Genomic DNA, 72,089 nt, shown 5'->3' on the forward strand with positions numbered 1-72,089 from the left:
CAATAAAATGTATATTTTGATCATTGATCAATTTAATAAGACAATCATAATATATTATAATTTTTTCATATAAAATTTTTGTTGTTGATTTTGCTGTATTATCTTTTAATGTTTTTGCTTCTAACCACTTAGTTGTATAATCAATTGTGGTTATAATATATCAATTCCTTGTTGAACTAATTGGTGGATCTATTGGTCTCACAAAATCAATCCTCCACCTTTAAAATACTTCTAGTGATAATATTGAATATAAAATATTTTTTTGTTTATTTAATTTATTCATTATTTTTTGACAAATATCATATTATTTATAGTAACTATATACATCTTAGCTTAACATAGGCCACCAAAATAAAGTATTAAGAATTTTTTATAAAATTATTATTGCCAAAAAATAACCTCCAGTAAGTCCTTTATGTGCTTTAATAATAATAGCTTTTGTGATAGGCCTTCATAAACAAATTCATTCTATGCTATTTGAACATGTTTTCATTAACTTTTTTTGTCAAGATAAAAGTATTCACTTCTTATAGCAATGTTTTATCTAACATTAATTGAAGTAGTTGTAGTAAGTCACCTATTCTTCAAAAAGATAATAAAAAGGTATTTTTTAATCTATAAAAAGTAATAGATGCTGTTCTTTTTATAAATTAATTTAGATCATAAATAAATTTTTATCTAGAAAAGTATCTATTCCACTTGTAGGTGCTTCTCTAATGGTTATTTTAGACAAATTATTTTTCATCACATGTTGATGTCTTCGTTTGAATATAATTTCAAAAATCATATTTTTATAATAGTAACATCCATCTTATTTCTTGTCCTAAAATTATTGGTTTATTAATTAAATATAATAATTTTTGATGATCAACCTAAAATATAAAATGATTTGCTAGCAAATAATCACAAAATTTTTTAACTAAATAAACCATTGTCAAAGCTTCTTTTTTTGTGGTATTATATTTTTTTTGCACGATTTAGTAATTGACTTGTATATTAAATTGGTGAATCTAATTTTTTGATAATTTTTTGGGCCAAATACAACCAATAGCTTTATTTGAAGCATCACAATGTACATGGAAAATTTTATCTCAATGTGGTGTCATTAAAATTATAGTTATTAATTTTGTTATTAGAATTTCAAAAGCTTGTTGAAATTTTGTGGTTCATACATACTTTATACTATATTTTATTAAGTTTTTTAATGGTTGAAATATATTGGCAAAATTATGTACAAATCTTTAATGATAACTACTAGAATCCATAAATTCTTACATTCTTTTAAGATTCTTTAGTAGTGATAAAGCAAAGATAGCTTGTATTTTGGCTGGATCTACTAATAGTCCTTCTTTACAAACAATGTGACCTAATAATGTACTTGAAGTAACTATGAAGGTGTATTTTTTTAAATTAAGGTTAACTCCATATTTTCAACAACTTTGAAGGCACTTTTGTAAATGTTCCAAATATTTGATTTGAGTACCATATATACTAAAATCATCAAAGAAAACTTATATGAAATCATTTAGATATTCTATGAAGGTATGCATGACTATTCTTTAAAATGTAGCAAGTTGTCACAAGTATATATATGTACTCTAATAAATACCTATATAATTAGGTAGAAGTAGATAAAAGTAGATAAAAATAGATTAATTTTATAATATCTTCTAGAGAAGCTTATTAAAAGCTTCATAAATATTGTTTTGACTTAACATGTATTTTAAAGTTGAGTGATAAGTTAGAAACTTGATCAATAAGTTAACCATTTGCTGATAGCTTACAAAATAAGCTAACTATGTAGCATACGTATAAAAAATTTATCTTATAAGTTAAGATATGTGTCTTATAAAGTCAACATATTTTGGAGGTCCTATAAGAGATGGTCACATAATTCTTAATTAAGAATATATATGGACGCAAGAACGAAGTCTTCTTCACTCTTATGAATGTCTTTCTAGTCTTTAGTCTTATTTTAAGACTTTATAGTCTTTTTGTTTTTGGCAATAGTCATTTTAGTTTAATATTATATCTTTGAGTGACTTTCTAATTCTTTTCATAGATACAAGAGTGTATTAAAGATTTCTTTTTTTAAGATTCATATCCTTGATAATTTGATAAAAGTACTAACTTATTATTTTTATTTTATTTTAGAAGTGAGTAGATTATTCTACTTTTATTGTTGTATTTTTAAGATAACAAATTATCCACCTTTAAACAAACAATATCATTTTCTAACATTGATCTTTTTCTAAAAGAAAGAAGATTTTCTTTCTTTGTAGAAATTTTTATTTAATACTAAAGGTCATAAATTACTTTTATTTAATTTAATTTTTGAATTTTTTAAAGTTATTTATGGAAGAAAATATTATGGAAGCTACTCTTAGCAAAAGTGAGAATAGATTTATAACTATTGCAAATCTTCATGAGCTTGTGTTAAACACATGAATTTCAAAGAAAAAAAAATCCTCAATACACTCTTGTATCACTGAAGAGAACTAGAAAGTCACTCAAAAGGTGATATAATATTAAACTAAAATGGCTATTACCAAAAAATAAAAAACTAAAAAGTCTTGAAATAAGACTAAAGACTAGAAAGTTATTGACAAGAATGAAGAAGGCTTCACTCTTGCCTCCATATATACTCTTAACTAGGAACTATGTGGCCATATCTTATATGACCTCTAAAATGTGTTGACTTTGCAAGATTCATATCTTTACTTATAAGGCAAATTTTTTATATATGCACCATATAATTAACTTGTTTCGCATGCTACCAATATGTCATTAACTTATTCACTAAGTTTCTAATCTATGATTCAACTATAGACACTTGTAAAATCAAAGCAATATCTATGAAGCCTCTAATAAGCTTTTCTAAAAGATATTATGAAATTAATTTACTTTTATCTTTTTTTACCTATTCCTACTTAATTAAATAAGTATTTATTAGAGTACCTATATATATCCATGACATTATCTCCTTTTCAGGAGACAAGTTCCATGAGGAGGAGTCTTCATATGTTGAGAAAATCTAAGATGCGATGAATTACATTTGCGACATTCTCTGATCTTTGTTCTCTTAAAAGATGGTTGATAGGTCCTCTTAGCCATCAATAGTATTCCATACCGAGGTATAAAGACCACCATATTATTTGAATATTGTTGAAGCCTTCATAACTTTCTTCAAATAAAATATTTGAAACATCTTCAAGAATTTTTCCTATTTCTAATGAAATCACTAAACATCGAGACTTTTTTTTAAGGTTGTAATATCAAACACATTATATCTTACCACCTATTTGAGGAAGGACATGTCATTTTTGAAGATCTTGTGAGCCATTGAATTGACTCACTTTAATATTTAGTATAAAAAATGTACTTATTGTACTTAAAATATAAATTTAATAAGTTAATATTACAATTTTAGGAAAAATTAGAAAATAGATTGCTAATAGCAAACATATAATCTAGGATAGAGTTTAGTAAGAAAAAAACTATAAAGACTATATTTTTCTAATTAGCTAATAGTAGAGGAATTAAAAAAGTAGTAATATTGGTGTCAAAAAGAAAAAAGAAAATCTAGTGAGGTTTAATTATGATGGGTTTGAAGTTTTTTTCCAAATTCAATATATCCGAGTGACAAAGTGATTCTTCTAATTTATGGAAGCCTTTCAAATGCAATGGAGGCATCAAATGCACCATGTGGAGTGAAGAAAATAAGATCAACATCCTTTCTTTCAAAATAAAAGTAGAGAAATAAAATTCTCATTTTTATGAAGAATTTTATAAATATTGCCTAAATTCTTGTAAGTAAAAAAACCTTCATAAAAGTTACAAAAGAGCATAGATTGATGCATGTGAGTAGTCAATCTTAGCATAAAAAGGTGTTTTAAACACAATGGTTAAGTTAGCTTTATCAAAAAAGTGTTTTTTTTTTCTACTTATAAGAGCCATCAACCTGGGTCACGAAATTAGCTCTTGGATGAAGGAAGGCCATAGATCTACATTAGGGATCTTAGAGATCAAGAGTGGAGATGTGGCCGCACTTCCACAAGCCACTACTCAATTGTATAAGAATGGTTTGGTTTCTCAAGCCTCTCTCTCTCTTTCATTGGATGAAGGTAAAGCCATGCCAAAGTGTGGTCTCAACCCTAATCCTAATCTTATTTTTTTGCTTCTTTCTTGATCTTAGATCTCATTGTAAACTTTATGAACATATGAGCATTGGTTTTGTATCGTAGGTGGTGCTTGTTGGTTTAAAAGGCGCCCCTTTGCAATTAGTGGTCACCAACCATTTCTATAGTCAAAAGGGTTTGAGGGGCCTCGGATTTTCCTCAATCAGTCTGTGGTTTTTTAAGATTTGTGAGTGAATTTTTTTTTAATCACATGGCCTTTTTTATTAGCTTTTCAACGAGCTAAGGCTTGCTCAATTTGGAGTTGAATTGAATTTTAAGTGAATATTTGAGTGCAAAGGGCGACTGCCTTGGCAGTTTCAATAACCCAACTTTGAAAAGGCATTTCTCAGCTCCACTTAATGGGATCATTTTGAAATTTTGGGAATATAAGTTCCTTTGAGCTAATCTTCCATTAAAAAAGTTTTCATTAAATTTGAAGCAATTTTTAATTTTTAAAAAAATTTTGAGTGAAAGGGGGGTCGGCTGCAGTGGCAAGCCCAATGACTCAACTTTGAAGAAGCATTTCTCGCAGCTCAAGTACTAGATTACCACGAAAATTAAAAAGCAAAATCATCTTGAAGTGAACTTTCCAACACCACAAAAATCACTAGATTTGGAGCTAATTTGGAGTTTTTGCAAGTTTTGGAGTAAAAGGGGGGTGCTTCCCTCAATCCTTAGGCGTTGTTAATGTACTTTTGCTTGTACCTCTTTATTTTATTTTTTCTTTTATTTTTTATTTTTTTATTCTTTTATAGTAACTTTTAATTTCTACATTTCACTTTTGGCCTTAATTTTTAACTTTTAATCTTCTCCCTTTTACTTTTATTTTAATTATTTTTTAATCTTTACTTTCTTTTTACTTTTTATTTTATTTTTACTTTTTAAAATTTAATTTTAAATTTTAACTTTTAATTTTTAACCCAACCTTTAAAAAATTTATAATTACTATGAATAAAGTATAATAACTTAATTAATTATTTTTACCATGAGTTATTTAAGAAGTATAAATTTATATATTTTAAAAAATGATAAAATAATAAAATTATTAAAAATTATTAAAAAAAAAATAATAATAATATTAATAATAAAAAAAATAAAATATAATAAAATAAAAAATTAAATAAAATTATTTAATTAAAAGTAGAAGAAAGAATTGTTTTGGATGAAATCAAGGAATGAATTATCATTGTGAAGGTGAGTTATGTTAGAAGATTTGATTAATAACTTGGTATTTTAAGAAGAATGAGTAATAAGTGGATTAGAATTTAAATAGTAGCTTTATTTTTAAATTTATATAGTTAATTCACTTATTATGAGTTAGAATAAACTTCCAATTAGTACAGATTTATTTTAGCTCACAGATCTCCATCTTGATTTTTTCATCTTGAAGATTGTGGCAATTGCAATAGCTCATTTGATAAGTCTACAAATGAAAGCTTTTGAGTTGAATATGCTGGTTGTTAGTTCTCCATATCTTTAGTATCATAAATACATAGAAGCTACAAAGAAAGATAGAAGGTAGAATGTTATCTTCCTTTGATCTTGTTTCTTTTATAGCAAAGATTTACTATTCTTCATCTTGATTTTGATGGATGTTGTTGATGAAAAGCCTCAACTTTCTTTCTTACATTTGTAAGATTCTTTGTTGGCTCCTATGTGCATTCACTAATATCATATCTACGCCCAATTTATAAGATATTTCAACCTATTTTGGCGCTGCCTTGATTCTAAGACTTCTTCTATCTCAAATTCTTAATTATTATCCACTTCTATAAGAAGAGCTAACATTTGTCTTCTTTTCAAGATACTGACTATTTTATATGGCTCAAGAAGAGATATGTAAAATACAAGGTAGATCTTCATGGACTCCGATCTTGGGATAGAGAGAATTTGCTTCAAAAAAGTGCTCGAGTTTTAACTACTACTTGTCATAAATATATATATATTTATCTCAATAGTTACTTATATGATTAAGTAGAAATAGATAAATATAGAATAATTTCATAAAGTCTTTTAGAAAAGCTTTTTAGAAGCTTTATAGATGTGGTTATGACTTTAGATGTGTTTATAAGTTAGAAACTTGGTCAAAAAGCTAATCATGTATTGGTAGCTTGTAGACCAAGTTATCTCCGTGTAATAGCTTGTAGAACAAGCCAACTATATAGCGCATACATAGATAACTTACCTTGCAAGATAAAACATGTAGCTAGCAAAGCCAACATATGTTGGAGGTCCTATAGGACATCGCCACGTAGCTCTTAGTTAGATAGTATATATGGAGGCAAGAATGAAGCCTTCTTCACTCTTTTCAACACCTTCCTAATCTTAGTCTTGTTTCAAGTCTTTCTAATCTTTCTTGTTTTTGGCAATAGCCATTCTAATTAATATTACATCACCTTTTGAGAGACATTCTAGTTCTCTTCAATGATAGAAGAGTGTATTGAAGATTTTCTTTCTTTGAGATTCATATCCTTGACAGTATGACAAGAGTACTAACATATTATTTTTCTCTTATTTTAGGAGTGAGTGGTTTACTCCACTTCTATTGTTGTATTTTAAAGATTGCTGACTACCCACCTTTAAACAAAAAATCTTGTTTTCTAACACTCATCTTTTCTTTAAAGAGAATGGATTATCTCTCTTTGTAGGATTTGTTTTTAGAGGTTGCAAATTATCCTCCTCTAATTTAACTTTTGAATTCGTTTGAGTTGTCTATGGAAGGAAAGATTATGGATACTACTCTCAATAGAAGTGAGAATATATTTGTAACTATAGCAGATCTTCATGAGCTTGTCAACACTCTAAAAGTAGAAATCTCACGTAATTCCAATATGAATCATGGAAGTACTATGTCTACACCTATGGAAAAAAGTTTAGAGTCTGTGGCAAAAAGTTGTGTAGTTGAAAGAAGCAAGTAGATCAACGTCACAACCAAATCTACGAAGTTTTGCTTCTATAAGTATGACATGGACAAGGATTAGTATGCCTCAGAAGTTTGATGGAACAAGATCAAAATTTCGAGGATTTTTGTAACAAGTGAAGCTCTATCTAAGGTTACTTCTTTTCCAATATCCTCATGGATTTATCCAAGTCGGATTCATAGGCACATTACTATCAAGAAAGTGCTCTTTCTTCGTTTGCACCTTTAATGGAAAAAGATTCACTACTCCTTTATGATTTGAATTCATTCCTAGAAGTATTTATAGCTACATTTGGAGAAAGTGATTGAAAAGGAGTAGCAGAGAGCAAGTTTTTATCCTTACAACAAGGATCACGATCAGCCACTACATATGCTACCAAATTCCAAAACCTTGCTTGCAACGTGGACTAGAACAACAAAGCACTTATCAACCAATTTTGATATGGATTAAAGGATAGCACCAAAGATTTGTTATTAACAATACCGAAAGTAGAATCTTTGGAACAATTTATTATTCAAGTGATTGTATGTGACAATCTTTTATTTGAAAGGCATTAAGAACATAGATTTGGTTGGAGAGGAACAAGTCAAGTAATGGCATCAGCTTCTAAGTTTTTTGAAATGTATTTGTCAAAGCCAGAACCAATACAAATTGATATAATACGTTTTAAACCTCTCACAAAGTAGGAAAAGACTTGACGTTGCTAAGAGAGGTTGTGTTTATATTATGGAGAAGCCAAACACACTCCTCAATATTATCCAAAGAAGCAACATAATTACAAAATGAGGAGCACAATTACCAAAAAAGATAGTATGTCAGAAAACGAGTTTCTCTAGCTACAATAGGGACCGTGCGGCTGGAATCATGTACAACACCTAGTAAAGGTCCTATCTTTTTTTAAAATCTTTCACTTTATTTTAGAATAGAAGTATATTTAGGACCTAATAATCACAAAGTCTTTTCTTTGTTAGATTCAAGAGCCTTAGCATGTTTTATAGACAAAGATTTTGCTAAAAATCAAAAAATATATTTAGTGAAGAAACTTATATCTGTACATATAGAAGTCATAGATGGTCTTTTGTTGTCTTTTGGAAATGTTATCTATGAAATTATTCCTTAAGATACAGTAATTAAAGATCATAACAGCATAGTAGTATTTAATGTAATAAAATCTCCCTCTAATCTGGTTATTTTAGGATTATCATGGCTAGAAAAATATAACCCTCAAATAAATTGGATTTCTTGTAATCTTAACTTTATTGTTAGTATAATCCAAGATCACATTAGCAAAGTAGAAATACGTAAGTCTAGTACGTCCAAACCTTTACTAGTAGGTGTAAAAGCTTTCATGCATGCTGCAAAAGAAGGATCATCTTTTGCTATAAATACTACATTCATTTTTAATTTCAAAACAACATCGAGTGGTATTCCTAAGCAATACCAAGAATTCCAAGGTGTTTTTGAAAAGAAAAATGTAGATATTCTCATCAAATAACAACCTTATGATTGTTTAATTGATCTATAAGAAAGAGCTCAACTTCCATTCGGACCAATCTATAGCTTATCGCAGAATGAGTTGGCTATATTAAAGGAATATATTAATGAGAATTTGGCAACAAACTTCATATGCCATTCTAAATCTCTTGCTGGGGCTCCTATCTTATTTGTGAAGAAGAAAGATAGATCTCTATGAATGTATGTGGATTATCGAGGACTCAACAAGATCACCATCAAAAATAGATATCCTTTGCCTTTGATTTCAGGACCTCTTGACCAACTCAATTAAGTAAAGATCTATACTAAAATAGATCTATGATGAGCATACAACTTAGTTCGTATCAAAGAAGGAGATGAATATAAGACTGCTTTTCAAACTAGGTATAGATATTTCAAATATAATGTCATGCTTTTTAGACTCATGAATGCACCAGCCGCTTTTCAATATCTTATGAATGATATTTTTTGTGAGTTTTTACATAATTTCATTGTTTGCTATTTAGACAACATTCTAATCTACTCTAAAAATATAGAAGAACATGAGCTTCATGTTCGTCACATGTTACAAAAACTTAGAGATGCATAGAATGTCATTGCTTTAAATTTGGACAAACGTGCTTTAATATGTCAAATAACTAATAGCATACTGGTTGCTGCTCTTTGTTGTAACAGTATAGGTAAATTAAAAGATTGTATTAAAAATTGTGTTGGTTCTTTGATACTAGTACCTAAATCTTCTATCAATTTTTTTAATTTAAATTCTTCTAAAAATCTTTTTTTTATTATAACGTTCTTCTCTTTCAATATTTTATCTATTGATTTTTTTTCTTCTTTCTTTTTAATTTTTTTTATGTATACTATAAATATATTATTATTTTGTAATTTATTTTTTTGGATTTTTTGGACTTCTAAGAGATCTAGTTTCTTCACTCATTATCTAATGTAGTATCTAATTTTTTGTAATCATTAATTATATTTATTTTTTTATTGTAAAATTTTTCTTTTATATAATATTTTTTATTATAGATTTCTCTTCTATATATATTTTTTTATTTTAACTAAATTTAGATATTATTTTTTTATTTATTTTTCCTATTTTTTCAATCCTTCTAGTTTGATGTGTAATATAGAATTATTTTGTACCATCTTTATTTATGGTTCTTAATATTTTTGATTAAGTTGATGAATTCTATTCAAAAATATCACTCATTCTTACAAAATAACTTCTATTAATTCTATAAATTTTATAAACTTAATTATCAAAGTTAGCGACATATTTCTAGCATAGCCACCAAATGAACACCTAGATTCTCATACTTCAAGAATCTCAAGTATCCCTTTTATGTCTTCATATAAGAACTATTATGGTACTTGTTTCTTATGCCTTTTAGTTTTGTTAAAGTCATAGTTAATAATTTATCTTAAAAACTATCTTCATTTTATTTGTTGATTTTATCTATTAATTTCAAGTGTTAATATTATCTTATCTTTTTCAACTTCTTCTTCATACATCTATATCTTCAATAATTTTATCTCGTCTTTATCTTCTAAAACCTAGTCTTCACACATCTATATCTTCATTATTTCTTTCTTGTTTTCATCTTCTTCAATCTAATCTTCAAACATTTATAATTTTATTTCTTCTTACAACTCTTAAAACTTAATATTAGACCAAAAATGTATAAAATGGTATGCAAGCATAAAAATTATAATTTATTTATTGTGATATTTTTTTTATAATAACATGATTTTAAAGCTAATTATAGCTTTTATAATATATTTTTATTGATATTATTTAAAATATAATAATTTTAATTTGTTTCTAACTATCATAAATATCAAAGATGGTTTTAAATTCTTGAAGTGGTTTTAACCACCTTATTTTTTTTACACATGGGTGGCTAATTACTTTGTTTTTTATACTTATTTTTATTTTTATTTTTAATCTTATTTATACTTACTTCTATAAGTTTTTTTTCTATATATCTTTTTAATAATATTTTAATTTTATTAATTATAATTTCTAAAGTTAATAATAGCATTCTACCTTTTATCTTTATTTGTAATTTTTAAGTATTTGTGGTGCTAGAGAGATGGAATACCAATAATGAGTAGTTTCATTTGAAGAACTATTATTTAAAGAATTATTGAATGAGATATTACAATTGTTACAACTTTCAAGACAATATAATCAAAATAAAGATTCTCAAGAATAACAAATCCTTCCTCAAATAAATAATGAGACACAATGTGTTTGATATCACCACCTGAGAAGAGATTTTAATGTTTGGTAATTTTATTAGAAGTAGAAATGATTCTCGATGGTGTTTCAAATATTTTATTTCAAGAGAGTTATGAAGACCTCAATAAAAATCAAATAACAAGGTAGTCTCTATACCCTAATATAAGACACTATCAATGGCTAAGAGGATCTATCAACCATCTTTAAAAAAAACAAAGATCAGAGTATGTAGCGAACACAATTTGCTATGTCTTAAACTTTTCAATGTATGATAGCCATTCTTTGTAGAATTCGTCCCTAAAAAAAGGGATAATGTCACAAAAATACATATTTATTCCAATAATTATCCATATGATTAAATAAAAGTAGATTAAAGTAGATTAATTTCAAAATAACTTTTAAAAAATCTTTTTAGAAACTTTATAGACAGTGCTTTGACTTTACACGTATTAGTAGCTTGTAAAAAAAATTAATTATGTGTTATACATATAAATAACTTATCCTATAAGTTAAGTCGTGTACCTAGCAAAGTCAACATATTATTGTATTATAACAATGTGACAGCAAGACATTTAGTTGTAGAAGGTAAGTAAAAATGTAACAAAAATTCTATCAAGTCTAATAAAATCTTAAATAAACTTCAAGTAATTTCTAATGAATCCAATAAAATTTTAATCTATCAAAGTAAATTTGAAAGAAGTTACAAAAAAAACACAAAGAAGTTATGATTTAATTTCAAAAAAAAAAAATAATAAATCTTTAAAGAAATAAAAATAATCTTAAAGAAATATTAAAAATAAAATATTTAAAAAAATCCTTAAAAATACTAAAATTAGAAATTTTAATATAATTCTAATTAAAATATTAATTAAATCTTAATTAAATCTTAAATCGATTCTTAATAAAATCTTAATAAAATTCTAATCAAATTTTAGTTAAATTTTAAACCAAATCCTAATCCTAACTAAATCCTAGATCAAATCTTAAGTCCTAACAAAACCATAAGCAAATCCTAAATCAAATCCTAATTAAATCCTAGATCTTAAATAAACTCTTAATAAATCCAATAGAAAAATAAAACTTCAACAATTATTGATCAAACTATTGGTATCAACTAAAAATTTGCATATTTTTTAAAATTTTAATTAAAAACAAGCACAAGAAAGATAAAATCAATTGCACTTATCAATTAAGAAAAATGCAACATAATCCAATTAGATATTGAAGTAACCTCTTTCTCCAATTTAAATGTTGAACTTTCAATACCAATATCTTCTTTTTGAAGTATTGAATTGCTCTCAAAATTCATCAAAATATTGAAAATCAAGTCTAATATCCATATAAAATAAAGATTCACTTCAATTCAATTGAAAAATTGCTGAAGATCTTAAAAAACTCATTGACCTTAAAATTCAAATTCTTAAAATTTCAACCTATAAAAACTTTCATATACTTTAATCTATTTATTATATTAATTTAATAATTTATATATAGATTTACAAGTAGCATGCTAATACATTGTTCAAACTTTATCTATATATTCACCACAAAACTTAAGAAATCCTCAAATTTATAAACATATTTTTATTTCTCAAATCTTAATTCCACCAATAATATTATTAATTTTCAAAATCCTTCAAAATATCAATATTAATCCAAATAACATGTGAATAATGCTTAAAAATCTTTCTTCAAGTTTTTTTTTAAATCCTACTCTTTGATCTAGAAAAGAATCCTAGAATCACCATAAGTGAATGGTTTTGTGTCTTAAAGTTTGATTTTTATTCAAGTTAACAACTAGTCTTTTTTTAGTATTAATTCTTAGCTTCTTAAGATAAATTTTGTTAAAATCTATTCTTAATTTCTTCCTACATATGCTTATATTATGTAATTTTCCAATCTACTTTATTTTGCTTTATGTATGGATCTACAAAATAAATAAAAGACCATTTATAAAAAAATAATATTAGTAATTTTTAGTTTTATTATCTTTTTAACTATTATTTATATTTTTAAAATAATTATCTATAATATTTTAAAATAATATCTTTTATAATATAATATTTTCTTCTTTCTTTCATTTTTTAGCCATATTAATAAAAACTAAAAAGTTTTAATATCTATCTCTCCATGATCTGTGCATCTTTCGACATGTGCTAAGTTTTTATCATAGACATATAACTGAAGAAGGTTTCAGAAGGTACTAAGAGATTCTAAAAGATTTTGGAAGGTTCCAATAGATTTTAAGAAAGTTCTAGAAGATCATAGGAGGTCCTAGAAGGTTCTAGGAGGATTTAAATAATTTAAGAAGTTGTTGAAAAAAGATCTTAGGCTTATTTTGTTTTCAATCCTCATAAAAACTTCTCAAAAAACTTTCTAGAACCTAATATATAGAGGAGTCAAGTGTAAAGAGATCCTTAGTCTCAACAACTCACTTATTGTGGTCTAGCTAGGACCTTCTTACTTTGTATCTAGTTGTTGTTTAATGTCGAGTTAACTCCATTCCTTGGTCTTGAATCTTTGTCTTGTATATAGTCTCTAACAATTTGTCAAGACTACCATAAACAATATTAGGAGCTTGATTTTTCTTGACATAGAGTGGATTATCCCTCTTCTTTAAAGTACTATAGTATTCTAGAGCTTACGGATTACCCTCTTCTAGACTAATATTGTTCTTTTCTTAATTTTCTTTTGATTTTTTTTTTTTTTATATTATAGATCAGATTTTTTTTTGTTTTGAAGGCATACATTTCTCTGATTTTCTATAACAAAAGGTGGAAAAGTCAATATGATAGACTCAAAAGAGATCAAATTAGGTTCTATTATTATTGTTCTTGAAGCATTGAGGGTTAAAACAGAGACTTTGTTGAAACATAATGAAGAACTATATATGACCATACATAATGGTCAAGGAGCTGCATAAAGATTCTAAATTCTTAAATGACTATGTCTACTTCAAACATGGAAGGTGCATCCACTTAAGGGAATGATCTGACAATAATAACAATAAAAGAACCAAGGATCAACCTTCCAAAAAATTTTGATGGTACTTGCCCAAAATTTCATGGCTTTGTAAACCAAGTACAACTAATCACCTTGCTTCAACCTCAATGATATTCCAATGAAGCATCTCATGTTGGTTTAGTTGAAACCTTGCTCTTGGATTAAGCTTTATCTTGATCTATCCCATTATTTGAAAAGAATTCTATTATATTGCACAATTTTGAAGCATTTTTGGTAGCATTTGTAGAAGTAATTGCTAAACATGATAATGTTTGTTCTTCAAAAACTAAAATTTGAAGCCTTCGACAAGGAATGCACTCTGCATCAACATATGCCTCAAATTTTTGACAATTAACATGTGATATAAATTGAGAAGAAGATGCATTGATGAGCCAATTTCATTGGAAATTAAGAGACGATGTCAAAGACTTATTGTTGTGTATGCCAGATCTTCTAACACTCAATGAAGCTATTAGTCAAGCTCTGAAGTACGAAAACCATTCATTTCAATGACGATAAGATAAATGTTCTTCAGTTACACCTCATGTATACATCAATTATTTTGCAACTTCTTCACCACCCAATTCTAATGAGCAACTGGAAGCAAAAGATATGCAAATTGATGCAATTTGCTTCAAACCTCTTTCTGAGCAAAGAAAAAAAAACATCAAAGAAAACTTGGCCTATACTTATATTGCGGAAAACCTGGCCATAAGATTAAAAATTGTTCAAAGAAACGCCAACATACATATTAAATAAGGAGTGTGGCCACATCATCAAAAGTGTTGTAGGAAAACAAGGGTGTTTAGCCACAGTAGGAACTATGTGGCTAGATTCTTCACTATCACAAACCAAAAAAAGTCATGTACTCTTTGTTAGCCCTTCTTGTTATTTTACTGTACTTATATGGTTAGGAGTTACAAAACTAGATTGTCATGCATTACTTGACTTGAGAGCCTTTGCATGTTTTATTAAAGAAGACTTTTCTAGATCATAGAAAATCTGTACACTCAAAAAATTCAAAGCCATATATGTAGAAATAATAGATGGTCGATCTTTATTCTTTAGAGACATCATTCATGAAACAATTCTATTAGAAATAATCTTTTATAACCATAGCAGCCAAGTAGTATTCAATGTCATTAAATCACCATTAAGTCCAATCATTTTAAGACTTAATTCATGGCTTAAAAAATACAATCTATAGATAGATTCAGTATTACAAAAGTTAGAATTTTTTTTTAATAGATTATAGAATCTCTAGATCTATGAAAAAGCTTCTAACACTTAATAAGCCAAAACTTAAATAAGATTTATTTATTGGAGCTAGAATATTTGTGAGGGCAGTCAAACAAGATACTACATTTGCTGTCTACGCAAATCCACAATTGGAACTTGTGGTTGTTACAACAACTATTTCAAAAGAACATAAGGATTTTGTAGATATATTTGAAAAAAAAAATACAAATATCTTGTTGAAGCATTGCCCTTATGATTGTGCAAGTGACCTTCAAAAAAGTGCTCAACCACCATTTGGATCCATTTATAATTTATTCTAGAATGAGCTTGTGACTTTATAAGAGTACATTGAAGAAAATCTACCTAAGAATTTTATTTGATATTCCAAGTAACTAGTTGGTGCTCCGATATTATTTATAATGAAGAAAGATAGATCCTTACAAATGAGTGTTGATTATCGTAATTTTAATAAAATCACAGTAAAGAATTGATATCCATTGCTGTTGATATCCAAATTTCTTGATCAACTTAGTGAAGAAAAGATCTTTACAAAGATTGATCCATAAGGTGCATATAACTAAGTAAGCACTAAAGAAGGAGATGAATGGAAGATAGTGGTTTGCACCAAGTATGGACATTTTGAATACAATGTCATGCCTTTTGGACTTACCAATGCTTCAGCCATATTCCAATACTTAATGGATGATATATTTTGTAAATATCTTGATGACTTTATTGTGATCTATTTGGATGATATTTTGATCTTTTCCAAGAATCTAGAAGACTACAAAAAATATGTCCGCCTTGTGCTGGAAAAGCTACAAAGTACTAGGCTATATGTAAAATTGAAGAAGTATATATTTCATGCACCTCAAGTCGAATTTGTTGGATATATTATTTCTAAAAAAGGCCTTTTTATGGATACAAAGAAGGTACAAGCAATCATTGATTGGGCAAAGCCAAAAATTGTATATGATTTTTAATGATTTCTTAGATTTGTAAACTTCTACAAGATTTTTATTAAAAATTATTCCAAGATTGCTGCTCCACTTATGTCGTTGACATGTAAAGACAAACTAAACTGGGGTCCCAAAGCAAAGAAAGCTTTTCAAAGCTTAAAAGATGCTTTCACAACAGCTCCAATTTTGATACATCTAGATTTCAATAAGCCCTATTTTATGGAGATCAATGCCTCAGACTTTGCATTGGAAGAATTTTTATCACAATATGGAGAAGATGGCAAACTTCATCTAATTGTATTTCATTCTAAAAAATTCTCAGTAACAAAAATTAATTACGAAATCCACAATAAAGAGCTATTTGCTATCGTAAATTCTTTCCAAGAATGGGGCCACTTTCTTGAAGGCTCTTCTCATTAAGTGACTGTATGTATATATCTTAAGAATCTTAAATACTTTATGTCAACTTCAGTATTGAATTGTTGCTAAATAAATTGGAGTATATTTTTATCACGATTTGATTTTTGCATCACATATTGACTTGAGAGCCAATAAAGATTATCATATGCATTATCGAGACGTTTTTACCTTGAATCAAAAAAAAACAAGGTAGCATATGATCAACAATGAGCAATCTTATTAAAACCTAAGCAATTTCATCTTTGAGCAACCAATGATTGGACTGGAAGTGCCTTTTAGGTAATGATGCCATTCTTGAAAAGAATCCATAATTGCAAGAAGTTCTTTGTCATAGATCTCTTAATTGATTTTTATTGTTGAGAATTTTCTTAAATGAAAGGCTACTGGATAAATTTTGTCATTTGTTCCCATTTGTGACAAAACCGCACCCAGAGCAAAGTCTCATGTATCTGTTTCCATAAAGAATGCTTTGGAAAAATCAACATGATATAAGATTGGTGCAAAAAAAAATGTTGTCTTCAAAGATTCAAAAGCAACTTTTGCTTCTTGATTCCATTGGAGTTTGTCTTTATAAGTTAAGTGTGTAAATAGAGCTTCAACTTCAAAGAAGTCTTTGATGAAGATCCAATAGTAGTTGGCAATTCCAAAAAGTACTAGACATCTTTTACTATTTTTGGGATCTTTCAATCTATAATAGTTTAAACTTTCTTAGGATCTAACATAAGTCCATCATTTGAAATGATGTAACCTAAGAAATCGACTTGAGTAGTGTGGAATATATACTTTTCTATCTTGACATAGAATCCTGCATCCCTTAATTTTTGTAATACATGACGAACATAAAGTTCATGTTCTTTTGGATTCATAAAATAGATCAAGATTTCATCTAGATAACACACCACAAAATCGTCCAAAAACTCTCTAAAAACATCATTCATTAGATATTGAAAAGCTGCTGGTGCATTTGTAAGTCCAAAAGGCATGATGTTGTATTCAAAATATCCATACCTAGTTCGAAAGTAGTCTTCCATTCATCTCCTTTTTTGATGTGTACTAGATTATATGCTCTTCGAGGATCTATTTTTGTATAGATCTTAGCTTGATTCAACTGATCAAGAAGTTTAGATATTAAAGGTAGGAGATATCTGTTCTTAATGGCAATCTTATTGAGTTCTTGATAATCAAGACACATTTGCAATGATCTATCTTTTTTCTTCACAAATAGAATTGGAGCTCTTGCTGGAGATTTAGAATGGCGTATGAAATTCTTGGCTAGATTTTCTTCAATATACTCCTTGAATTCAGTCAACTCATTTTGTGATAAACTATAGATTGGTCCGAATGGTGGTTGTGCTTCTTCTTAAAGGTCAATTGAATAATCATAGGAACGATGTTTCGAGAATGTATCAATGCTTGTGGATTTATCATTTCTTGATGAAGTTCATAAAGTCTCAAATATGGACCCTCTTATTTTTAATATCAAGCATCTTGCCAATAACTTCTCTAAAGAATCTTCTAAATTCAAGTATGAAAACAACCTCTTCTTTAAAGAATATTTTTTTATTCCTGAAGGACCAACTTACCTGTACATTCTTCAAACATACCATGACTTCTCTACAACTAGATATTTTGGATTCAATAAGACCTTAGAACTTCTATTTAAAGACTATTGATGGCCTAAAATGTGAAAAGACGTTAAGAAATTTGTACTGTCATGTGATATTTGTTCAAGGTCAAAGAACCCTCAACATCAGCCATATCGACTTCTTCAACCCCTTCCTATTCCAATACAACCATGGTCATCTATTTCTATAGATTTCATTACAAATCTCCTACCATGCAACTCATTTGATATTATTTTAGTAGTTGTTAATCGATTGACTAAGATAATACATTTTATACCTTACAAGAGGTTAATTACTAGTGAAGACATGGCGAGACTCTTTATTGATAATATCTATCATAATCAAGAATTGTCAGATGACATTGTATCAAATCGTGGGCCACAATTTGTATCAAGGTTTTGGAAGATACTTTTTAATATTCTTAAGATTGATATCAACCTTTCCTCTATCTTCTACCCTCAAATTGATGGCCAAATAGAATGGATTAATCAAATTATTGAGCAATATTTGAAGTATACTATCAACTATCAATAAGATAATTGAACTTTCTACTTATCTTTGGTAGAATTTGCATATAACAACACAATTCATGCATCTATGCAACAAACACCATTCTACTCAAACTATGGTCATTATTCAAAGTTAGATATGATAGAGCCTTCAAAGTCAACAAATCCAACAGAAGAAAAATTTGCTATAAAGATGGCCAAACTTCAAGCAACCATGAAGATTCATCTAAAAAAGGCTCAACAATATTATAAGCCATTGGTAGATGAATTGAGGAAGGAATATCTTCTATTCCAAATTGGTGACAAATTATGGCTTCTTTGGCACAATATAAAAACCAACAGGCCATGTGATAAGTTAGACTATTGAAGGCTGGGACCATTTGTGATTTAGAAGCAAATTAATTACATAACTTATTGCTTGGAATTACCTTCATCTATGAAGATTCATCAAGTCTTTAATGTTTTACTTTTAGAAGGGTACAAAGAATCAAATATACTAGCTCAAAGACAACCACCACCTCCTATAGTTGAAATCAATGTTCATGTTGAATTTGAAGAAGACAAGGTATTAGATTCAAGGATAAGACATGGAAGGCTTAAATATCTGGTCTATTGGCACAGATATGATATTAACAATTACACGTGGGAATCAACAAACAACCTTATAAATGCACAAATGAAGCTTCTTATGACCTAGTATATATAAGAATCAAGGCTGAGGGAATCTTTAGTCTCAACAACTCACTTCTTGTGGTCTAGCTAGGACCTTCTTGCCTTGTATCTAATTATTGTTTAATGTCAAGTTAACTCTATTTCTTGGTCTTGAATCTTTGTCTTGTACATGGTCCCTAAACATTTTCTTTATTATATTGATATAAAATATTCTTCATCTTATTCAAATTCTTGATCTTTAATTTACTCCACTATTTCTATCTCAATATTTTATAATGGATTTTTTTCTTCATTAAAACAAATATTTTCATCTCTTTATTTAAATAACTTGATTTTCTTGCCTATTATAAGTATCTTTAATTTTGTACTATCAAGTTCTTGTAATAAGTATGTTCCATTATCATAAACTTATTTGACAACATAAGGCCCAAATTATTTCTTTGCAAACTTTTTTTATTGTGCTATGTTAATTGTCCAAGCTACTATCATAAATTAACATCCAATCGCCATCTTCAATTGCCTTGCGTTGTAGTTAATGTTTTTTATTAAATCTTTCATTACTCTTTTATCTTGCTTCTTTCAACCTCTTCATTACCACTTCAATATTATTAGGTCTTTTTTCTAATTGTTGAATCCATAATGCTAAAAGTTCTTTTCTATTAAGATCATCCTTTTAAGACATTATATTCCATATAGATATTACTTTTTCTATTGGCATTATTGTTTTTTGTCCATACATTAATTTTGGAGGCATATAACTTATTATTGAACTATGAATTGTACAATCAGCCCATAATATGAATGGTAGTAGTCTAAGCTATTCATATGCTTTGCTATTGCATACTTTTATTAATATTTTAATAAAAAGTGAATGCCTACCATGTCGTATTATGTAAAGGCTTGTTCAAGACTACATTGGACACCTGGCTATAGAAGATAGAATAGAAATTACTACAACAAAATTCTAATTCTAATAGAATACTAAATAAATTATAAATAAATCTTAACAATGTTAAATAAGCTTTAATCAAATTTAAAAGAAATCTTAAAGAAATTATAAAAGAAACAATAAGAAATCTTAAAAGAATTGAAAGAAAATCTATAATAAATCTTAAAAGATTCCTTAAGAATCTTAAAAAATATTAAAATAATCACAAATATATCTTAAATAAATCTCAACCAAGTTTTAATTTAATCCTAATTGAAATCCTAATGGACTTCAATCAAACCCTAAACAAATCCTAAATCCTAAACCAAACTTTAGATCAAATCTTAGATCCTAAATCAAATCCTAAATCAAATCCTAGATCAAATCCTAGACAAATTATGAATCCTAAACTAAACCCTAGATCAAAGCCTTGACTTTTAATCAAATCTTAAATCAAACCCTAGACAAATCCTAAATTCTAAATCAAATTCTAAACCAAATTTTAAATTAAATCCTAAACAAATCCTAAAACCTAAACCAAATGCTAGATCAAATCCTACATCCTAAACCAAATCCTAACCCTATTCAATCTAATCCTAGTATAGTTTAGAACCTCAATATCTATCAATTGAATTATTGATCTTATTTAAAAATTTATATACCTTTCAATAACTTAGTTGGCAATAAGCACACAATATTTGAAGATATTCGTACTTACCAAATGGAAGAAAATCCTAAATTCTACTTGGGTGTTGGTCGGCCTTCTAGTCCAATCTAAATGTGGAACTTCCAATACCAATATCTTCTTATTAAATCATCCAATTATTCTCAAATTTTACATATGTATAAAAATTTAATTCTATTACCTTTAGATATAAATTTTACCTCAATCCAACTAGTAGATTGTTGAAGATCTTAGAAATCCTAACTATCTTTCAAAGTCTAATTTCAGAGACCTCAACCTACTTAAAATTTGATAGCCTTTAGTTCAACCATTTGATAAAGCTCAAACTTATAACATACACTTTAGAAAAATATTCTCATAAGACATACGAACCATAGATCTACTACCAAACTCACGAAATTCTCCAAAAAAGAACACTTTTTTATTTCACAAATTCTTGAGTCATCCAAAATAACTATGACTTTGCAAAGCTCTTGTAAAGTCATTTTATACTTAATTTCCACAAAATCAATGCTTAAAAAAAAACCCTATCAAGTTTGCTCTTAAATTCTACACTTTAATTTGCCAAAAAATATTCAAATTGCTGTAGGTGCTTAGTTTTTTGCCTCAAGGTCTGATTTTGATCCAAGTTGATAATTGATCCTCTTTGGATATCTAATTTTTTCCTTTAGAGTTAATTTTTATTCAAGTCAATTTTTAATTTTTTTTTTACATATGCTCATATTCTTTATATTTCTAATCTATCTTATATTGCCTTATTTATGGCCTTACAAAGTAAGTAGAAGCCTACTTTGTAAAAAAGTAGCATTTAAACCTTTAATTCTACTTTCTTTTGAACTATTATGTATTTACTAAGATAATTTGCTATAATATCTGAAGTAAGATCTTCTATAATATAATAGATTCTTTATTCCTTTCATCTATTAGCCATATTATATCATGATAATTCTCACTCTTGTCATTATTTTTTGAATTATATGCTATTGGTAAAAATAAAAAATAAAAAATTCTTATTCTACTAAATAATTCTTGTGATTTCTTTATATCCAATTCACATCTATCAATTGTAATTTTTCTAATGCAACTATAGCAAAAAATAAAATCTTTCAATAAAAATCAGTATGTACTTTCAATACCTTTTGTTTTTAATGCTTATCCTTCAACCATATTTGATATATCTTCTCATGCAAGTACCAAATACTTTATTTTTCCAAGTCTTATAGACACTGCCACTAAATCCACCATCCATTTATAATGTAAATCTAAAAAATATGTTGGATGTAATCCATCTCAATACCAAATATTTGAATATACTTGGCAAATTTCAGAAGATCGTACAAAATTTGCTATGTCTTTGTGCATGCCCTTCCACCAATATTATTTTTAGTTTAATAAATGTTGCCTAAATACCTTGATGTCCTACCCATAAACTTTCAAGAAATTTCTTAATAATCTTTTGTTGAGCTTCTAAACCATATATAATCCATTGTGAAATTTCTCCTTTCTTTGAATGCTTCTATAAATATCTATTATATAAAAAATACCCATAGACTTTCTCACAAATTTTCTTAAATTCTTAATTTTTTTAAATCTCTTTTTCATTTTAATGTGCTTAAATACTCTCAAACATCTTTCTATTTTCCTTCATATAAATCTCTTGAAAATATTTTTAATAGTGTATTTAAACATACACCTTCTTCTTTTGATAATGTATTAGTATAAAAATTTATAGCCACATCATCTTTCAAATCAATCATGTATAAAATAAAGTATTTATATATGATAGAAAATACATGCTACTAAAAACCTTCTAACTTCTATTGTATTTGTATATTCTTTTATTTTTTAATAATATCAAAAAAATTTATATTTGGCTTATGTTTATATGATCTACATATGTGCTTTGCTATCAAAACTTTTTTTATTCCAAATATTGATTTTTTTCTTGATAAGGTTAAATAAATTTCTTCTAAATTTGTCAAAATCTTCTCACAATTATCAATATAATTGGCTACAAACTTTCTACATCCTTTTGAATCTAAAGTATCATCTTTTTTTTTTCTTTACATCCTTTAATTAGTACATCATCTAAGAAAGATATTATTATATTTAGAATAAATTCTCTTAATACCTTATGCATTCCATTCATTATGTGTGCTACAAAATTTGTAGCCTCTTGTGATATAGTACATATTCTTATCAATCCTAATAGTATCTTTATAATTTTTAAATTTTTATTTTATATTTTTAATTAAAATTGATCATATCTTGAATAAAGATCCTTCATAGAATAAATTACTCTCTTTGCAAATGTCTCTACAAATTCATCAACAATTAGACTTAAATCCATATTTTTGTCAAGGACATGAATCTCGAAGAAAGGAAATCCTCAATACACTCTTCTATCATTGAAGAGAACTAGAAAGTCACTCAAAAGGTGATGTAATATTAACTAGAATGGCTATTGCCAAAAACAAGAAGACTAGAAAGTCTTGAAACAAGACTAAGACTAGAAAAGGCTTTAACAGGAGTGAAGTAGGCTTCACTCTTGCCTCCATATATACTATCTAATTTAGAGCTATGTTGTCGTGTTGTAACACGACTATATGATGAAAATACAAATGAAAAAGATTTATTAATATTTAATCATCTTGGATGTTAGAAACAATGGCCAATTCCAGTGCCAATATTCAGGGGGCAGTTAATGTCATGCCATTGTAAGCTGTACCACTGAACGTAAAAGCAATGTATGCTCCACCGACATCATCAAACCAAGTACCCTCCGTACCAATGGGATGATCAAGATCATATTCTAATCCTATATGGAACAAGCCTAGTAAGTATATACCAGTGGAGACATCCAATATGCCTAATGGAGGTGCAAGAAGACCACTTCGTTGTTTCCGTTGCAGAAAAATTGGTCATTATACTAGTGAATGTCTCAATCCTATGTCCAAGCCATTTTTACTAAGAATCGACAAAAAGAGAAAGGACCGATTCAACAATTGGGTGAACCTGATGTGAAGGACCAATTTGACTCAATTATGGGGACATCCAATCCAGATCCTATTATGGACCTCTTACCTAGTATGAGACCTAACTCGGTTAGGCAGCCTAACGAGGTTTCAATTATGGAGGCTTTGGTTCCATTCAAGCTGTTCCATTCACTATGCCATTTTGGAGAAACATCCTTTTCATAGAAAGATCCTCTTAGAGGCGGAAATTCCATCGAAGTGCAGGTTGCTGTTCCAATTCAGAGTCTAGGGCGGAAGAATAGGGAGCCTCACGGAGTTAAAAGAAGAGAGAAGAAAAGGAAGGGGTATTTGAAAGATCGGGATTTTGGGATAGGAGAGCTAGCTTCAAGCTCCTTCGAAAGATGTAGAATTGGATTTCATAGGGTTTGGAAGGACTTGGCAATCATTGCTCAAAGTTAGTGTTTGTATTGGTGAATTGGATTCATAGGGTTTAGAAAGACTTGACAATTATTGCTCAAAGTTAGTGTTTGTATTGGTGAATTGGATTCATAGGGTTTGGCAGGACTTGCAGTCCTTGCTGAAAGTCCCTGTTTGTTTTGGTGAATTGGATTTTTGTAATAAAGTAATGGCTAGTAGCCTTGACTGTTTTGTGAAATTAGAGAGACATCTGTGGTTGAAATTTTAGAAGTGTCTAGATAGTTGAGTATGCCAAGTGCATGCAAAAATTTGTGTTAATCTAATGGTACAGATAGAGGATATTTGATCGTTAGTGTAAAGAGGTATCAAAAGTTGGCATATTAGAGTTGTTTAGGGTTTTTGTAATATCTAAAGATCTATTAGCTGGAATAAGATGAATTTTGATTCGATAAGTCGAGGACTTAAAGGTGGAGCTGCATACAAAGTTTGAATGAAAATTAATGGTTAGAGAAGAAAAAATTACAAGTTACAGTTTGTCATCGACTTCTAGGCTGCGGTTAAGGGACATCAGTGTGGATTTACGGCATTTTTTTTTTTTTGCAATCTATAAGTTGGATTGGATTGAACTTCTTGAGCATTTAAAAGACTTGTAAAGATACTAGTGGCAGAAGTTTCACAATAATCGGACGGTCAGATTGAAAATTACGGCATGTCAAAGCTTGTTGTCTAGGGTTTGGATTTTAAAAAAATAAAAAAATAAATAAAAATAAAAATAAAAATAAAATAAATAAAATAAAATTAACAAATAACAAATAACAAAAAAAATTCTTCTTATAATATCTCAAAGTTATTAAAAATGGTATTTTTAAGCACTTTGTATTGAGATTAAGCCTTTACATTGAAATCCAAAATAGTTTCTATTTAGATGGTTGAAATCCACTAGATTACTTGGATACTTGCAAAACCTTATTTTATCTTCCATAGCTAGATGTCCAGTGCGTTCTTAAGCTAGATAGTACGTAATATGACATAAGTAGTGAACCCGACGTGAAACGCTTGAAGTAAGAGGTATTGGAATTTTTTTATTTTTATTTTTATTTTATGGAGAACGAGAATAAAAATTTTGAAGGAGCTTTGGGAAGAGCTTCAAGTAGAGCTTCTGGTGGGATTTCTTCTAAAGGACAAGATATGTACATGGATCCATTCGTTGCTAGTATTTTTCAAGCCTTATCATTATCTATGTAGCAACAGTAAAGCAATGATCGCAAAGAATCTTTAGCAACCAAAGCATTGGAAGTAGTGGTCAATAAAATTGATCAATTTGATGGAAGAGATATTTCAAAGTATTTAAGATATTATGTTCGAGAAATAGAATTAAATCGGGTTTCTGAGAAGAAGATGGTTGAATTATTTGGACTTACCGTGATATCAAAAATAAGAGAGCATATTACATCAATTATGGAGCATTATGGAAATTCATGGAAGATTTTTTCACATGCATTAAAAGACGAATATTTCTTGGAGGACATTGATCGTGTTACTAAGAAATTATTTCTAGAATGGATTGAGCAACCTAATAAGAATTTACAAGCAACAGAGCTACTAAGGAAATTCGAGAGGCAATATTCTCAATTATCGAAGGTAAAAAAATTGGCATTAGAGCCGAACAAGGTTGAATTATTTCTTCAAGCTGCTGATGGAGAATTACAAAAGAAATTAGAATTGCTTCTTGAAGACAAAGAAGAAGATAAAGGATTGACAACAAAGTGGAAAAATATTGAAAATACGATTGGTTTGCTTACAAAAAAAGAAAATATGAAGGATAGGAATAATATTCCAAAAGCAATACAAGCACCTAAAATTCTAGTATATACAACACGACCAACAATGCCTACTGTTCAACCTTCAACATCTTTATCAAAAAAAGGAGATATGGAGATTGAAGAAATTATACATGAAATTCGAGATCTTCAAATCAAATTGGCAAGACTTGAAGAAAATACTTCTACAAATAATTTGAAGAATGTTTCAAAACAAGGGTATGTACAAAGATGTATCTGGTGAGATGACACTTCACATACTAGGAAGGATTGTAATGAATTTAATAATATGATATAATAAGGAGTTATTTACTGGAAAGATAGAAAGATTGTATTAAAGGATACATAGGATCTCCTTCAAACCAATTTTGGCAAAGGAGGTATGAGAGCATTGATTCAAGATTATTTAATAGAACATGGAATAGCAACATAAGAGAGTGCAAGTTATGGTGCTAAAGTAGATGATGACTTTGGTGGACATGTAGAAACTAGTGAATTTTGGGCTTCTGCTATTTCCACGATGTAAAAAGAAAAAATGCCTCAAGAATCGTTATTGAGGACTGCAGCTACAATACGAGGTGCAACAAGTTGAGAAGATCCTTTTGAGTCTCTTTCAGTTCATGCATATATTACTAAGAGCCAACATGAAGATTTGATGGAAGAAAAGAGGCAAGAAAATTTTGATGATACAAGAGAAGAAAATTTTCTAAGAGGCAAACTCGAGGAAACAAGGTTTGTGAGGCAGCTTCACAAGAATTACCTATAAAGGATACTTCAGCATCATTGGAAGAAAAAACAAAGGAGATAAAAGATAAGGATAAATCAATTACTTATAAGCTACTTTTTTATATTGAATTGGCAACAAATTTAAAAGGAGTGCTGGAAGAACATATATTAAATGCTAAGATGGAATTCATATTGAAAGAAATTTTAGAAATTGTAAAGAAGGAGTTTCATGATGTTATCATTGAAAACATTAAGCAAAAGAGGCAATTAATGGGCAAAGCTAGAATGAGTCATGCTATTGATACAAGATTATATAAAGATGAAAGAGAGATTGATAATGGTTACAACCAATCAACAAATGAAAAGAATGGATATAATCAATGAGTACGTTTTGAAGATTATAGTGATAAGGAAATAGAAGCTTCAAGCCATTATACTCGGAAACATTGGGCAAAGGCAACCACTAAAGTATTGGTGAAAGTAGGAGATATAGAAGAACCAATTGTTGCTTTAGTTGACCATGGTTTTGAAATAAATCTTATGTCTAAGGATCTTTATAAGAAGTGGAAATGGCCAATTGATATAGAATATGGATGGGCAATACGAATAACTAATAACACACGAGGTAAATTATATGGAGCTTGTCTAGATGTCAAAATTTGGATTAGAGATGTTGCGACAAAACAACATTTCTTTATTGAAGATACAACATCTTATCCATTGATTTCAAGACAACCTTATATTATGACAACACGGATGGAAATAAAATTACTTGACAATGATTCTGCTTATGTAAGGGTACATAGTGAAGATGGAAGAAAAGCTGTACAATTTCTAACAGTACCTCCTAATCATGAACGGAATCGAGATAAGTTGAGGGAGAAACCATTACCAAGGATTGTTGAAGGATTTAAGGATTTTGGAGAAGTACCACTATAAAACGGGATTATGGAAGTACAAAAGAGGAGGTACTCTCGTGAGATGAAGGTGCCTTTGATGCAAGTTTTATTGGTATTTTTGAAGATGGGAATATTATGTATAAAAAAGTAGATGATTTTAAAAGAAAAGAAAATATATATATATATATATATATATATATATATATATTAAAAGGGAATTACACAAGTTAGGGACATTAGAAGATGATGAGAAGATTTTAGGTGTTTATGAAGAAAATGGATTGGAGGATTCTTTGGAATTAATTGTATCTATTGGATTAGGGGATAATAATAAGATTGTGGAAATTCATTCAAAGGAGGTTTATTCTATACTTGAATCTTTTCAAGCATCAGAAGTTATTGTAGGGACAAAATATAAAACAGTAAATAAAAAGATAAAATCTGTTACTGGACCTTTATCAGAAGATTCTAAAGAACAATTGGAAGAAGCATCAAAAGAAGAGAGTTTAAGAAATCCAAAAGAGATTAGACATCAGTTCACAGAGAAGACTTTTGAAGAATTGAAGACTGAATGTGATGGTTCTTTATTTCCAACAAAAATTGAATATTTTAAAAAATTACTTGCAAAACGAGCTAAATCATTTGTCTTTGGATCTTGTGAAATAGGATGTATAGATTCTAATATTGTTGCTCCTATGGTTATCTTTACAGTACCTCATGTACCTTGGAACTTAAGGCCAATTCCTGTGCCAAGGGCACATTTACCTAAATTGGTAGAATTATTGAAAGAAAAGATGCGAATGAAAATTTTGGAGCCTTCTTTTGCTCCATATTCTAGTCGTTGGTTTACGGTGCCTAAGAAAAATAGATCGTTACAATTTATTCAAGATATGCAGCCAATGAATGCAGTAACTATAAGAAATGCAGGTATAGGACCTTTAATAGATGAGTTTACAGAAGCGTTTGCAGGAATAAAAATTTATTCAATGAGTGATTTATATTCGTAATACGACAACGCGCCGGGCGTCTGACTGTAGAAGGTAGTATGGAGATTCACCAATAGTCAAGCAGTCAATCAGTTTTTGACTGCTGGAATATAAACGACTGCAAGAATATACCGTAAATCTATACGGATGCCCTTCGACTGCTTGTCGAAGTCCTTTTTGCCCCAGCCGGTAGGTCTCTAGACGTTACAGAAAACCCCGAACGACCCAATCTGCTAATCTCCGATACCGCTTTGTACTTACGATCTTGTATCCACTGATTGTCTTGTTAGATTAACCCAATAAATTTCATTCACTCCGCATACTCAATCCTATAGACACCCTTTTAATTCTTCAATCACAGACGTAACTTGATTTCACAAAACAGTCAAGAGTAATCAAACCCACTTCATTAAAAAAATCCAGATTCACCATTACAACACTGACTTCAGCAACGATTGCCTCAGTCTTCTCAAAACTCTATGAAGAAGAAAAATCCAATTCTCCGTCTTTTCTTCCCCGATCCGAAGCATGAAGCTCCTCTCCAATCCTCTTGATCTTCAAAAACCTCCAATGAAAACCGAACTAGTAACCTTGAAAAAAAACTTGAAGCTAGCTCTCGATCCCATAAAATCCCCCCCGATCTTAAACCTTATCCTCTGAATTTCTTCAATCTTCCATCTTGGATCCGGAATTGGCTCCCGCCGTCAAAGCTTAGATCTGAAATTGGCTCTCGCCGTCAGAGCTTTTCCCCCCGTTTTTACCTTTAAGAGATCCTTTTACCGAAAACAACGTTCCCTGAAACGGCACAGAGAACAGGACAGCCTGAAACAGAATCGAAACCCCGTAATCGGGACCACATTGAGTCGTCCGACCAATTCAGGTCTCATATTGGGTAAGATGCCCGTAGTAACGTAGATTTTCTCGTAATTAGACTGCATTGGGTTGCCCGACCAATGCAGGTCTCATATTGGGTAGAGGATTTGGATTGGATTCTTGAAATTGGATCCAATTGGCTCTTCAAACCAGGCTCACCCGTCGTGTGAATTGGTCCTTTCTTTTCCTGCTGACTCCCGTTATTGGAATCGAACGGAGCATTTCAGTATGCCCCGGCTGACTGTAACGGGGTGACTGAACCTGGCCACTCAGTATTTGCACTGGAGTTGGTCGTTGCTCCCAATATTCGAGGTAACTGAACATTAATAAAAGTCCCCTTTCTTTATATTTTCACAGTATACTCGTGTTACAACATGACACCGTATACACAGATTACAAGAATTTGGAGTATTTCATGTCGGCTCGAGTTCTAAATCGACGTCAAGCTCGGTGGAGTATGTTGCTATCAAGGTTCGATTTTGTTATCACTTATCGACCTGGAAAGTAGTAAGGACTATCTGATGCCTTATCGAGAGATCGTATCTTGTACCAAAGAGTGGAGAAGCAGCGTTTGATCAACAATGTACGACATTATTGAAGCCAGAGCAATTTCAGTTTTGTGCTAGTATTGTGCCAATTGATGCTGACTTCTTGAATCAGGTAGGTATTGTGACCATTGAAGATTCAGTAGCCATTGATATTAAGCAGCATGCCAATGACGACAAGTTCAAGGTAGAGGGAGATTTTTTATACTTTGAGGAGCGATTATATATCCTAAAAGGACGAGCACAACTCCGAGTTCTTCAATCTCACCACGATTTTCTAGCTGCGGGACATTTTGGATTCAACAAGACCTTGGAGCTTATTTCTCGAGATTTTTGGTGGCCCCAAATGTAGAAGGACGTGAAAGATTTTGTCCTCTCCTGTGACATTTGTTCAAGATCCAAGAATCCTCGGCATCGCCCTTATGGACTCCTACAGCTATTGCTGATTCCATGTCGACCATGGTCTTCAATTTCCATGGACTTCATCACGGACCTGCCATCATCGAACTCATTTGACATCATTTTTGTCGTAGTAGATCGGCTTACAAAGATGGCACACTTTGTCCCTTGCAAGAAGACATCGTCCAGTGAAGTCACAGCAAGGCTCTTTCTCGATAATGTGTATCGATATCATGGACTACTAGATGATATCATATCAGATCAAGGAACCCAGTTTGTATCAAAGTTTTGGAGATCTCTCTTTGAGATATTGAAGGTGGATATCAAGCTTTCTTCGGCTTTTCATTCTCAAACTGACGGCCAAACGGAACGGGTGAACCAAGTCTTGGAACAATACTTACGATGTAGCATCAACTATCAGCAAGACGATTGGACCACATATCTATTGCTAGTCGAATTTGCATATAACAACACCCTCCATGCGTCGACTCAATACACACCATTCTTTTCCAACTATGGATATCATTCGAAGCTTGATTTATTGAGTCCGTCAACAAATAACAATCCAACAGCTAAAGGATTTACAAAACAACTATCAGAGCTTTAGAATACGTTGAAGCTTTAATTACAATCCCCTCAAGAATCCTATAAGGCATTTGCAGATAGATTTCAAAATCAAGTACCTACTTTCAAAATTGGAGATAAAGCATGGCTTCTTCGACGGAATATCAAGACCAAGCAACCATGTGATAAGTTGGACTATCGAAGATTGGGACCATTTATCATCTAGAAGCAAATCAATCCAGTGGCGTACCGCCTGGAATTATCGGCTTCTATGAAGATACATCGAGTCTTTCATGTTTCTCTGTTGGAACCTTATCGAGAGTCATCTTTTCGTGGAAGAGTGCATTGTCCACCACTTAGTATTGAGATCGAGAACCACAAGGAATACGAGGTTGAAAAGGTGCTGGATTCACGACAAAGGTGGGACAAGTTGGAGTATCTTATTCATTGGTGCGGCTACAACATTAATGAGCGAACATGGGAGCCAGCTGAAAATCTTGCTAATGCGTTACAAAAGGTACAGGAGTTTCATCAACAATATCTTCATAAGCCTAAGCCGATTCGATGATAGCTTCCTTCTAAAGCTTGCTCACCTAAGAATATAAGAAAGGGGGAGAGCACCACCAAAATTCGTAGTTGATGTAGTTATTTTCTCCAAGATAAAGTAGAATTTTTTTAGTAGCTATAGCTTGGTCTTCTGATATGGATAGCCAAGAGATAGATACTATGCCAGTCAGATTATCTCAACCGACTAGCTCACGAAGGTGACCCCGGCATGAAGAACCGCCTACACCACGATGACAACGGAGGATGCCAAGTAACCGATCACTGGTGATTGTATTTGAGTCCGAGCCTACTTACGATGGTCAGCCAGAAGGCGTGTTTGCAGGACAATTTCACAATGAGGACACGAAAGTTCATGCTTGGTCAGAAGTTGAAAGAGTGGGCTACTATTGGCTTCAAGGGCCGATGAACCACTTGCTTCATGAACAACAGTTGGAGTTCATAGCAAACGTCATGCTACAGATCTTCATTTTCTTGGATTGATACTGATTAACAACAATATTGCTTCTCAAAGACCTCGAAGCTAAAGGAGGGGGTGATGTTAAGGACATAGTTCTTAGAACCTTCTAGAGACAAGTTTCTAGAACCTTCTAGAGATAAGTTTCTAGAACCTTCTAGAAACAAGTCTCTGGAACCTTCTAGAAGCTTTTTAGTTAGTAGAAGATGTTAGGGACATAGTATTTAGAACCTTCTAGAGATAAGTTTTTAGAACCTTCTACAAATAAGTCTCTGGAACCTTCTAAAAGCTTCCTAGTTAATAGAAGTTGCTTGAGAAGCTTCCTAAATAGGAGTATATATTAGAATCGAGGCTGAAGAGTTCTTCAGTCTTGACAATACATCTCTTAGAGCTCTAGCTCACCTCTCTGGTATTGTTCTTATATTCATCTGATTAATCTAGTTCTTGTCAGTTCTTCTTGAACTTCTTGTTAGATCTCGAGTCTGTATTTTTGTGTTCGTGACACTTATAATCCTGAAGGAAATATAAAAAGTGAATGTAGTCACCCACCGATTATGAAAACATTAGTTAAAGCTTGTAATGGTAAGATTAGAGAATAGCCACGACTTTTGTCATTTGCATTATGGGTTGATCGGACAACTTATAGCTCAGTAACGAGATATATGCCTATTGAGCTTATGACAGGTCAAAAACCAATTATGCCAATTGAAAAAAAAGTACCTACTTGGAGTGTGCTACCATGGCAAGATGGATTGATAAGAGAAGAACTTCTAGCTATTAGAACTCAACAATTAGAGCAAAGATTGGAAGATGTACAAATAGCATTAGAAAGGTTAAAAAGAACGAGGTTATAAAACAAGGCATGATTTAATAAGCAGCATCGATTAAGGCCTAAAGCAATTGAAGAAGGTGATTGGGTTTTGGTCTATGATAGTAGCTTGGATAATCAACATAGTACTTTAAGGGAGTTTTTTAAGCAATGGTTTGGACTATATGTGGTAACAATTATTCATGATAATACAACTTACTCATTGCGGGAGTTAGATGGAACAAGGTTAAAAATACCAATTACTAGGAAGTGAGTAAAAATATTTAAACAAAGATACATAGAAATAAATATAGAAGACCTTGGTGAAGATATAGATATTCCTCAACAAGAAGATGAATTTGACTTAGATAGCAAAAGTGATGAAGAGGATTTGAACGAAGACTTGGAGAACATATTATGAATCAAACAATGACTAGGTTATTTGGTGCATACCAAAGGATACACAGGTTCAGAGGAGACAGATATCATGTTCTAATACGACTATATGGTGAAAATATAAATGAAAAAGATTTATTAATATTTAGTCATCTTGGATGTTAGAAACAATGGCCAATTCCAGTGCCAATATTCAAGGGCCAATTAATATCACCTCATTGCAAGCTATACCACTGAACGATGTCGTATGGCATGATTTGCTATCTAGGAATATATTGGATATCTAGCTGTACCTTAAACCTTTATATGATTCTTTTCTTAGCTTCCAAAACTCCTTTAATTTTGTATAAAACTTCAAATATAACGAAATCCCTTCAAACCATATTTTTCCCACGAAGGGTTTTCTCGCCTGGAACTTTAGAAAATCATAACTATTGATCTAACCGTTCATTCTGATTAAAATATACAAGATAGGTTTAATTTACCCTTAACTTTTACCACAAAAAAAAACAACTGCAAATTCACTCCCGATCTTCAAGCATCTAAGAAACCCTAGCAGACACTCCAAACCCTAATTTACAAGCACCCGAAAAACTATTTTCCTTATATCTCAAAAACCCGAACTCCAAATGTCATAAAACTTGATCACAAAGTTTATTAACATGAAATTACACATCCCTTGAAATTTTGAGCCAAAACCTCACAAAATTGCTCAAGATATAGCTCAAGAAACAAACACTAGTAAATCGGTTTACTTACTACCCTTAAATTGCATGTGCTGACTTCAAAATCCAATAACTCCTTCATCCCAACTTAGAATCCAGTAAGCAGTATGTGAAAAGTATAGCCGCAAAAGTGCTCTATCCAGTCGCGGTCGCCGATCCTCAATTGCCGTCCGTACGCGTGCGTTATGCCCCAAAGAGTGACAGTAGGTCCAGAACTAATACCTTAACTTTGAGCGCCTATAACTTCTTCATAAAAACCCCAAATAACATAAAACTTGCACCAAAACCTTAACCAAAAACCTAAACCTTCTGACCTTAGCCTTCAAAGTTCGAATGGCCTCGAGAAACTAACCCTAATCCCTAATATGGCCTCGGGCAGCCTCCTCAAAACCCATTGGTCATGATTTTTGACCAATAGGAATGGAGATTTTTATTTTTCATCTCCATTCATCTATATTGGTGCCCTAATTCCTCCCTTTGCTACCAAAATCCTTCTTCAATCATTTTTCTTATAAGATTTACATAATGTATGCTCTAAACACCAAATAAAAGAACCAAAATAAGTTTTCAAATGTCACCAATGTCTAACAAAGGTGACTCTAAATATTTAGAAGTTACTATCAACCAAAACCAATCTTAAAAGCCACTATCAAAAAGAAATTAAAGTTATATAAATTCTATAATAATCTTTTTAAACAACCTCTTTTCAAAGTAATAATCAAATTATATTCTACAACCAAATAAAATCTAATAATATGGCTCTCATCATGTTACTTAATAAATTATATATTAAATACATAATTACATTATTTTTATATAGTAGCCAAACCACAACACGATAACATAAAAATAGCGTATGCTCCACTGGCGTCATCGAACCAAGTACCCTCCGTACTAATGTCACGGACACAAAATACAGACTTGAAATCTAACAAGAAGTTCAAGAAGAAGTGGCAGAACTAGATTAAACAGATGAGTATAAGAACAACACCAGAAAGGTGAGCTAGAACTCCAAGAGATGTGTTGTCGAGACTGAAGAACCCTTCAGCCTCGACTCCTATATATACTACTGAATAGGAAGCTTCTCGAGCTACTTCCGCTAACTAGGACGCTTCTCCAACAACTTCTACTAATTAGGAAACTTCTCGAGCAACTTCCTAGAATCTATCAGAATATTCTAGAACCTTCTAAGAATATTCTAGAACATTCTAAGAGAATCTTTAGGAAATATTCTAAGAATCTTTTAGAACATTCTAAAGGAATCTTTAGAGAATCTTTAAAGAATATTCTAAAAGAATATTCAAAGAATCTTCTAATGTATGTCCATGACATCACCTCCTCTTCTAACTTCGAGGTCTCCGAGAAGCAATGTTGTTATCAGTCAATACCAACGCAAGAAAATGAAAATCTGTCGCATCACATCCGCTATGAATTCCAATTGTTGTTCGCGAGGCAAATGATTCATCGGTCCTTGGAGCCAACGGTAGTGACCAATACCTTCAACCTCTGACCAAGCGTGGACTTCTGTGTCTTCATTGTGAAACTGTCCTCCAAACACACCTTCTGGCTGACCGTCGTAGGCAGGCTCGACCTCAAATACAATTACTAGCGATCTGTTGCTCGGTATCCTTCGACGTCATCGTGGTGCAGGCGGTTCTTCATCTCACGATCGTCTTCGTGAGCTAGTCGCTTGAGATGACATAACAAGTGTAGTATCTTGACTATCCATGTCTAAAGGCTAAAATGATGAGAGCAAACTATAGTTGCTAACAAAGTTCTACACTATCGAACTATGGGTTTTGGAGGTGCCGTCCTCCCTTTTTATGCTACTTGATGAGCAAGCTTCAGCAAGAAGCTATCGTTGAATCGGCTTAGGTTTATGAGGATATCGTTGATGAAATTCTTGTACCTTTTTTGGTGCATTGGCAAGATTTTTGGCACGCTCCCACGTTCGTTCATTGATGTCGTATCCACTCCAATGCACTAAATACTCCAATTTTCTCCTATTACGCCGTGAATCTAATACCTTTTCCACCTCGTATTCCTCATGGTTTTCAATTTCGATACTTGGTGGCGGACTTTGTACTCTTTGGGGAAAAGCTGACTCTCGATAAGGTTCCAACAAAGACACATGAAAGACTGGATGTACCTTCATAGTAGCTGGTAACTCCAGATGATATGCCACCGGATTGATCTGCTTCTCGATAACAAATGGCCCTAATCTCCGATAGTCCAATTTGTCACATGGCCGCTTGGTCTTGATATTCCGTCGAAGAAGCCATACTTTACTTCCAACTTTAAAAGTAGGCGCCTCATTTCGATATTTATCTACAGATGCCTTGTAACTCTCTTGGGCAGATTGCAATTGAAGCTTCAATGTCGCTTGAAGCTCCGATAGTTGCTTCACAAATCCTTCAGCTGCTGGGTTGTTATTTGCTGAAGAACTCAATAAATCGAGCTTGAGGTGGTATCCGTAGTTGGAGAAGAATGGTGTTTGTTGAGTTGATGCATGAAGAGTGTTGTTGTATGCAAACTCAGCAAGCGATAGATATGCAGTCCAATCATCTTGTTGATAGTTGATGCTGCATCGTAAATATTGCTCCAAAACTTGATTCACCCGCTCCGTTTGACCGTCAGTTTGAGGATGAAAAGCCGAAGAGAGCTTAATATCCACCTTCAATATCTCAAAGAGAGACCTCCAAAACTTGGATACAAACTGAGTACCTCGATCCGACACGATATCATCTGGTAGGCCATGATAACGATATATGTTATCAAGAAAGAGTCTTGCGGTGTCTTCACTTGACGATGTTTTCTTGCAAGGCACGAAATGCGCCATCTTTGTAAATCGATCCACCACAACAAAGATGCTGTCAAATGAATTCGATGGCGGTAGGTCCGTAATGAAGTCCATAGAAACTGAAGACCATGGTCGGTGCGGAATAGGCAATGACTGGAGAAGTCCATATGGACGATGTCGAGGGATCTTGAATCTTGAACAAACATCACAAGAAAGGACAAATTCCTTCACATCCTTCCACATTTGGGGCCACCAAAAATCTCGTGAAATAAGCTCCAAAGTCTTGTTGAATCCAAAATGTCCCGTAGCTAGAAAGTTGTGGCGAGATTGAAGTACTCGGAGTCGAGTTGATCCTTTTGGGATATACAACTGCTCCTCAAAATACAGAAGATCTCCCTCCACCTTAAATTTGTCATTATCGACACGTTGTTTGATGTCAAGAGCTATAGAATCCTCAATGGTCGCAGTACGTACCTCGCTGAGGAAGCCGTCATCGATAGTTGCAACAGTAGCAAAAATCCTGAATTTTTCTGGTTTCAACAATGTTGTACATTGTTGATCAAACGCTGCTTCTCCAGCCTTTGGCGCAAGATACGATCTCCTCGATAATGCGTCAGATAATCCTTGCTGTTTTCCAGGGCAGTAGGTGATAATAAAGTCAAATCGTGATAGAGACATATTCCATCGAGCTTGACGACGATTCAAAATTTGAGCTGTCATGAAGTACTCCAAATTCTTGTGGTCCGTATAAACAGTCACTGGATGTGCAGCTCCTTCGAGGAAGTGACGCCACTCTTGGAAGGCATCCACTATAGCAAGCAGCTCTTTGTCGTGGATCTCGTAGTTGATCTCAGCAGCAGAGAACTTTCGTGAATAGAACGCAACTGGGTGAAGCTTCTTGTCTATGCCCATCTGTGAAAGCACAGCTCCCAAAGCAAAATCTGAAGCATCGGTCTCTAAATAGAAAGCCTTTGCAAAGTCAGGGTGTACCAAGATTGGAGCCGTAGTGAATGCCGTCTTGAGATCTTGAAATGCTTTTGCTGCTTGTGATCCCCATTCGAGCTTGTCTTTGCTTGTTAGACGCGTGAGTGGTGCAGCAACTTGAGAATAATTCTTGATGAAGATCCGATAGAAGTTAACAAATCTAAGAAAATACTGAACATCTCTAACCGTCTTCGGAACTTCCCAAGATATAATTGCTTCTACCTTTTTTGGATCCATCTTCAAGCCCTCTGTAGTCGCAATGAAGCCCAAAAATTCCATCTCATTCTGGTGAAATTGACACTTCTCCAACTTGGCGTAGAGTCCTCGTTCGCGTAGTTTTTCAAGAACCAAACAAACGTGCTTCTCATGTTCTTCTTCATTCTTGGAAAATATCAAAATATCATCTAGATAGATGACAACAAAGTCATCGAGGTACTCCCGAAAGATGTCGTTCATCATATGCTGAAAGACCGCTGGAACATTGGTAAGACCAAAAGGCATGACATTGTACTCAAAATGGCCATACCTTGTACGAAAGGCTGTCTTCCATTCATCTCCTTCTTTGATTCGCACAAGGTTGTAGGCTCCTCTTAAATCAATCTTTGTAAAAATCCTTGCACGTCCAAGTTGATCTAAGAGGCCGGAGATCAAAGGTAAGGGATAGCGATTTTTCTTGGTCACCTTGTTGAGTCCTCGGTAGTCCACGCACATCCGCAGTGAGCCATCCTTTTTCTTCACGAATAGGATTGGTGCTCCAGCTGGCGACTTTGAATGTCGAATAAAATTTTTGGCTAGATTTTCATCGATGTACTTCCGCTGTCGTATTACGTGCTTTCCTGCTCGAGAACGCGCCGGGCGTCTGGCTGTAGAAGGTAGTATGGAGATTCACCGATAGTCAAGCAGTCTATCAGTTTTTGACTGCTGGAATATAAACGACTGCAACAATGTACCGTAAATCTATACGGGTGCTCTTCGACTGCTTGTCGGAGTCCTTTTTGCCCCAGCCGGTAGGTCTCTAGACGTTACAGAGAACCCCGTACAACCCAAACTGTTAACGTTCAATACTCCTTTGTACTTACGATCTTGTATCCACTGACTGTCTTGTTAGATTAACCCAATAAATTTCATTCACTCCGCATACTCAATCCTATAGACACCCTTTTAATCCTTCAATCACAGACGTAACTCGATTTCACAAAACAGTCAAGAGTATTCAAATCCACTTCATTTAAAAATCCCGATTCACCAGTACAACACTGACTTCAGCAGCGATAGCCTCAGTCTTCCCCAAAACTCTACGAAGAAGAAAAATCCAAATCCTATGTCTTTCCTTCCCCGACCCGAAGCATGAAGCTCCTCTCTCTAATTCCCTTGATCTCCAAAAACCTCCCATCCCCCCTAACCTTATCCTCTGAATTTCTTCAATCTTCCGTCTTAGATCCGGAATTGGCTCCCACCTCAAGCTTTCTCCTCCGTTTTTACCTTTAAGAAATCCATTTACCGAAAACAACGTTCCCTGAGACGGCACAGAGAACAGGACAGCCTGAAACAGAATCGAACCCCGTAATCGGGACTTCATTGAGTCGCCCGACCAATTCAGGTCCTATATTGGGAAAGATGCCCGTAATAACCTGGATGTTCCCGTAATTAGACTGCATTGGGTTGCCCCACCAATACAGGTCTCATATTGGGTAAGAGGACCCGGATTGGATTATCGAAATTGGATCCAATTGGCTCCTCGAACCCGTCGTGTGAATTGGTCCTTCTCTTCCTACTGACTCCCGTTATTCGAATCAAACGGGGCATTCCAGTATGCCCCGGCTGACTGTAACGGAGTCACTGAACCTGACCACTCAGTATTTGTACTGGAGTTGGTCGATGCTCCCAATATTCGAGATAACTGAATATTAATAAAATCCCCCTTTCTTTTTATTTTCACTGTATACTCGTGTTACAACACGACATCCACCCCCTCTGAACCTGTGCATCCTCCGGTATGCACCAATTTACCCAATTGCTGTTTGATTCAAAATATATCCCCTACGTCTTTGTCCAGTTCGTCTTCGTCACCTTCATTATCCATATCACTTTCATCTTCTTGCTGCGGAATCTCTGTACCTTCATTAAGGTCTTCCATATTCATCTCTGCGTGTCTTCGTTTAAATATTTTTACTCTCTTCCCTGCAATTGGTATTTTCAATTTTGTACCATCTAACTCCCGTAATGAGTAAGTCGCATTATCATGAACAGTTGTTACAACATATGGTCCAAACCAACGTTTTGAAAATTTCCGCAAAGTACTATGTTGATTATCCAGACTATTGTCATAAACAAGTACCCAGTCACCTTCCTCGATTGCTTTTGGTCTCAATCGATGTTGCTTATCGAATCGCGCCTTGTTTTGTAACCTTGCTCTTTTTAACCTTTCCAATGCTATCTGGACATCTGCCGTTCTTTGCTCCAATTGTCGAATCCTAATAGCCAGAAGTTCTTCTCTTGTCAATCCATCTTCCCATGGTAGCATACTCCAAGTAAGTACCTTTTCTTCAATCGGCATAATTGGTTTTTGACCTGTCATAAGTTCTACTGGCATATATCCTGTCACCGAACTATGTGTTGTTCGATCAGCCCATAATGCAAATGACAAAAGCCGTGGCCACTCTTTAACCTTCCCATTACAAGCTTTAACCAGTGCTTTCACAATCGGAGGGTGACCGCGTTTGCTTTTCGCATTCCCTTCCAGATTATAAGCAGTAGTAAGTGATAGTTTAACTCCACATTTTTCAAAGAACTTACGAGCTTCTTGTGCATTTAATTCTCCACGATCTGCAGTGATTTTTCCTACGCACCCGTAACGGCAAATGACATCTTCAAGCAAAAACCTACAAATCCCTTCTGTAGATTTTGTCCTCAATGCTCTTCCTTCTACTTGATTTGATAAATCTTCACGAGCTAAAACCAAATATCTCATCTGCCATAACCCAACCGGCATAATAACCAAATTAACAACCCATTTAAAATGAATAGCCAGAGGATACGTAGGATGAAGACCATCTCGATGTCGGATATTAGAATACGATTGACAGATTTCACATGACTCTACAAATGAGAGCACATCTCGATACATATTTTTCCACCAATATCGTTCCTTGAGTTTAGCAAAAGTAGCCCAGATTCCTCTATGGCCTGCCCATAAACTATCATGAAATTCCTTTAATAATTTTAGTTTTTCTTTCCTTTTGCCTATCACTCGTTGTGGCATCCCAATTCCTTTCTTCGGTCTCTTCCATAAGAACCCATCTCGAAGTAAAAATCCATATGCTTTTTTTCTTATTTGTTTGAATTTTTCTGTAGACCAATTCCCCTGCTTAGACAAGGTATTCAAATAATGACCAATATCCAATAATTCTCCTTCATAAGATTCTTCAAGAAATAGCTTGTCTTCTCTGTTGAGATTTGATATTGAATAGAATTTCAATCCGACATCATCAATGTCTTCAACCATTTCGCCCTCCCTCTCGTATCTTGCTCGAGATAGCATGTCTGCTACTAAATTGTCCTTTCCAGTGATATGCTTAAATTCTGGATTTAGTGACTTAATATAAGCAATCCATCTCAACATTGCAATATCTGGCGTTGAACAGTTAATAATCATTCCAAGCAATGGCAAGCAATCTGTTTCAATTACTACTACTGCCCCAATCAAATAGTCCTTTTCAGCTTTCATAGCCGAAACGACTCCCCAAAGTTCTCTTTTGACTTGCGAATATGCACGCTGACGAATACTTAAAACTTTAGCTCCAAATCGAACTGCAAATCTACTCCCATTCGAATCATCTTGACCCACAGCCCATCCAACGGCAATTGGACTAGCGTCTACAGTAAGAATCACTGGTCTATTGCACTTATAATCAACCTTCCTCAATATTGGAGGTGACATCAATAATTTCTTCAATCTTTGCATTGCCTGAATATGCCTTTCTTCCCATTCAAATCGGTAACCCTTGCGTAACAGTTTATATAATGGATCCGCTATGTGAGCAAAATGAGGGATCCAGATTCGATAAAATACACATGCACCCAAAAACCTGCGAACCTCTGTTAAAGAATCACAATCCTCTTTCATCCTTCCAATTGCATCAACTTTAGTCGGATCTGGTTTTCTTCCGTAAGATCCGCATAAATGTCCAACAATTACAACCTCTCGCACTCCAAATACGGACTTCATACCCGATAATGTAAGATGAACTTCTCCAAGCCGAGTTAAAATCTTTTCACAATCTTGTATATGATCAACAACATATCTGCGACACCCCCTCGTATCTAAAGTTTCATCCTTATCTCCTTCTTTGCACCCTTTTATAGGAACATCATCTAGAAAAGGCACAGTCTTTTCCGGGATAAAATCTCTCAATACCTTATTCATCCCATTCATCATATGCGCAACTGAGTTGGTCGCGCCTTGAGGAAGAGTGCACATTCTAACCAATCCAAGCGGTGTCCTCATCGTTGTCATATCTCTACTTCCTTCGGCAAGTTGAAATTGATCATAACCTGAATACAAATCACCCATTGAATAGATCGCCCTTCCAGCAAACGCCTCAGCAAATTCATCCACAATAGGTCCAATTCCTGCATTCCTGACAGTTACAGCATTCACCGGCTGCATATCTTGAATAAACCGCAGTGACCCATTCTTCTTAGGTACCGTAAACCATCGGCTAGAATACGGCGCAAATGAAGGTTCTAATATTTTCATCTTTATCTTTTCTTTCAATAGTTCGACCAATTTAGGTAAATGTGCCCTCGGTACTGGAATCGGTCTTAGATTCCAAGGTACATGCGGTACAGTGAAGATAACCATAGGTGTTATAATATTTGGATCCACACACCCAATTTCATGAGATTCGAAGGCAAACGATCTACCTTGTTTAGCCAACATCTTTTCGAAGCAAGTAATTTCCTCCGGCAATAAAGAACCATCAGAACCAATCTTCAATTCTTCAAAAGTCTCTTCAGTAAACTGGTGTCCAATACTCATTGGATCTCTTAAACTTGCTTCTTTTGATGCTTCTTCCATTTGTTCTTTAGAATCCTCTGGTAATGGTCCGGCAATAGGCTTTACCTTCTTATCTGCCGTTTTATATCTCGTCTCTACTGTGACTTCTGGTGCTTGAAAAGATTCAAGCATGGTATAAACCTCTCTCGAATGAATCTCAACAATCTTATCATTATCTCCTAACCCAATAGATGCAATCAATTCCAATGAATCTTCCAGCCCATTTTCTTCATAAACACCCAAAATCCTCTCATCATCTTGCAATGTACCTATCTTGCGTAACTGTCCTTCAATATCATATAATCTTTTTCTTTCTTTTCTTTTAAAATCTTCAACTTTCTTATACATAATATTTCCATTCTCCAATATACCAATAAAACTCGCATCAAAGGCACCTTCATCTCGCGAGAGTACCTCCTCTTTTGTACCTCCATAATCTCGCTTTACAGTGGTACCTCCCCAAAATCCTTAAATCCTTCAACAATCTTTGGCAATGGTTTCTCCCTCAACCTATCTCGATTCCGTTCATGGTTAGGAGGTACTGTTAGAAATTGTACAGCTTTCCTCCCATCTTCGCTCCGTACCCTTGCATAAGCAGAACCATCGTCAAGTACCTTTGTTTCCATCCGTGTTGCCGTGATATAAGGTTGTCCTAAAATCAACGGATAAGACGTTGTATCTTGAACGAAGAAATGTTGCTCCGTAGCAACATCCCCAATCCGAATTTTGACATCTGGACAAGCTCCATATAATTCGCCTCGTGTGTTATTAGCTGCTCGTATTGCCCATCCATGTTCCATATCAATTGGCCATTTTTGCTTCTTATAAAGATCTTTAGACATGAGATTTATTTCAGAACCATGGTCCACTAAAGCAACTATTGGTTCTTCTATATCTCCTACCTTCACCAATATCTCAGTAGTTGCCCTTGCCCAATGCTTTCGAGTATAATGGCTCAAAGTTTCCATTTCCTTGTCATTAGAATCTTCGAAACGTACTCGCTGATTATACCCATTCTTTTCATTTATTGGTTGCTTGTAACCAATATCAACCTCTTCTTCATCTCTACATATTCTTGCGTCAATAGCATGACTCATTCCAGTTTCGCTCATTAATTGCCTCTTTCGCTTAATGCTGTCAATGATAACATCATGAAACTCCTTCTTTGCAATTCCCAAGACTTCTTTCAATGTGAATTCCACCTTAGCATTTAATATACGTTCTTCCAACACCCCTTTCAAATTTGTTGCTGCTTCAATGTCAGAAAGTAGCTTATAAGCAATTGATTTGCCCTTATCTTTTGTCTCCGTTGTTTTTTCTCCCAATGATGCTGAGGTATCCTTTACAGGCAATTCTTGTGAAGCTGCCTCCCGAGCCTTGTCTCCTCGAGTTTGCCTCTTAAAAGAATTTCCTTCTCTAGTATCATCAAAATTTCTTCGTCTTTTCTCTTCCATCAAAGCTTCATGTTGGCTCTTAGCAATATATGCATGAACTGAAAGAGACTCAACGGGATCCTCCCAACCTGTTCTTCCTCGTATTGTAGCTGCAGTTCTCAATAACGCTTCTCGAGGTAATTTCCCTTCTTGCATTGTAGAAACGGCAGAAGCCCAAAACTCACTAGTTTCCGTACTTCCACCAATTTCATCATCTACTCTAGCACCATAACTTGCACTTTCTCGTGCTACTGTTTCATGCCCTTTTAAGTAATCTTGAACCAATGCTCTCATTCCTCCCTTGCCAAAATTGGTTTGAAGAAGATCCTCCCTATCTTTCAATGCTATCTTCCCATCTTTCCAGCAAATAATTCCCTGCCGTATCATATTATTAAATTCATTGCAATCTTTTCTAGTGTGTGAAGCATCATCACACCAAATGCATCTTTGTACATATCCTTGTTTTGAAACATTCTTCGAATTGTTTATAGAAGTATTCTCTTCAAGTCTTGCCAATTTGATTTGAAGATCTCGCATTCCTCGTATAATTTCTTCCATACCCATATCTGTTTTCTTTGACAAGGATGTCGAAGGTTGAACTGTAGGCATTGTCGGTGGTGTAGTACGTACTGGAGCTTTGGATGCTTGTACTTGTTTCGGAATATTACTCCTATCCTTCCTCCTTTCTTTTTTTGTAAGCAACCCCACCGCATCTTCAACGTTCTTCCACTTCGTTGTCAATCCTTCATCTTCTTCTTTGTCTTCAAGAAGGGGTTCTAATTTCTCTTGCAATTCTCCATCAGCAGCTTGAAGAAATAAATCAACTTTGTTCGGCTCCAATGTCAATTTTTCTACCTTCGATAATTGAGAGTACTGCCTCTCAAATTCCCTTAGTAGCTCTGTTGCTTGCAAATTCTTATTGGGCCGTTCAATCCATCCCAGAAACAGCTTCTTAGTAACGCGATCAGCATCTTCTAAGAAATATTCGTCTTTCAATGCGTGTGAAAAATCCTCCCATGAATTCCCACAATGATCCGTAATCGATGTAATGTGGTCCTTTATCTCCGGTATCGTGGCAAGTCCAAATAGTGCAACCATTTTCTTCTCAGAAACCCGATTTAATTCCATTTCACGAACATAACATCTTAAATGCCTTGAAATATTCCTCCCATCAAATTGATCAATCCCTTTTAATCCTTCAATCACAGACGTAACTCGATTTCACAAAACAGTCAAGAGTATTCAAATCCACTTCATTTAAAAATCCCGATTCACCAGTACAACACTGACTTCAGCAGCGATAGCCTCAGTCTTCCCCAAAACTCTACGAAGAAGAAAAATCCAAATCCTATGTCTTTCCTTCCCCGACCCGAAGCATGAAGCTCCTCTCTCTAATTCCCTTGATCTCCAAAAACCTCCCATCCCCCCTAACCTTATCCTTTGAATTTCTTCAATCTTCCGTCTTAGATCCAGAATTGGCTCCCACCTCAAGCTTTCTCCTCCGTTTTTACCTTTAAGAAATCCATTTACCGAAAACAACGTTCCCTGAGACGGCACAGAGAACAGGACAGCCTGAAACAGAATCGAACCCCGTAATCGGGACTTCATTGAGTCGCCCGACCAATTCAGGTCCTATATTGGGAAAGATGCCCGTAATAACCTGGATGTTCCCGTAATTAGACTGCATTGGGTTGCCCCACCAATACAGGTCTCATATTGGGTAAGAGGACCCGGATTGGATTATCGAAATTGGATCCAATTGGCTCCTCGAACCCGTCGTGTGAATTGGTCCTTCTCTTCCTACTGACTCCCGTTATTCGAATCAAACGGGGCATTCCAGTATGCCCCGGCTGACTGTAACGGAGTCACTGAACCTGACCACTCAGTATTTGTACTGGAGTTGGTCGATGCTCCCAATATTCGAGATAACTGAATATTAATAAAATCCCCCTTTCTTTTTATTTTCACTGTATACTCCTGTTACAACACGACACCGCAATTCTGCCAACTCCGTCTGCGATAGGTTGTATATTGGACCAAAAGGTGGTTGCGCTCCTTCCTCTAAGTCTATGGCGCAATCATATGGTCGATGTTCCGGCAGTATATCGGCGTTCTTCTTCTGAAACACGTCTTCAAAATCCCTATATTGCTATGGTATATTCGATGTTGAGATATTCTCGCCGCTAGTTGAAGCTGCATAAATGACAAATGGTGCGCCTTCCTTGGACGATCTTAGGAACGCTCTCGCTCCAATAAACATGGATTTCTTTATGTAGGTTCTACCAACAGGTTTATTATTATTTTTTTCAGGAAATGTTATCCTTCGTAGCCTCCAATCAATGGACGGATTATGATTTTCTAATCAAGAAAGACCAAGGATAACAGGGCTTGATGGGGTTCTAATAATATTAAAAATAACGTGACTACTATGGTCCTTAAACACCACTTCTATAGGTTCTGATTCGTGGGTAACGTTGCCTGACAATAAGGGTCGTTCATCTATCACCTCTACGTGAACAGGTTTGGACTTCTGTACTAAACGGATCTTGTGGCGTTTAGCAAACTCTTCATCTAAAAAACAAGTAGATGCCCCCGAATCCAATAAAGCTAAAGTTTTTTGTTTTTGAGGGCCTAAAAACAAAGGAATTGTAAAACAACGGGCAGGTTGGACAGAGAAGGAGGAACCTGATTGTTGTCGTGATATTAGATTGTCCAGCCGCACGGTTCCTACTGTGGCTGGGCGTCGTCGTTTTCTGGAATCATCGCACTTCTAGTCTTGATAGGGTGCCAATTTTGCTTCTTTGGACAATTTCCAACCTTGTGACCTTCTTCTCCACAGTACAAACATAACCCTTCCTCCATACGCCGTTTCTTCTCTGTTGGAATAAGAGATCGGACACGCGCCGTGTCGATTTGCATGTCTGTTACCTCCGAATGTGAGTTTAAGCTATTTGCAGACATAGTCACGTCGTAACGAGTCATTTGGTGTCTTGGACGTTGGTCTTGGCGACGCTGGAATAGGCGGTTGTCACACTTTATAGCTTGGCTAATAGCTTCGTTGAGCGTTTGAGGATCAGGAAGAGATAACAACAAGTCCTTCACATCATCCTTCAAGCCCCAATAAAACTGACTCACCAACGCCTCTTCACCCCAATTAATGTCACTTGCCAATTGTCTGAAATTCGAGGCATAGACTGATATAGAGCGTGTTCCTTGTCGTAGCGATCGGATCTTTGTTGTAGTCCATCGAACTTTATCATGCTCGCCAAATGCTTCTGCAAACGCCTCCAAGAACGTTTCAAAGTTACTCAGGATTGGTGATCGCTTCTCGAACAAGGGAGTAAACCAAGACAGAGCTTGTGCTGTAAGCAAGGTTCCAACAAGCCCAACACGCGCTTCCTCCGTCGGATAACGTTCGGGCTGTAAAATTGTTATCAACCTGATTTGGTTGACAAAACCTCGAAACTTGGAACGAGTTCTATCAAACTTATCCGGAAGACTAACTCGAGGCTCCTTTTGTTGTAGGACTACTCGATCTTGTTGAAATGGAGGTAGAACTGCTTCTTCTGGCGCAGAAGTTTGAGGCTGATATGCTTTAGATGGCGCTATCCCAGATGCTCCATTGTTATGGAGTCCTACCATGACTCCTTCGATCTCTGTTGTCCTATGTGACAACGAGGCAAGAGCATTTATGATGGCATCTAGTTTGGATTCTAAACTTTCAGCCATTTTAACGTCTTAACCTTCGGCTAACCTTCAGAAAGAAGAAAAAAGAGTTTTGACAAGAAGACAATATTGGTTCAGAGGAGAGTACTCCGCAACCTCTAAAACGCCTTAAGACTCCAAGATGAGGGGTAATCCACTCTCTCCAAGAAGAATAAGGCTCCAATATTGAGAAAGAAGAGATATCAGTTTAGAGGAGGGTAATCCGCAACCTCTAAAATACTAGCACACCTTCAAGAAGAGGGATAATCCACTCTCTAACAAGAAGGAACTAGCTCTGATACTAGTGAAAATGCAGTCTCGACAAACTGTCACGGACACAAAATGCAGACTTGAAATCTAACAAGAAGTTCAAGAAGAAGTGGCAGAACTAGATTAAACAGATGAGTACAAGAACAACACCAAAAAGGTGAGCTAGAACTCCAAGAGATGTGTTGTCGAGACTGAAGAACCCTTCAGCCTCGACTCCTACATATACTACTGAATAGGAAGCTTCTCGAGCTACTTCCGCTAACTAGGACGCTTCTCCAACAACTTCTACTAATTAGGAAACTTCTCGAGCAACTTCCTAGAATCTATCAGAATATTCTAGAACCTTCTAAGAGAATCTTTAGGGAATATTCTAAGGCAATTGCCTAAAGATTTCCTAAAGATTACTAATTAGAGAATCTTTAGGCAATTGATATCTAGAACCTTCTAATAGAATCTTTAGGCAATTGCCTTAGAATATTCCCTAAAGATTCTCTTAGAAGGTTCTAGAATATTCTGATAGATTCTAGGAAGTTGCTCGAGAAGTTTCCTAATTAGTAGAAGTTGTTGGAGAAGCGTCCTAGTTAGCGGAAGTAGCTCGAGAAGCTTCCTATTCAGTAGTATATGTAGGAGTCGAGGCTGAAGGGTTCTTCAGTCTCGACAACACATCTCTTGGAGTTCTAGCTCACCTTTTTGGTGTTGTTCTTGTACTCATCTGTTTAATCTAGTTCTGCCACTTCTTCTTGAACTTCTTGTTAGATTTCAAGTCTGCATTTTGTGTCCGTGACAGTTTGTCGAGACTGCATTTTCACTAGTATCAGAGCTAGTTCCTTCTTGTTAGAGAGTGGATTATCCCTCTTCTTGAAGGTGTGCTAGTATTTTAGAGGTTGCGGATTACCCTCCTCTAAACTGATATCTCTTCTTTCTCAATATTGGAGCCTTATTCTTCTTGGAGAGAGTGGATTACCCCTCATCTTGGAGTCTTAAGGCGTTTTAGAGGTTGCGGAGTACTCTCCTCTGAACCAATATTGTCTTCTTGTCAAAACTCTTTTTTCTTCTTTCTGAAGGTTAGCCGAAGGTTAAGACGTTAAAATGGCTGAAAGTTTGGAATCCAAACTAGATGCCATCATAAATGCTCTTGCCTCGTTGTCACATAGGACAACAGAGATCGAAGGAGTCATGGTAGGACTCCATAACAATGGAGCATCTGGGATAGCGCCATCTAAAGCATATCAGCCTCAAACTTCTGCACCAGAAGAAGCAGTTCTACCTCCATTTCAACAAGATCGAGTAGTCCTACAACGAAAGGAGCCTCGAGTTAGTCTTCCGGATAAGTTTGATGGAACTCGTTCCAAGTTTCGAGGTTTTGTCAACCAAATCAGGTTGATAACAATTTTACAGCCCGAACGTTATCCGACGGAGGAAGCGCGTGTTGGGCTTGTTGGAACCTTGCTTACAGCACAAGCTCTGTCTTGGTTTACTCCCTTGTTCGAGAAGCGATCACCAATCCTGAGTAACTTTGAAACGTTCTTGGAGGCGTTTGCAGAAGCATTTGGCGAGCATGATAAAGTTCGATGGACTACAACAAAGATCCGATCGCTACGACAAGGAACACGCTCTGTATCAGTCTATGCCTCGAATTTCAAACAATTGGCAAGTGACATTAATTGGGGTGAAGAGGCGTTGGTGAGTCAGTTTTATTGGGGCTTGAAGGATGATGTGAAGGACTTGTTGTTATCTCTTCCTGATCCTCAAACGCTCAACGAAGCTATTAGCCAAGCTATAAAGTGTGACAACCGCCTATTCCAGCGTCGCCAAGACCAACGTCCAAGACACCAAATGACTCGTTACGACGTGACTATGTCTACAAATAGCTTAAACTCACATTCGGAGGTAACAGACATGCAAATCGACACGGCGCGTGTCCGATCTCTTATTCCAACAGAGAAGAAACGGCGTATGGAGGAAGGGTTATGTTTGTACTGTGGAGAAGAAGGTCACAAGGTTGGAAATTGTCCAAAGAAGCAAAATTGGCACCCTATCAAGACTAGAAGTGCGATGATTCCAGAAAACGACGACGCCCAGCCACAGTAGGAACCGTGCGGCTGGACAATCTAATATCACGACAACAATCAGGTTCCTCCTTCTCTGTCCAACCTGCCCGTTGTTTTACAATTCCTTTGTTTTTAGGCCCTCAAAAACAAAAAACTTTAGCTTTATTGGATTCGGGGGCATCTACTTGTTTTTTAGATGAAGAGTTTGCTAAACGCCACAAGATCCGTTTAGTACAGAAGTCCAAACCTGTTCACGTAGAGGTGATAGATGGACGACCCTTATTGTCAGGCAACGTTACCCACGAATCAGAACCTATAGAAGTGGTGTTTAAGGACCATAGTAGTCACGTTATTTTTAATATTATTAGAACCCCATCAAGCCCTGTTATCCTTGGTCTTTCTTGATTAGAAAATCATAATCCGTCCATTGATTGGAGGCTACGAAGGATAACATTTCCTGAAAAAAATAATAATAAACCTGTTGGTAGAACCTACATAAAGAAATCCATGTTTATTGGAGCGAGAGCGTTCCTAAGATCGTCCAAGGAAGGCGCACCATTTGTCATTTATGCAGCTTCAACTAGCGGCGAGAATATCTCAACATCGAATATACCATAGCAATATAGGGATTTTGAAGACGTGTTTCAGAAGAAGAACGCCGATATACTGCCGGAACATCGACCATATGATTGCGCCATAGACTTAGAGGAAGGAGCGCAACCACCTTTTGGTCCAATATACAACCTATCGCAGACGGAGTTGGCAGAATTGCGGAAGTACATCGATGAAAATCTAGCCAAAAATTTTATTCGACATTCAAAGTCGCCAGCTGGAGCACCAATCCTATTCGTGAAGAAAAAGGATGGCTCACTGCGGATGTGCGTGGACTACCGAGGACTCAACAAGGTGACCAAGAAAAATCGCTATCCCTTACCTTTGATCTCCGGCCTCTTAGATCAACTTGGACGTGCAAGGATTTTTACAAAGATTGATTTAAGAGGAGCCTACAACCTTGTGCGAATCAAAGAAGGAGATGAATGGAAGACAGCCTTTCGTACAAGGTATGGCCATTTTGAGTACAATGTCATGCCTTTTGGTCTTACCAATGCTCCAGCGGTCTTTCAGCATATGATGAACGACATCTTTCGGGAGTACCTCGATGACTTTGTTGTCATCTATCTAGATGATATTTTGATATTTTCCAAGAATGAAGAAGAACATGAGAAGCACGTTTGTTTGGTTCTTGAAAAACTACGCGAACGAGGACTCTACGCCAAGTTGGAGAAGTGTCAATTTCACCAGAATGAGATGGAATTTTTGGGCTTCATTGCGACTACAGAGGGCTTGAAGATGGATCCAAAAAAGGTAGAAGCAATTATATCTTGGGAAGTTCCGAAGACGGTTAGAGATGTTCAGTATTTTCTTGGATTTGCTAACTTCTATCGGATCTTCATCAAGAATTATTCTCAAGTTGCTGCACCACTCACGCGTCTAACAAGCAAAGACAAGCTCGAATGGGGATCACAAGCAGCAAAAGCATTTCAAGATCTCAAGACGGCATTCACTACGGCTCCAATCTTGGTACACCCTGACTTTGCAAAGGCTTTCTATTTAGAGACCGATGCTTCAGATTTTGCTTTGGGAGCTGTGCTTTCACAGATGGGCATAGACAAGAAGCTTCACCCAGTTGCGTTCTATTCACGAAAGTTCTCTGCTGCTGAGATCAACTACGAGATCCACGACAAAGAGCTGCTTCCTATAGTGGATGCCTTCCAAGAGTGGCGTCACTTCCTCGAAGGAGCTGCACATCCAGTGACTGTTTATACGGACCACAAGAATTTGGAGTACTTCATGACAGCTCAAATTTTGAATCGTCGTCAAGCTCGATGGAATATGTCTCTATCACGATTTGACTTTATTATCACCTACCGCCCTGGAAAACAGCAAGGATTATCTGACGCATTATCGAGGAGATCGTATCTTGCGCCAAAGGCTGGAGAAGCAGCGTTTGATCAACAATGTACAATATTGTTGAAACCAGAAAAATTCAGGATTTTTGCTACTGTTACAACTATCGATGACGGCTTCCTCAGCGAGGTACGTACTACGACCATTGAGGATTCTATAGCTCTTGACATCAAACAACGTGTCGATAATGACAAGTTTAAGGTGGAGGGAGATCTTCTGTATTTTGAGGAGCGGTTGTATATCCCAAAAGGACCAACTCAACTCCGAGTATTTCAATCTCGCCACGACTTTCCAGCTGCGGGACATTTTGGATTCAACAAGACTTTGGAACTCATTTCACGAGATTTTTGGTGGCCCCAAATGTGGAAGGATGTGAAGGAATTTGTCCTTTCTTGTGATGTTTGTTCAAGATCCAAGATCCCTCGACATCGTCCATATGGACTTCTCCAGTCATTGCCTATTCCGCACCGACCATGGTCTTCAGTTTCTATGGACTTCATTACGGACCTACCGCCATCGAATTCATTTGACAGCATCTTTGTTGTGGTGGATCGATTTACAAAGATGGCGCATTTCGTGCCTTGCAAGAAAACATCGTCAAGTGAAGACACCGCAAGACTCTTTCTTGATAACATATATCGTTATCATGGCCTACCAGATGATATCGTGTCGGATCGAGGTACTCAGTTTGTATCCAAGTTTTGGAGGTCTCTCTTTGAGATATTGAAGGTGGATATTAAGCTCTCTTCGGCTTTTCATCCTCAAACTGACGGTCAAACGGAGCGGGTGAATCAAGTTTTGGAGCAATATTTACGATGCAGCATCAACTATCAACAAGATGATTGGACTGCATATCTACCGCTTGCTGAGTTCGCATACAACAACACTCTTCATGCGTCAACTCAACAAACACCATTCTTCTCCAACTACGGATACCACCCCAAGCTCGATTTATTGAGTTCTTCAGCAAATAACAACCCAGCAGCTGAAGGATTTGTGAAGCAACTATCGGAGCTTCAAGCGACGTTGAAGCTTCAATTGCAATCTGCCCAAGAGAGTTACAAGGCATCTGTAGATAAATATCGAAATGAGGGGCCTACTTTTAAAGTTGGAAGTAAAGTATGGCTTCTTCGACGGAATATCAAGACCAAGCGGCCATGTGACAAATTGGACTATCGGAGATTAGGGCCATTTGTTATCGGGAAGCAGATCAATCCGGTGGCATATCGTCTGGAGTTACCAGCTACTATGAAGGTACATCCAGTCTTTCACGTGGCTTTGTTGGAACCTTATCGAGAGTCAGCTTTTCCCCAAAGAGTACAAAGTCCGCCACCAAGTATCGAAATTGAAAACCATGAGGAATACGAGGTGGAAAAGGTATTAGATTCACGGCGTAATAGAAGAAAATTGGAGTATTTAGTGCATTGGAGTGGATACGACATCAATGAACGAACGTGGGAGCGTGCCAAAAATCTTGCCAATGCGCCAAAAAAGGTACAAGAATTTCATCAACGATATCTTCATAAACCTAAGCCGATTCAACGATAGCTTCTTGCTGAAGCTTGCTCATCAAGTAGCATAAAAAGGGAGGAGGGCACCTCCAAAACCCATAGTTCGATAGTGTAGAACTTTGTTAGCAACTATAGTTTGCTCTCATCATTTTAGCCTTTAGACATGGATAGTCAAGATACTACACTTGTTATGTCATCTCAAGCGACTAGCTCACGAAGACGACCGCAAGATGAAGAACCGCCTGCACCACGACGACGTCGGAGGATACCGAGCAACAGATCGCTAGTAATTGTATTTGAGGTCGAGCCTGCCTACGACGGTCAGCCAGAAGGTGTGTTTGGAGGACAGTTTCACAATGAAGACACAGAAGTCCACGCTTGGTCAGAGGTTGAAGGTGTTGGTCACTACCGTTGGCTCCAAGGGCCGATGAATCATTTGCCTTGCGAACAACAATTGGAATTCATAGCGGATGTGATGCGACAGATTTTCATTTTCTTGCGTTGGCATTGACTGATAATAACATTGCTTCTCGGAGACCTCGAAGCTAGAAGAGGAGGTGATGTCATGGACATACATTGGAAGATTCTTCGAATATTCTTCTAGAATATTCTTTAAAGATTCTCTAAAGATTCCTTTAGAAGGTTCTAAAAGATTCTTAGAATATTCCCTAAAGATTCTCTTAGAATGTTCTAGAATATTCTTAGAAGGTTCTAGAATATTCTGATAGATTCTAGGAAGTTGCTCGAGAAGTTTCCTAATTAGTAGAAGTTGTTGGAGAAGCGTCCTAGTTAGCGGAAGTAGCTCGAGAAGCTTCCTATTCAGTAGTATATGTAGGAGTCGAGGCTGAAGGGTTCTTCAGTCTCGACAACACATCTCTTGGAGTTCTAGCTCACCTTTCTGGTGTTGTTCTTGTACTCATCTGTTTAATCTAGTTCTGCCACTTCTTCTTGAACTTCTTGTTAGATTTCAAGTCTGTATTTTGTGTCCGTGACACTAATGGGATGACCAAGATCATTTTCTAATCCTACATGGAACAAGCCTAATAGGTATATACCAGTGGAGACACCCAATATGCTTGATGGGGGTGCAAGAAGACCACTTTGTTGTTTCCGTTGCAGACAGATTAGTCATTATGCTAGCGAATGTCTCAATCCTTCAGCGAGTTACAAATTACGTGCCAGTGTGTGGGAGTAGCAAGCAGTCGGGGCATACTTATCAGCAATGTAATGTTCCATTCAATTTCAATAATCGGGATCAGCAGATCCAAAGTCAAAGAAAAATTGAGGAGATAAATCGAGGTCCTCAAGATACTCCGATAAATCGGGTGGAATGTGTCCAAGCCGTTCTTACCAAGAGTCGACAAAAGGAGAAAGGACCATTTCAACAATTGGGTGAGCCTGATGCAAAGGACCAATTTGACTCAATTACGAGGACATCCAATCTAGATCCTGTTATAGGCCTCTTATCCAGTATGAGACCTGACTCGGTTGGACAGCCTGATGAGGTTCCAATCACAGAGGCTTCAGTTCTATTCAAGTTGTTCCATTCACTATGCCATTTTGGAGAAACATCCTTTTCATAGAAAGATCCTCTTAGAGGCAAGAATTCCATGGAAGCGTGGTCTGTTGTTTCAATTCAAAGTCTAGGGCGGAAGAATAGGGGGCCTCACGGAGTTAAAAGAAGAGAGAAAAAAAAGAAGGGGCAATCGGAAAATCGAGATTTTAAGATAGGAGAGCTAGCTTCAAGCTCTTTTGAAAGGTGTAGAATTGGATTTCATAGGGTTTGGGAGGACTTGGCAATCATTGCTCAAAGTTAGTATTTATATTGATGAATTGGATTCATAGGGTTTGGGAGGACTTACAGTCGTTGCTAAAGTCCCTGTTTATTTCGGTGAATTGGATTTTTGCAATAAAGTAACGGCTAGTACTCTTGTCTGTTTTGTAAAATTGGAGAGATATCTATAGTTGAAATTTTAGAAATATCTAGATGGTTGAGTATGCCAAGTGCATGTAAAAATTTGTATTAATCTAATGGTACGGATAGAGGATATTTGATCGTTAGTGTAAAGAGATATCAAAAGTTGGCATATTGAGGTTGTTTAGGGTTTTTGTAATATCTAGAGATCTACGAGTTAGAATAAGGTGAATTTTGACGTGATAAGTCGTGGACTTAAAGGTGGAGCTGCAAACAAATTTTGAATGGAAATTAATGATTAGAGAAGGAAAAATTGTAAGTTATAGTTTGTCATTAATTTCTAGGCGGTGGTCAAGGGACATTTGTATGGATTTATGGCATTTTTTTTTGCAATCTGTAAGTTGGATTGGATTGAACTTCTTGAACATTTAGAAGACTTGTAAAGATACTAGTGACAAAAGTTTTACAATAATCGGATGATCAGATTGAGAATTATGGCTTGCCGAAGCTTCTTGTTTAGGATTAGGGTTTAAAAAAATAAATAAACAAATAAATAAAAATAAAAATAAAAATAAATAAAATAAAAATAAAACTAACAAATAACAAAAGAAATTGTGCTTATAATATCTCAAAGTTATTAAAAATAGTGTTTCTAAGTACTTTGTATCACGATTAAGCCTTTACATTGAAATCCAAAATAGTTTGTATTTAGATGGTTGAAACCCACTAGACTACTTGGATACTTACAAAATCTTATTTTATCTTCTATAGTCAAATACTCAGTACATTCTCAAGCTAGATAGCATATAATATGACAACGTGGCGATGTCCTAAAGGACCTCCAACATGAATTGACTTTGCTAGCCACATGTCTTATCTTGCAAGGCAAGTTATCTATGTATGCGCCACATAGTTGGCTTGTTCCACAAGCTACTACATGGAGGTAACTTATTCCATAAGCTACCAATACATGGTTAGCTTTTTGGCCAATTTTCTAATCTACGAACACATCTAAAGTCAAAACCACGTCTACGAAGCTTCTAAGAAGCTACTCTATAAGACTTTATGAAATTAGTCTATTTTACCTACTTCTACTTAATCATATAAGTAACTATTAAAGTAAATATATATGTCCGTGACATTACCTCCCCTTCTAGAGATGAGTTCTATGAGAAGCGGTCTTCATATGTTGAAGAAGTGCAAGATACGGCAAATTATATTTGCTATATACTCTGATCTTTGCTCTCTTCAAAGATGGTTGATAGGTCCAATCAACCATCTATAGTGTCCCATATCAGGGCGAGAAGACCACCCTGTTATTTGGTCATTGTTAAAGCCTTCATAACTTCCTTCAAATAAAACATTTGGAACACCGTCAGGATTAGTTCCTACCTTTAATAAAATCACTAAACATCGAGATTCTCTTCCAAGGTCGTGATATCAAACACGTTGTTGTATGGTGTGATTTGCTATCTGGGAACAAATTGGATATCTAGTTGTAGAGAGTGTAGCTTAAATCTTTATATTAATCTTATCTTAGTTTCTAAAAACTCCTTTATTTTGTATAACACTCAAAATATAAAAAAAAATCCCTTGAAAACATATTTTTCCTGCAAAGGGTTTTCTTATCTCAAACTTTAAAAATTCATATCGCTTGATCTAACTGTTCAATTTGTTTCAATTTAATAGAATAGGTAGAATTCAAACTTAACTTTTATCACAAAAAAAACCAACCACAAATTAACTTCCAATCTTCTCACATCAAAGAAATCCTAGTAGATGCTCTAAATCCTAATTTACAAGCACCTAAGCACTATTTTCTTAATATCTCAAGAACACAATATTTAAATATCAAAAAAAATATGTACAAAGTTTATTAACATGAAATTACACATTTCCTGAAATTTTTAGAAAAAACCTTGTGAAATTGCTCAAGATATAATTCAAGACACAACCACTAGTAAATCGGGTTACTTACTACCCTTAGATTGCATGTGCTAACTTCAAAATCCAATAACTCCTTTATTTCAACTTAGAATCTTATAAGTAGTATGTGATTTTCTAGCCATGATAATCCTAAAATAACCAGATTAGAAGGAGATTTTGTTATATTAAATACTACTACGCTGTTATGATCTTTAATTGTTATATCTAAAAGAATAGTTTCATGGATAACATTTCCAGAAGACAACAAACGACCATCTATGACTTCTACATGTATGGATTTAACTTTCTTCACTAAAGATATTTTTTGATTTTTGGCAAAATCTTCATCTATAAAACATGTTGAGGCTTCTGAATCTAACAAGGTAAATACTTTATGATTATTAGATCCTAAATGTACTTCTATTATAAAATAAGAAAAGGGATTTTAGGAGAAGATAGGACCTTTACTAGGTGTTGCATATGATTCCAGCCGCACGGTCCCTATTGTAGCTGAAAAAACTCGTTTTTTGATACACTTTCTTCTTTGGTAATTGTGCTCCTCATTTTGTAATTGTGTTGCTTCTTTGGACAATATTAAATAGTGTGCTTGGCTTCTCCACAATATAAACACAACCTCTCTTGGTGATGTCAAGTCTTTTCCTACTTTGTGAGAGGTTTAAAATATATTATATCAATTTGCATTGGTTCTCACTTTAACAAATACGTTTCAATAAACTTAGGAGTTGGTGCCATTACTTGACTTATTCTTCTCCAATTAAATCTTTGTTCTTGATGCCTTTCAAATAAATAATTATCGCATGTAATCGCTTGAATAATAAATTATTCCAAAGATTCTGCTTTCGGTATTGTTAATAATAAATCTTTGACGCTATCCTTCAATCCATATAAAAATTAGTTGATAAGTGATTTGTTGTTCCAATTTACGTCACAAGCAAGATTTTAGAATTCGACAGCATATGTAGTAGCTGATCATGATCCTTGCCATAAGGATAGAAGTTTGGTCTCTGCTACTCTTTCTCGATCATTTTCTTTGAATGTGGCCGTAAATACTTCTAAAAATGAATTCAAATCATAAAAGAGTCATGAATCTTTTTCCATTAAAGGTGCAAAGTAAGAAAGAGCACTTCCTAATAGTAGTGCGTCTATAAATCTGACTTGGATAAATCCATCAGGATATTGGAAAGAGTGCAACCTTAGATAGAGCTTGACTTGTTGCAAAAATCCTCAAAATTTTGATCTTATTCCATCAAACTTCTAAAGCATACTAATCCTTATCCCTGTTATACTTGTAGAAGCAAAACTCTCTGGATTTGGTTGTGACATTGATCTACTTGCTTCTTTCAACTGCACAACTTTTTGTCATAGACTCTGAACTTCCTCCATAGGCATAGGCATAGTACTTCCATGATTCATGTTGGAAATACGTGAGATTTCTATTCTTAGAGTATTGAAAAGCTCATAAAGATCTGCTATAGTTGTAAATCTATTCTCACTTCCATTGAAAGTAGCATCTATAATCTTTTCTTCCATAGATAATTCAAACGAATTCAAAAGTTAAATTAAAGGAGGATAATCTACAACCTCTAAAAACAAATCCCACAAAGAGGGGTAATTCACTCTCTTTAAGGAAAAGATCAGTGTTAGAAAATAAGATTTTTTGTTTAAAGATAGATAGTCTGTAACCTTCAAAATACAATAATAAAAGTAAGATAATCCACTCACTTCTAAAACAAGACAGAAATAATATGTTAGCACTCTTGTCAAACTATCAAGGATATGAATCTCGAAGAAAAGAAATCTTCAATACACTCTTCTATCACTGAAGAGAAATAGAAAGTCACTCAAAAGGTGATGTAATATTAACTAGAATAGCTATTGCCAAAAATAAGAAGACTAGAAAGTCTTGAAACAAGACTAAGACTAGAAAAGGTATTGATAAGAGTGAAGAAGGCTTCACTCTTGCCTCCATATATACTATCTAACTTGGAGCTACGTGGCAATGTCCTATAAGACCTCCAACATGTGTTGACTTTGCTAGCCACATATCTTATTTTGCAAAGTAAGTTATCTATGTATGCGCCATGTAATTGGCTTGTTCCACAAGCTATTTCACGGTGGTAACTTATTCCACAAGCTACCAATACATTGTTAGCTTTTTGGCCAAGTTTCTAACCTACGAAGATATCTAAAGTCAAAACCATGTCTATGAAGCTTCTAGGAAGCTTCTCTAGAAGACTTTATGAAATTAGTCTATTTTAATTACTTTTATTTAATCATATAAGTAACTATTGAGGTAAATATATATTTCCATGATAATTTCTAATAATTACTTTATTTATCAATTACAAATTATATATAAACCTTAATGTTATATTTTTCTTAGGTATTATGAACCACCAATTGGAATATGGTGCAATAGATGGTTCTAAAATTTCCATCCTAATTTTTTTATAGAGTAATTCAATTAGCTTTGGCATATGAATCTTTCGAATTGGAATTGACCTCAAATTCTATGATTCATATGAAATTGTGAAAATAACCACAGGTGCTACAATACTTAAATTAATGCATCATATCTCATGTAATTTAGATGCAAATGCCTTACTTGTTAAAGTAAATGGATGATAAGTCAGAAGGTAAAAGATATTATCTTAGATAAGTTGTTAATGGTCAAAAGGTAACAAAAGGATGAAGAAAAGTTACCAAGGTGGCGGCTAGGGTTATAGGTGGCGGCTAGGATTATAGGTGGTAGCTAGGATTTAAAGTGGCAGCTAGGGTTTAAAGTGGCGACTAGGTTAAGAGGATTCTAGGGTTTAGTTGGATGAAAGTAAGATGAATAGTAGCCCAAATGGATGTAACCTCTACCTATAAATAAAGGGTACTGGAAGTGAGAGGTATCTCATTCCACACTTCTCTTGTGTCTAACCTTGCTGATTTCTACATACTTGTGTCTTACTTATTGTATTTTTTCAATAGGTTATGGGCCCACACACACTTTATTGTACTATTCAAGTAAGTTAAAGTCATTTGCTGGTTGTTACTCTTACCAAGAATAGATCTTATGGTGTTTACTAATGTTAGAGATTGTATGATCTAATCTTATATTTTGACTTGTGGAGGTTCTGATTTGGACCTTATAGATCTCTTACATCAGTTTGAAGGTTCTTAACTCCTAGGATTGAGTGATTAAGACCTTATACAAAGACCTTGATAGTGTCTTTGATTTTGTCATGAAAAAGTGAATTTTATGAGTGGAAGAACTTGATGGTGAGGTTGATTGGAGTTCACATACTTGTAAGAAGCTTCAAAAGTTGATTTGGGAGTGTTTGGAGTGAAGAAACATTCATTTGTTCACAAGAGGGCATTCTAAGATTTTGCTAGTACAAAATTGTTTTAGTGATTTTAAGCACATAGAGACTCTTTTTCTTGAAATTTTTTGATAGACCTCTTCTAAGACATGGCTTCAAGTGAGGGTGAAGGTTTGAAAGTGATTGAGAAGTTTAGAGGTGACAATTTCTACCATTGGAAGGTCAAAATAGAGCTTTTGTTGGCGTCTTTGGACCTTTGGGACATTGTAAATGAAAGTGAAGAGCCTCTAAGCATGCATGCTGATACTAAAGAGAGGAAGGACTTTACAAGACGTGAAAAGAAGGCTTTTGGCATCATTGCCACTAATTTGGATGAAGCCAACTTTTCTCATATCATCTCTTGCAAAGGACCAACAGAAGTATGGAAGACTCTTTACAACATATATGAGAGCAAGAAATTATCCAATATCATCTTCACAAGGAGGAAATTCTTCACTTGTAAGATGGAAGAAGGTGAAGACCTCATGGCTCATGTCAACAAGATAAAGGCCTTTGCTAATCAACTTGAAATTATTGATAAGCCTTTAGAAGAGAGTGATATTGTCATGACCTTGCTTATGAGCCTTTCCGAGTCCTACAACTACCTCATTGTGGCATTGGAATCCATCAAAATAAAAGAACTGACAATGGATTATGTGACGGCAAGACTTGCCTATGAAGTGACCAAGAGGAAAGAAAAAGAGCCCCAAAATGAGGATTCGGCTCTCTTTTCAAGGCAAAGCAAGGGAAGTCATCCTAGCCAACGTGGCAATGTGAGAACTTGCTTCATTTGTGAAAAATCACGTCACTTTGCTCGAAATTGCTACAAAGCTAAGAAAGGAGATAGAAAAAGTACAAACAATGCTCATGATGAATATGGAGGTGATGTTTATGCATTCATGGCAAGTGAAGGCACTTCTATGGTTGCCATATCCAAGTGGATCATTGATTCTGGTGCCACCAAGCACATGACTCCATATAAGTGTTCATTTGATACTTATGAAGAGATTTCCACAGCAAATATCCTCATGGGAGACAATGGCATAGTACAAGCTATTAGAATGGGCTCCATTATTATAGAGATTTTTGTGAAAGGCCAAACCAAGAGAATCAGATTGAAGGACGTCTTACATGTGCCAAAGATGAAGAAAACCTCCTCTCTGTGAATAAACTTGTTCCACATGGTTGTAAAGTGTAATTTGATAAGAATGGGTGTTTTGTGAAGACATTGAAAGGAGATCATATTGCAAAGGGCTTTAGAGATGGCAACCTCTACTTCATCAAGTGTAAGAAGGTGAATGGAGTTGAAGTCATGGCATTTGCTGAATTTCCTCAAGATCAAGACAAGTTTGGTATTTGGCATCGACGTCTTGGTCATTTGAATGCCAAGAGCATGAAGGAGCTCCAATCCATGGTAAGTGGCTTAGATCTTGGTCATGTAAGCTACAATACTATGATACTTGCTTGTGAAGGTTGTATTCAAGGCAAACAACAAAGGGCCTCATTTCCAAGTAGAGTTGCAACCAAGTTATTGGAGATTGTCCATTCTAATGTTTGTGGACCTATGAAGATGCCATCAATAGGAAGTGCAAGGTATTTTGTCACATTCATTGATGAATTTTCAAGGAAAGTATGGATTTTCATCCTCAAAGTAAAGAGTGAGTGTTTCACAAGGTTTAGGGAGTTTAAGGCACTTATGGAGAAGCAATGTGAATTCAAAATCAAGGTGTTGCATACAAACAGTGGAGGTGAGTATATGTCAAAGCAATTCAATAATTTCTTAAAGTTGCATGGTACTACAAGACAAACCTCCACTCTTTACACTCCACAACAAAATGGAGTTGCTGAAAGAGCAAATCAGACCATTATCGAGATGGCAAGGATTATGATTCATGCACAACACCTTGGACATGAGTTTTAGGTGGAAGCAGTGGTGAACGTAGTATACACGAGAAATAGGTGTCCTACAAGTGCACTTACATCAATGACACTGGAAGAAGCTTGGAGTAGGAGAAAACCTTGTGTTTCTCACATAAAGACCTTTAGATGCATAGCATATACAAAGATACCAGATTGTATGAGATCAAAATTCGATGCACAAGGTACAAAATGTGTATTTTTTGGATATTAAAAAAATTGAAAAGCTTGATAGGCTCATGTGTTTGGAGACTAAAAAGATCATCAAAAGTCGTGATGTTGATTTTTTGGAGCACAAGAATCCTTGTGAGCACTTGGAGGTGTGACCAAGTGGGAGTAATGGTGTGTTTGTGGACACATCTTCAAATTCAGCAAAGAAAGAAGAAGACAAAGACAATGATGGTTGTAAAGATGGAAATGAAGATGAAGAGGCAAAGAAGGTGGATAAGAAGGCCTCTATAATTGCTAAGACCAGCAATGAAGAGCATGAAGATGTTGATGATGATGATGGTGATGAGGATTATGAACCTTTGAGTGAAAAAAAGACTATCTTCAAAAGAAAAGAAGGTTAGAGATGACCATGTAGTGCAATAAGTTGAGTATTCTTCAAATAAAAGGAGATATCCTTTGAGAGATAGAAAACAATCTGGTGAACGGTGGAAGGACCATATTTTTCCTCAAATAAGTAAAGAATATATCAATGTTGTATTTTTTGCTGATCCGTTGAGTTTATGTCATGCAATGAAGTCCACAGATGCTATGAAGTGGGAGAATGCTATAGAAGAAGAGTATAAATCACTCATGGACAATGAAACATGGGAATTGACTCAACTTCCATCAAATCGAGCTTCAATTGGTTGTAAGTGGGTGTTTAGAATCAAAAGAGTTGCAATGGGTAATATTGTGAGATATGAGGCAAGATTAGTTGCCAAAGGCTACTCACAAGTTGCTGGTGTTGATTTCAATGAGACATTTGCTCCCGTGGCCAAATTCACCACTATTAAAATCATTGTGGCAATTGGGGCAACAATGGACTTGGAGATGTATGAAATGGATGTGAAGACGGCTTTCTTGAATGGAGAATTAGAAGAAGATATCTACATGGATCAACCTCAAGGATTTGTTGAAGAAGGCAAACAACACCTTGTGTGTAAGTTGAAGAAATCCTTGTATGGGCTTAAGCAATCATCAAGGGCATGGTACCAACGTATCGACACCTTCTTTGTGAATGAAGGATTTGTGAGGAGTGAAGCTGATCATTCCATGTATGTGATGCAATCAAAAGCCTTCTTATTGATTGTTATTATTTATGTTGATGATTTGATCAATTTGACCAATACTTTGAAAAAGATGGATTTGTTGAAGGTAAAGTTAGCAAAAGAATTTGAAATGAGTGATTTGGGAGAGCTCCACTATTGCTTAAGAGTGGAATTTGTAAGAAATCGAGCTAAAAAGATCATTTCATTGAGCCAAAAGAAGTACATTGAAGAAGTATTGAAATAATTCAACATGGAGGAGTGCAAGTCCATTGAAACACCTTTGGAAGCAAATTTGAAGTTGATGAAGCTCACGGTGTCGTATGGCGTGATTTGCTATCTGGGAATACACTGGGTATCCAACTGTAGAGAGTGTACCTTAAAACTTTATATGATTCTTTTCTTGGCTTCCAAAACTCCTTTATTTTTGTATAAAACTTCAAATATAACGAAATCCCTTCAAACCATATTTTTCCTGCGAAGGGTTTTCTCGCCCAGAACTTTAGAAAATCATAACTATTGATCTAACCGTTCAGTTTGTTTCAAATTAACAAGATAGGTAGAATTTGCCCTTAACTTTTACCACAAAAAAAACAAACCGCAAATTCACTCCCGATCTTCTGGCATCTAAGAAATCCTAGCAGACACTCCAAACCCTAATTTACAAGCACCCGAAAAACTATTTTCCTTATATCTCAAAAACCCGAACTCCAAATGTCATAAAACTTATGCACAAAGTTTATTAACATGAAATTACACATCCCTTGAAATTTTGAGCCAAAACTTCACAAAATTGCTCAAGATATAGCTCAAGAGACAAATACTAGTAAATCGGTTTACTTACTACCCTTAAATTGCATGTGCTGACTTCAAAATCCAATAACTCCTTCATCCCAACTTAGAATCCAGTAAGCAGTATGTGAAAAGTATAGCCGCAAAAGTGCTCTATCCAGTCGCGGTCGCCGATCCTCAATTGCCGTCCGTACGCGTGCGTTATGCCCCAAAGAGTGACAGTAGGTCCAGAACTAATACCTTAACTTTGAGCGCCTATAACTTCTTCATAAAAACCCCAAATAACATAAAACTTGCACCAAAACCTTAACCAAAAACCTAAATCTTCTGACCTTAGCCTTCAAAGTTCGAATGGCCTCGAGAAACTAACCCTAATCCCTAATATGGCCTCGGGCAGTCTCCTCAAAGCCCATTGGTCATGATTTTTGACCAATAGGAATGGAGATTTTTATTTTTCATCTCCATTCATCTGTATTGGTGCCCTAATTCCTCCCTTTGCTATCAAAATCCTTCTTCAATCCTTTTTCTTATAAGATTTACATAATGTATGCTCTAAACACCAAATAAAAGAACCAAAATAAGTTTTCAAATGTCACCAATGTCTAACAAAGGTGACTCTAAATATTTAGAAGTTACTATCAACCAAAACCAATCTTAAAACCCACTATCAAAAAGAAATTAAAGTTATACAAATTCTATAGTAATCTTTTTAAACAACCTCTTTTCAAAGTAATAATCAAATTATATTCTACAACCAACTAAAATCTACTAACATGGCTCTCACCATGTTACTTAATAAATTATATATTAAGTACATAATTACATTATTTTCATATAGTAGCCGAACCACAACACGACAACGGATGAGAAATTTGCTGAAGTTGAAGAAGAAATGAAAGATGTTCCATACAAGGCAGCAGTAGGCTCACTTATGTATGTAATGGTTGGTGTAAGGGTGGATCTTGCATATGCGATGAGTGTTATGAGTCAACACATGTCAAAGGCTGAACCAATTCATTGGACAACCATTAAAAGGATCTTGAGGTACTTAAAAGGCACTTTGATCTTCAAATTGTGTCTTGGAGGTGATAGTATTACATTGCATGGATATTGTGATGTGGATTGGGCTGGAGATGCAAATGATAGAAGATCAACAATAGGATATGTATTCTTTGTTGGAGTGGGAGTAATCTCATGTAATTTTAAGATACAACCAACAATTGCAAGGTCTATAATGGAGGCGGAATACATGGCAGCAAGTCATGGTGCAATGGAGGCAATATGGCTAAGAAAAGTTTTAGAAGACATTGGACTTGTGCAATTGGAAGCAACTCCAATGAAATGTGACAATCAAGGATGCCTTGCTTTTGCCAAGAATCCAAAGCATCATTCAAGAACAAAGCACATTGACATTCAACATCACTTCATATTGGAGAAGATTGAGATGGAAATAATTGACATGAAATATTGTGCAACGAAAGACATGCTTGCTGATTTACTCACAAAAGCATTGATGAAGGATAGACATTACAAATTGACAAAGGGATTAGGTTTATTAGCCTTTGACCAATAGCAAAGTGGGAGTGTTAAAGTAAATGGAGGATAAATTAGAAGGTAAAAGATATTATCTTAGATAAGTTGCTAATGGTCAAAAAGAAGCAAAAGGATGAAGGAAAGTTACCAAGGTGGCGGCTAGGATTATAGGTCGTAGCTAGGGTTTAAAGTGGCAGTTAGGTTAAAAGGATTCTAGGATTTAGTTGAATGAAAGTAAGATGAATAATAGCCCAAATGGATGTAACTTCTACCTAAAAGTAAAGGGTGCTGGAAGTGAGAGGTATTTCATTCCACTTCTCTTGTGTCTAACCTTGCTGATTTCTACTTACTTGTATCTTGTTTATTGTGTTTCTTCAATATTATCATATCATGAAAGCATTTCTTTGAAATATCTCTTCTCATCTTTTGTTAAATATTCATCACATCCAACTTTTAAACTATCTAATATCAATTCATCTTTCAATTCATGACTTATTTTTTGGATATCTTTAATTAGATCACACAAAAGTCTTTTCAATCCTTTTATCAAAATCTGATGGTAATAGCAATGCTACTAGTTTAATCTTCTTTGCAATAATTTTATATTTTTTGTTCACCTTCACTTTATACTTATCTACATATTCTTTTATACTATCATAAAATTTCTTATAATGGACATTTATTACCTTATTACTACCTTCAAAATCTAAATCCAATAACATTTACAAATTATCCATAGTATCACTAAAGTAAGCTTCTTTAAACATCCCTAATATGCATTGATCTTCATCAATTGCTCTACATTTTTTCAATTCATGTTCCATATTTTTGATATTTTTTCTTTTTTATTCTTGTCAAATTATCCATATATATTTTGGAATAAAATATATCCGTCCCTTCATAATCCTATAATAGCCTTATTTCTTCTATTAGAAAAAAATCCATTATCCTTTTCTATTATTGTAACTCCACTTTACAATGGCCTCTAATAAATATCCTTTAAGTCATTAAGATCTTCAAATTCTTTATATATCCTTGGCAAAGGATGCTCTCTAAAACTATCTTGATTTCTTTCAAAATTTATACAAATCATTAAAAATTGCATTGCCTTCTTTCTATATTGACTTCTTATCTTTATATAGGCCGAATCATTATCCAAAATCTTTGTTTATATTTGTGTAGCAATAATATATGATTTTCTCAATATAATAAGATATGTAGATATATCTTGCACAAAGAAATTTTATTCATGAATAGCATCTCCTATTGTCACCTTGATATTTAGACAAGCTTGATATAAATCTTCTTTTGAGTTGTTTGTTACTCTTATCATCTACCCATGTTCAATATCAATAAAAAAATTCCTCTTTCATACAATTCTTTTGATATAAAATTAATTTCAAAACCGTAATCAATAAATGCTATATTTGGTTTTTTAAAATCTTCCAATTTTACCAAAGTTTTCATAGTAGCTCTTGTCCAATGACTTTGAAAATAATGACTAGAAGCTTGAATCATATCTTCTTTTTCTATAAATCTTACTTGTAGGACATCTCTAAAAAATTGTATTTCATCTTCTTTATCTTCATTGCTTTCCATTGCTCTTATTTTTTATGCATTTGATGTCATATTATCTCTTATAGATTTTTGTGTTTTCTTTGTTATATCAATAATAACTTCATGAAATTCATGCTTTGAAATTCCTAAGATTTCACCAATTCTAAGTTCAACCTTTTCACTTATAAAATACACCATTATAAAATAATATATATACAAATTATTACTTCAATATTCAAAATATTAATTTACTCACAATAAAATTAATAGATAAAAATATAATAATATTTCAATCTCTAAGTATTATATTATCTTTTAAGATATTTTAGTATAATTCTATTTAAAAAATTAAAAAATATAATAAAATAAATAAAAATAATAATAATTTAATTTTCATGAATCATTTATTGTATGTTATATTTATCAATAATATTAAAAATAAAATTTATTCTATATTATAAATAAAATTTTAAAATAAATAAAAAAATTTAAAATAATTTTTTTTTAAAACTTAAATAAAAAATTTTAAAATTTTAAATTTCTATTGTATATGAAAGTATTCATTGAATTCATGAAATTTTGATTTATATTGTATAATATCAAAATATATAATTTATTTTTATTTTTGAAGGTAATTATTTTAAATTTTGAAAGTTAAGATCAAATTTTCTTTGGCATATCATTTACAAATTGATGATTCAAAATAAATATATATATATATATATATATATATATATAAATTTTGAAAAATATCTTTATTGCAACATAAATTATAAGTAAGATAATTAGACCAAGTTGCTGCATCTTGCAAAGTTTGCTTATAATAATACTATACATTTGGAAACCAAGCAAATATCATTCTTTGCAAATTACAAAAGTCATCCTAAAATTGATCTATTTGAAGTGAAGATTTTTGCAAGCCCTACAACTAAAATATTGGCTATATATCTTACAAAAATTCATACAAGATGATATTTTAACTATAAAAAGCTCAAGATTAATACAAAAATTATGAAAATTGCCTTCATAGAGCTAAATTAGCTTTTGAAATTAAAAATTAATTATTTCTTTTAAAACAAAAATCAAACAAAGAAACTATCTAAAAAGTTGAACTATTAAAATTTAAAACTATTTGAGATCATACAATAAATTAATTTGGTTATTTATTGTCTCAAACTTCTAGAAACTATGAAAATCCATTAAATCTTTCATGTTTTTTATTTTAAATTTTCAATCAAAAATTCCAAGAAAAAAATCTTCTATCTCTACCTTCAATTGAAATTAATAATGAAGATAGTTATAAAGTTAAACATAAAATTGATGATAAAGATGAATAAGAGAAAATTCTTAATTTACAAATAAAAAATGTTTTATTAAAATACCTCATATACAAGAAGGGTCATGACATCAATGAACAATGCCAATAACCTTTGTTTAATATCATTAATGCCCTATTGAAGATATTAGACTTTCATTGTATTTATCCTTACAAATCCAAGACAAGAAATTGATGGTTGTGAAATCACTAAAAAAGACTTTAAGAAGAAACTTCAGCATTAAATCAAAAATAAAATAAAAGAATTCTATCAATAATATTATTAGTTTGCTATAGTCTATTTTTAATTTTTTAATTTTTAAGTTGTGTTTTGACATTATTTTTTTGCAACTCCAATTGGTCAAATTGGAATTTTTTTTATATAACTTAAAGATTTTGAGTTTGAATTTTTATTGAAAAATCAATCACATCAACTATCATAGCAATCACCATCTCAAAGGTGTGTTTGAGGTGAAGTTAGACTATCTAAATTTCAAGTATGTCCTTGATATGATCAAATTTGGCACATAATTCTTAAAGAAGATGCTTAAACATTGCTTATAGTATTGTAAGTTAGAAGTTGTTAAACTATGAAATTGACATATAATTTTTGAAGATCTTAATTTATATTAAGTCATTTATTTATATTCTTTGACTTCAAGAAGTATTGGCTATAGATTGGATAAAAGGATCTATTCATCTAATAAGAAGTGATCAAATAGTTGCATTTATAACAAGAGTTCTTCAACTAAATGTTAGAATTTTTGCAAATGTAAAAATTATAACACCAAAGTTTTTCGTCAAACTTGTCAATAAGAAGTGAAGTGATGTTATAGATATAGAAAGAAGATTTTAGAACCTTCTGTGAATCTTTTGTATTACAAATATCTTTCTAAAATATTCTAAGAACTTAATAAATATATGTAATAGGTATCTTAGAAGATAAGGTATATTAGGTAGTTTTTTAGAAAGCTTCTAGAATCACTTAGAAATCAAGCTGCATAATATGGCTTGAACCATAAGTCTTTTAAGAAAGATTCTTAAGGGGCTTCTTGAGACTTAGCCGACAAGTCATGTACTAGCTTGTATTGCAAGACATGGGAGGCTTGGACTCTAAACATTTAGGCTTGCAAGTAGTAAAAATAAAAAGTTTTAAAAATATATAATAGAAATAAAAGATAATTTATTATAATATCTTGATTGTAAAAAATTATATTAAAATTTAAATATTTGGTTAAAATCCATGTTTTTAATATCTTTGAAAGAAAATTAAGTTTATGATAATCATTAATACAAAAAAATATATGTATTTATAAATATATTAGTAATATATTTTTAATTTAAAATAAGTAATATATATATATATATATATATATATATTATTACTGTCAAAAAATTAAAAATATATAAATTATAATATAAATTATATTTATTTTTATTTTTAAAATTTTATTTATTTATTTATTTATTATTTTTATTAGTGATATAAATTTCTAATAAAAATTATTTTTTATTATTTTCTAAAACTTTATAAATATTTTTTTTAGATATTTTTATTTTTTATGTAAAGTTTTTAAAGATAAGGATAAAAATGAGTTTATAGTGTACTCATCAACAACTCTAAAAGAACAAAATTAAGACAAGGTATTTTTATAAAATAAAAATATACTAGAATTTCTATTTTCAAATTCAAATAATTAAAAAGTCTTAAATCACAATTAAAGCACAAAGTAAGTAATAAACTAGATACTAACTATTAGATTTTTTTAAAAAAATCTTTTTATTTTGTACAATATTTTTTTTAATATTTATTTATGTACTTTTATAATTTACTTTTTTAGAATTGTAAGTGCATATATGTCAAGGATATGCTTAAAACTTCAATCAAGGATCAATGGTTTCAACCAATGAAAACTAAAATATGTATTTAAAAGAAAGAATAACTAAGAAGACAATAACATATGATTAATGTCAAGAAACTAATCCAAGAGATGAGTTGACAAGACTAAGGAGGGCCTCAATCTTGTTATTTTTTTAACTTTCTACATTATTTTACATTATTTTTGTATTACAACAAGTTGTAATTATGATGAGATGATTTTCGTCCCCTTGATGAATTACCTTTGTTTTTGTTTTAATGTATATTCATCACCATCAACAACGTCTGAATATGTTTTTTTGAAAGGGTTGCAGAAAATACTACTAATATACAAGAGCCATTGATGACACTACAACATCTCCTGACCCACTGGCAGTTGATAAATTGTTATAACTCCACCATTCAGCAAACCTAAAGATCAAAGTATGTAATTATACATCAATCTTTGAGTTATTTAATTTTAAAATCCATCCATAAACGATATCATTTAGAAGCACCAGTTGTTTATGAATATAAGATGTTTCAACATCACAGCGGATATGCAATTTTACAATTAGATGTCATTTAAGATGTTGTCCTATGTTGGGATTCAGGTTCTAATTTTATCAAAATTAAAAAATATATATATTTGAGAAAATATTTTTTTACAAGGTCGAATTAGTGGGAGTAAACTGGAGTATTCTTCCCATCGTGGTATTTTAACTGTTGAGAAAAACTGTGCAGGGCGATCGGATGCTAGTTTAAATAATCATCAGGTTATAATCTTTTCCATCTCATGATCATTTGGGTGCCGCAACTCCTGGAGACGATGCGATAAT

The 72,089-nt window shown here is 33.7% G+C and overlaps 1 protein-coding gene across 1 annotated transcript in view; it reads right to left on the reverse strand.

Annotated features, from left to right (window-relative positions):
* Positions 1-72,004: 72,004 nt before the first annotated feature.
* LOC112283966 (uncharacterized) overlaps positions 72,005-72,089 on the reverse strand; it is a 6,838-nt gene continuing 6,753 nt past the window's right edge. The window contains exon 9 of the mRNA XM_024523393.3: positions 72,005-72,089. This exon is cut by the window's right edge and continues 467 nt beyond it. The gene's annotated coding sequence lies outside the window, so the exon portion shown is untranslated.

The sequence above is a fragment of the Physcomitrium patens genome, chromosome 6, assembly GCF_059467195.1.
Source record: "Physcomitrium patens ecotype Gransden chromosome 6, ASM5946719v1, whole genome shotgun sequence".
Classification (NCBI taxonomy): Eukaryota; Viridiplantae; Streptophyta; class Bryopsida; order Funariales; family Funariaceae; genus Physcomitrium; species Physcomitrium patens.